This window comes from Vigna unguiculata, chromosome 9 (assembly GCF_004118075.2).
Source record: "Vigna unguiculata cultivar IT97K-499-35 chromosome 9, ASM411807v1, whole genome shotgun sequence".
NCBI classification, from domain to species: domain Eukaryota; kingdom Viridiplantae; phylum Streptophyta; class Magnoliopsida; order Fabales; family Fabaceae; genus Vigna; species Vigna unguiculata.
In genome coordinates, this window is record NC_040287.1 from 23256620 (window position 1) to 23328708 (window position 72089).

General features: G+C 34.4%; 3 protein-coding genes, 1 long non-coding RNA gene and 1 pseudogene across 14 annotated transcripts in view; 2 read left to right on the forward strand and 3 right to left on the reverse strand.

Annotated features, from left to right (window-relative positions):
* LOC114195924 (ADP-ribosylation factor GTPase-activating protein AGD1-like) overlaps nt 1-1885 on the reverse strand; it is a 5923-nt gene extending 4038 nt beyond the window's left edge. Inside the window, 5 exon segments of the mRNA XM_028086372.1 lie at nt 302-364; nt 667-737; nt 993-1093; nt 1493-1569; nt 1841-1885. Coding sequence (XP_027942173.1) covers nt 302-364; nt 667-737; nt 993-1093; nt 1493-1569; nt 1841-1885 — 357 coding nt within the window.
* Nucleotides 1886-11603: 9718 nt separating this feature from the next.
* On the reverse strand, nt 11604-19771 carry LOC114195933 (annotated as a pseudogene).
* A 29786-nt stretch (nt 19772-49557) lies between these two features.
* On the forward strand, nt 49558-54350 carry LOC114162536. 11 transcript variants are annotated; one of them, XR_003599234.1, is made up of 13 exons: nt 49558-49641; nt 49749-50134; nt 50590-50708; nt 50793-50852; nt 51201-51269; nt 51637-51793; nt 52286-52340; nt 52428-52520; nt 52597-52670; nt 52757-52807; nt 53358-53482; nt 53649-53725; nt 53822-54350. It is a non-coding gene; the product is annotated as an uncharacterized LOC114162536 (long non-coding RNA). The 11 variants fall into 11 exon arrangements; XR_003599235.1 differs by having other exon boundaries at nt 51207-51269; XR_003599237.1 differs by lacking the exon at nt 51201-51269 and having other exon boundaries at nt 53822-53848; nt 53987-54350.
* A 3313-nt stretch (nt 54351-57663) lies between these two features.
* LOC114164587 (protein MHF1 homolog) lies at nt 57664-58714 on the forward strand. The gene is made up of 4 exons (XM_028049314.1): nt 57664-57798; nt 57898-57969; nt 58224-58304; nt 58389-58714. Exons 1-4 carry the CDS (start codon nt 57696-57698, stop codon nt 58502-58504), a joined length of 372 nt encoding a protein of 123 aa, XP_027905115.1. The 5' UTR covers nt 57664-57695; the 3' UTR covers nt 58505-58714.
* Nucleotides 58715-62058: 3344 nt separating this feature from the next.
* Nucleotides 62059-62619, reverse strand: LOC114163572. The gene has a single exon (XM_028047877.1). It carries the CDS (start codon nt 62617-62619, stop codon nt 62059-62061), a length of 561 nt encoding a protein of 186 aa, XP_027903678.1.
* Between the last annotated feature and the right edge of the window lie 9470 nt (nt 62620-72089).

Below are 72089 nucleotides of genomic sequence, written 5' to 3' on the forward strand. Positions count from 1 at the left end.
AAGTCATTTGAAGGAAAAAATTGTCTTGTTGAACATAAGAGAATCAATTCTCAGAAGCATTATCCCTTTTGAAGGTTGTCAAATTTTAAAACTGAGTTTCATCATCAGAGGTAGCTTTTAATTCAATGTTTATTGTTTTAAGTCTTTACTTATATATAGTCTTGTAATGAAGTTATTCCATCAGTCACGATTTCATTACTTTCAACTTATTAATTTTGATTAGTGAACCAATAAAATATTAACATTATCCACAGTAATAATTATATTTAAAACATCTCAAAGTTTCTTCTACACTATGTACCTTGACATCTAGGATATCCACGTTTAGCATGTTCAGTAATCGGTCATTTAGCATGTGCTCCGCCTAAGAAGCCACATTAAGTAGAGTCAATTTAGCAATCACAGTTATAACAACTCTTTCTGTACTATAAAATCTTAAGAAAAAGGAAATTTTCAACTATATTATCTAGTCAAATATTCAAATTTAAAAAGATGCATAGATTGAAAATATGAACCAGAAGAAACTAACTCATTAAACACATAATAGAAGCCAAAATTCTATAAATATGAGCGGGAAAACCACAAGTTTCATCACTGGTATGGCCTAAATAAAAGAAAAAAATTGCTGAAAAATAAAGACACTGGCAACAATGCACAAATCATTACCTGTGACCGAAGAACTTCCTTATGTGTACCCATTTCTCTGAATGCAATAGCAAATTTGGTCATAACTGGTCCTGATATGTAATACCAGCACAAATTAGTTTATCAAAATTAATAGTATGAAATAAAATATTTTGTCATTGAATATTCAAAAAAAGCATAATTTAAAGCATATCATGCTCAGAACGGGAGTGTATATACATCCAATAACAATAAATGACTTGTTATTCTCAACCTCTATATATATATATATACATATATATATGTTTACTTAAAAGCTTATTTTATGAAGAAAATGTAATAGGAGGAAAGAGATCAACAAAACTTACCTCCCAAAGTCACAAACAGAGGATCATTATGCCCTCCTCCAAAATTTTCAAGAGCACTTGCAAATGCAATATCTCCATCATATGCATCTCCAAGCCCTTCCCTATTTATCATACATATAAAGTAATTACTTGACACAAAAATTCATATACTTACGAAATACCAATAATTAAACTAATTTATACAAGTGCACAAGGCATATACAAAAGTTTCTGGAGTTATTATATGTATTGAGAACTATTTTTCTGTTTGAGAGTTGAGGTTTGACCAAAATCCTTCCAGATTTAAAGTTCCAACATGCCTTAAAGATGAACAAGTTCAGGTATAAAGGTTTTGGCATTTCTTGTATTTATACTGAAGTATCATCAAGTATGGGCTTTCTTAGGAGAGAAATGAAATGAAGGTCTAATTTTATGTACAAATATCCTACGCTTACTACGTATTCAATTAGAAACACGAAATACACAAAACATTAACAAAAACAATGGCATGGAAAACCCACGTGTACTTTCGAGTTCCTTTGTAGAACTTGAAACATCTCGCGCGTAACGATTCTGCACTCTCTTCCATGCACTGAAGCTGCATATATCCACACCCATTCATGATTACGATTAAGAAACTCATTCATTTCAAGCACATGCACCATCAAACTAACCACAAACATATATATAAAATGAAAAATATATACTGACAACTACAAAATACCATTTTTTATATAAATAGCCACTACCCTTTGCGTAACAGGAACATATCAACATAACACCAACATTGTTCTTTAATACATATATATATTTTTTTCAATAATCTTGTGATAGATATTGTAAGGGTGAAAGAACAAACAGAACATAACCTGTTGCCGGAACATGGGCGAGTCATTGAGTTTTGAGAAATCCATTTCCGGAAAATAATTAATAAGGAATATGGATATTCTTGTCTTCTTTATTTTGTTGTTCTTTTGTCTTGTTATTTTGTTTTCAGGAGAAGTCCTATTGTAATAGTTGGAGAGACGAAAGAAGACAACAAAAGAAGGAACATGTATTGTTTGTTTAGTTTTTGTCAAGATTAATGTTATTTTGAGAGCGCATTTGAAGGTTTGAAGTTGTGGTTAGGGATTTGCACATGTGGCTCCAAATCTCATCTGGCTCTTATGTTTTTGTCTCCATCTAGTCATACATTGTCACACTCACAAACAACTGGTTTCCAACTTTAACCGTCTATATATTTTCCTTCAATATAGGGGCCATTCCACCCTCCTTTTAGTCTTTCCTTTCAGAAAATATCTACAAATTAGGCTAAATAACATTTTGCTACATATACTACATTATTTTTTATCTTTTGTTTCTTTTAGTTCTTTTTAACTGATTTTATCTTTACTAAATTTTAAAACTCAATTCTCCACATTCAAATTTATATGGTTAACAGTGAAGATAATTACTTCTTCCCTTTAAGTAAAAGATAAAAGTATAATTAAACAATTTTTATTATTTTTTACTTTAATAATAAAGATAAATTTCAATACACAAAATGTATTTTTTCTTCTTACTCTTTTGAGATAACATATTCCAATGACTTGGGCTTAAAGTTATTTGCTTATTATACTTTTAGTTAGACGAACCGTAGATTAACCTTATTTAATTTAAAATTGGATTAACCTATATTTAATTTAAAATTGAGTTATATATATGTTTTTTGTTCTTAAATTTTTATATAAAATTGGAATTCATTCTTATTCAAAATTTTGAATCATTTTTATATCTAAATTTTATTAATGAATGGATATAGTCCTCGTGACTAAACATACTTATGTAACAAAAGGTATTGTGTATATGTTATGTATGTCCACATGACTTGTCTAATTCTCCTTCCTTACCACTAGTGCAGCGACACATGGTTTCAATTTTTTTCAACGTTTCTATAACCGAAATATATCCAATATATCCAGGCGAAGTCTATAATTGAGTTATATGCTTTGATAGTTAAGACAATTGAAACCTACATTTAGCCATTATCCAAAAATATTTAGAAACAAGAAATAGGGGAATAAGCATTGGTTTTTTTATAAGCATATTTTTCACTTATGCTTCGGTTTGTGCTATAATTGAAGCCTATTACTGATTTTTTTTATTTTTATTTTTTGCTTTGGTTTCCGTCTACATATAATGAACCTAGAGAGAAACATAACACACCATATATAGCCGGATACAACTAGATACAACAATATAGATAACAATTTTGAACCAAAGTACTTTAAATAATGTACAAAGTATATTTTACACATAATGAATACACATTATTGTATATTTTTACTATATTTGGCACAAGATTGTGTTACATACTCTATTGAATTCTCATGTATTGGAGTAGGATTGTCGAATCTCTGTACAAAAAATAATTTCAATTAGTACATAAAAAAATAAACTTGCAAAGTATTTGAATAATTAAATTATTACTGATTTTCAATCACTTATAATACAAGCACAAATAATGGTTGTTATCCATTACATAGCATACTAACCACACTCATATGAGCTAGTTTGTTTACACTACAGTATATTAATCTAAAGGAAGAAAAAGAATCAAACAGTGATAATTGGGATCAAAATAACAAATATAAATGAACAACCATGGTAGCTTTTTAGTTGCATTAGTTGATTTTTGTAACATCTCGTCCGGATATTATGAAATTAAATAATAAAATAAAGAAATAAATAACAACCTTATTTAATAAAAACATCATTTCCCAAAATCGCAGGAAAATTTAAATCTTTTATTATGTCCAATATTAAACCAAAATCCATAAGTATAAATAAAATTGTAAGTATCCAAAAAAATCCAGAATATTCATAATTACAATTTATTTGAAAGCATAAAAAACTTTATAAAAATTCTGATAAAAATCTCCTCCCAATAATAGCCCACGCTTTGAGCCTATGCCTCACCAGAACCACATGCAATATCATCTGCTCACGTGTACCGATACACGATCATCGCCAAACACAAGCAGATAGGGTGAGCAAATATAATAAACACATATATATCAATCATAGACATATAACACAACACATCAAAAGAAAACTCTTCTTTCATTCCACATGGCCACAACCATGCTTGATATCAATTCGCATCAAAGGAACCTCATTCCTTTCCTTCCACATGGCCACCACCATGTTAGCCGTGTTCTGCATCTTCTAGAGAATACCTCGAGATGTCTTGCTGCCACACCTATCAGCCACAATCGATGGAGCACGTGCGGGAAACCATGTTACGGATTACACACCGTAACGCCAGGTGGAGTTCCCAAATACGAACATAGTCTGTAACGTCTCAGGACTACCAAACTTGTCAGCTAATCACTGAGGAGGGCAATCCATCTGGACCCATCCATACTGGCCGCAACCGCCAACCCGAGCCACAACTCAAGAGTTCCTCGTGTTCATCCGCTATCCTGAGCCACAACTCAAGGGAAGTTATTCTGAGCCACAACCCATAGAATGCCATGTGGTTAACCCTGATGAGTGCGTATTTTTGCCCTTATTTAATTTTTAATTCTGGGTATTTAATTGAATTTGTGTGCTTAAAGATTGATTTAATTGGGATTTCCTATAATTGGGTTTATTGAGCATGGGATACATGTTAAAAATAGCTTTTTAGTTGCATAAATGTTCTTTGGATATTTTGAGGTGTGTTAGTGCAGCTGCTGCAGCTATATTGAGCTCATGGAGGTTTGTGGAAATAAATTGCTTAAAGCTTCATGACACCTTAAAGATAAATCCAAGAATAAGAAATGATCAAAATCACAAAAATTAAAGCCAAACATTGCATGAAGACGGCAACAAACGCTTAAAAAAGTGAAGAAGTTTGGCTAAACCATGAAGAGAAGAGCAAAAAAATTGGACCTTGCGGTTTTCTTTATCTTTATGATAGAAGATAATTTGGAAAAAATATATTTATAGATATTTTATTTGATATTTTTAAATAATTATCTTATTTAATTATATCATAAAATATTAAAAGATAATAACTACAAAATCTTTTTAAATATGACAAGATCTTCTTAAATCCTTTTATATCCACAACAAACAAATATATCTTGAAGTTATTGGATTATTTAGAAGATAATTTGAGGAGATTGCACATGGTTGATTTGGAAAATTAATACAAATGTTAATTGGTGATAATTTATCATATATCTTTAATTAATTAATTAATTTAATTATATTAGATATTGATATTATCAACCAACTATATTTGTCAAATAGTCTATATCTCTCCCAATATTTTTAAAATAACTATAAAGATAAATAATATTTATCTTTATTTTAAAATATATTTGAGAGGTTTTAACAACCGAAAAGCCCAGTCCAAGTCCTATATAAAGAGACCAAGGGAGAAGCAAAAAAGGCAAGCTCCGGACTTCGGAGTTCAGGAACCCTTTAAGGGGGGACTAATTTCGTTTCCTTTCTCTCTCTATTCTTCTTCTATTTTTTATTTTATTTTGTGTTTCATGGAGTGTTAAACTTCTTGGGTTGATTCCATTGTAATTTCATTATGGATTCTGAGGTTAGAATGAAATAATTTCTTTGTTCTTTTTATGATTGTTGAGGTTTTTATTCATCTATGTCTTTTATCTTTGAATCACATAAAAAGTAATGATTTTAAATCTATATGCATGTTGATCATATGAGTCAAGGTTGTTTAAATTTAATTGAGACTTTACTTTGATTTTATTTAGAAACTTTCATGTGATTGAATGAGTTTTTTTCAATAATTGAGACTTTACTTTGATTAAAGGTATTTACTCTAACTAAAATTAATTGAGACTTTACTTTGATTAATTAAGCTTTTTATTTGATGAGGAGATAAAAGAATAGACATGATTAGGCATAGTAAAATTTGATTGAGATTGTACTTTGGTTAAAAGTGAGAACGCCAACAAATTAATTGAGACTTTACATAGATTAATTTGCAAATCTACAACAATAATTAATTGAGCAATAATCTTTAGATAACCGATGATGAATCTATTTTGAAAAAGCAATGGAATCAATCTATTTTCTTTACTATTGTTTTTATCTCTTTTTATCTTTTCTATTTCTTTCTTGTTTATCTTAATCCTCCTATATTTTTATTATTTTATTTGACTAACTCTTTTGTATAGTTTTATAAGAACTAACTTGTTAAAAATTAATTTCGTGTTTGTTGGGAGACGACTTAGGGTTAACTTTACCCTTTCTATTTTGTTGACTACTTTCTTAACAATACTGAAGTTGTTATACATAAGTAATATTAATTTGATCGTGTCAATGACAGCATTATTAAACCCTTATCCCGAGCCACCACTCAAGGGATACGTTCTGAGCCACAACTCAAGGAACACCAGCAAGCCCACCTATGAGATATCCTAGGAGCCTTGTAGACCACGTATCACAATGCCAACACATCCAATCTGACACAGCAGTAATGCTTGCCTTGAACACACAATAGCACTATATGTCGCTTAGGCTAAAAGCCATTGTCCAAACACCCCAAGCCTATCTCGCTTAAGCTAAGCTCACTCGCCTAAGCGAGCAAGTTGCATAGCAGTAGTCCACGAAGTCTCGCTTGAGCGAACTTCTTCACGATTGGGCGAGACCATCCTTCGCTCAGAATTGGGGTGTCTCGCCTAGGCAGCGAGTTTAAACAAAACCCATCAACCATCGAATTCTCGCTTAGGCGAGGGTATCTCGCCTGAGCGAGACGAGCTTTCGCCCAAAAATGAAACTTCACGCTTGAGCGAGATGCTCAATCAAAACCCATATCACTCACGAGTTCTCGCTTAGGCGAGGCACACTCGCCTAAGTGAGATAGCCTGTCGCCCAAGACGAAAACCCTTCGCTCGAGCAAGACGCGCGAGCAGAAACAGACTCAATTCTCTGCTAATCTCGCCTAGGTGAGCCTGACTCACTTGAGAGAGAATTGCAGACTCCCACCCTGTTTATACACGCAAGCACCAGGAAACATGCCCCAAATCACACTCCAGTTCATACCAATCAGTGGAAAATAGTGCAACCAACATATAACCATAATAGATACCCAATATTATCCCTGCAATTTTGAGTTTAAAGCCTAAACAACATATACCCCCAAACCCTTATCATATTCATACAGCGGTACACAGAAATTACTCATACAACATCCCAAAAACAATCAATCAACCTTTAAGTCATATCATATATGCATAGCACGAAATTACATGGCTTATAGGCATACAACACACAATCAGTTCATAAACCAATAGAAATCAAGCGCGGAAGCTCCCCTAACCTGGAATTTCCCTTGCAAAAATTGTAATGCTATAGCTCTTCTTCTTGCCCAACACAAATTCTCTTAGTGCTCCCACAATTAGCCTTAGGTAGTCTCTCAATACTCTCCAATTCTCTCTCCTCTCAAAAGGTACAATATCAAGACTGCAGAAACCCTATTTTCACCTAAACTTGGCCTTTTATAGGTGTCTTAATAGTGGGTTTAAGTGCCAAAACGAAAATAACCTTAATGATGGCTTAATTGCTATTCAAGGGTCATCTTTGGGTGGTTTTTCAGCCCCTATTGGCTGCCCGTGCTAGGTTTTCTTTGCCTTTTCACATTCAAGCCACAACTAATCATTGGCAAAAAGAGAGTCAAAATTGGGTTCACTAAGGTTCAAACCCATACCATGCTTATCATCAAGTCAATGCACAACCACTCAACCAATTTATCTTTCATGATAATTCACATAAGTATAAGGTTACATTACCACTTCCATGCTCATACATATTATTAAAATTAATAATAAAACAAACAACACATAATTGGCATACATAGGACTCAAACCCAAGTCCTCTCACACAATCAAAGTACTCTCAACCACTTGAGTTAGTACTTTTCCACGTCACATCAAACAATATTTAATGTCATAAAGGCTCCCACTACCCGCATTTATTAATGAATTAATTATTTAATTAATTAAATTTCACGGGTCTTACAATTTTCCTAACATGTTGTGTCCAACAAATGCATTATCAAAAAGAGAATTATTTAGGATACACTTATATAAGAAAAAAAGTTTATAAGATTGAGGGTTTTACCAATATAATACTTATTTGAGATTCTTGGGGGAGATTTGTGCAACGAGTAAAACCATACAATCATTATTAAACCTTAAAATGATGGATTATAATTACAATACAACAAACTACACTTACTCATTTATAAATATATTTTCTTCCCTTTTCCCAAACAATTAGTTATGTATGCTTGGATGTCAATCATCTAATTGCCACTATGAATGCGTTGGGGGTCCATGATTCCATACACATCAGTCAACCCCGCATTCTAAGTGACACCAAACATATACCTCAACACAAAACATTTATTTAATATAAGTAGATAAAATAATTAAATATAAATAATGGTTCAGAGACTTACATTATCCATGAATGGTTGTAATATGCAGTTCTTGGTTCTCCACTACAAGTTCTAACTCATCTTTCATGTACAAGTACTATAGGATCTCATTATTTCTCCCAAATACAACAGAATCCTACGAAACCACTGGTGATAGCCTTTTGTTGCGTATGTCAATCAAACAAAAACTAAGTGTTCCCCCCTTTACTATGTAGTATAAGGATAAACTCAAGTCAATCCAAGGATAGGGCCAATGCAATGAGTGGATTGAATGCAAAAGAACATATTTTTGGGGAATTTTTCAAAGCATAATAGATAGACAAAGAAACTGAAATCAAGCAATTGGAATATGATAAACTAATGAACTAACTCATTGAAAATGCATGATAGTTACTCATTCAATTCAAACAAATAGACACAACTCAAGGCTATGAATTAATTGAACAAACTAAGCTAGACTGGTATGATAAAGCGCTAATTAAATACCTACACAAATTATGCTAACCTTAAAACTAAATAATGCAAGGCTAACAAGAAATATGCAATATAACAAATGAAAGTTAAAACAAAAAAACAGCTTAGCTAGTGCTTGAAAATCAATAAAACCATGACCATTAGAAAACCGAAAAGTTAAACAACATTGTTTAAAAAGAAATAACCTACACCAGTTGAAGCTTTTTTTATTGAAAACATGAGATTAACACACCAGAAATCGGAATGGGGGGGTTAAAGAAGTTAAACTCAACAATTTACCAAGCTTAAAGGTGCGAAAGTTAAAGCAACTAAACTAGAGAAAGTTAAAATAGTTGCACACAAATAAGTGGGAAGCAATGAAATAGAGAATCAACTCAATTGGACACATGTAGAGAGAATTATGAGTAAAACAGTTAGCAAAGATCAAAGATGAAAATCCTGCGTTTTTAGGTTGCGTTGAGCCCTACTTTGTGTGCACGGGACGGTAAAATAGCAAATCCTTTTGGTTACGTCGGACACCAATCAAACGATGTTGGTTGGAACCAACATAGAGAACATAATTATAAAGTGCGCCTAGCTCGAATAAAATGACGTTGGGCGGTGTTGCAGCTCCTAAAATTCCTAAAAGTTGATAAACTAATCTAAAGATAAAATATACAAGAAACAAAGATTCTAATTGAATGTAATAAATATGAGAATATAGAAATTGAGTTATCAACCACCAATGACTCTTCAAATATGATGTCAAGAAGTTGGTGTAATGCATCGATAAGATATTCCTCACTAATTTTCTTTGAAAATGGGTTTTGTCTCACTAAGTTGTCAAATAAAGTCATGACATATGATATAATTTATTGTGTGTTATTGCTTTGCTATATGTATGATGTGAATGTAATTACTGTCAAGGAGAAATACTACAGTGACTAGTTGTAGGTTGTATATTAAATGGGGATTCTAAGAATGAGGCTATCATTACTCTATAAATATTGGACTCACATAAAGGAAGATGTTAGGTGATGAGAGTTAACAAAGGATCCTTTGACGTAGCTTATAATGTGGAAAAAGAATTGTTTGATTAGTCACAATAAATTTATCATTTCATCAAAGGAGGAATTAGTTTCCTAGCATGTGTGTCAGTATGTGAGAGAGGTAAAGGTGTCAACATGGGGTCATGCCCAACGAGCTGGCGAGCCACCCTGTCAAGAAAAAGGTAGACCGGTTGAAATTTTAATCAGCCTGTGTCAACCTGCTAGCCCGATTTTATTTTTAATTTAAAAAATAAAATAAAATATAATTGATAGTCAATTGGGCTAATTTGTGTGTGTTGACAGAATTGTGCAGTGTTGAGTTGAGAAAAAATGGTTCTATTATTATTATTATTGTTGTTGTTATTATTATTGTTATTATTATTATTATTATTATTATTATTATATATACATGTTTCTTTAAATGATTAATATGATGTAATTGTTAAGTATAGATGTTACACTAGTTAATTTTTATTTGTATTTTAATCTTCCTCTCGTCTCAATTGAATTTTTAGATAAAATATTAAACGACACCATATTGATACACAATTTTCTATAAAAATCACTATTCTTACAAGGACAATATATATCCTGCGAAGTCTCCTAGGTGATCTTCTCAGGCTCCAAAGTCTTCACTTCAAAGGTATCTCGTCCTCAGCTCTTGAGCGCAGGATGATGGGGTGCCTGCAAAAGACACTTTGATGCTAAAGTCAGTTCAAGATGCTTGGATCAATTGTTAGAAGAAATAACATAAGCATATACTTCGTAAAATGTGTCTTTTATAGTAGGGTTTATGGGCCTTACCTGGTTGGGCTTGGATTTGGTAATCTTAATTACCTACTAATCTTGTTTGTGTAATCCGAGGTTATGTTCCTTTAACGTGATTAGATTGACTTGGTTATTTAGCCAATTTGAGTACATGTCGTCTTATTGGACCGACATGTACCTGGCTAGACCGTGTACCTGGAGGATCTCTCTAGATAGATAAGATGGGCAGATGAGCTTAGTGGCAATCCCTAAGTTCCTTGTGTCCTAGGAGGAGAGGACGAGTAGTCCCTTGTGCAAGTTGAGGTCAACTAGTCCTTTGTCTGGAATGAGGACTAGCAGTCTCTTACCTTTCTTGAGGGTTCCTTCTGAGGACTGTTTACCTTAAGGGACGAGGACAGATAGTACATCATTTCCCAATCTTGATGTGCTTGCACTTTAAAGACTGTCAAGCGACCATACAATTTCTCAGATGCTGGCTCTTAGGGGGCTCTTAGGGAACGAGGACGAGTACTCTGTCAACCTCTAATCTTGATGTATTTGCACATTAAAGATTGCTAAGCAGCTTATAGGTTCTCGGATGTTGGTTTTGTGGTTTGTGCTTTTTTGCAAAGAGAATTTACATGTCCTTAGTCGTATGCCCTATAGTCGTATGGCCCTATAGGTATAATCACTAAAATGTTTGTTTATTATTTTTAACAATTTATTAAATTAGAACACAACGTTCATGAGAACACATTTTTTAATATTTTATTAACTTATGTATTATTTTCATGCGTATTAGTAATGTTGTTTCACACTTACACGAAAATTTGGGTGTTACTATAGTGGAAATATAAGTAAAACGTGACATGAAATTGATTTGCCTAAATTAATTATAAATATATGAAAAGAAAAAAGTATTATAAAAAAATAGGTTAGATGTGAAAGGAAAAGGATAGGAGCAAATCCACTATTGGCAATGAGCATGCGTCCATACACCTTTAGCGAAACAAACGGTAAACATATTTCTTATTTTCTGGCTTACATGATGTTTAGAAACATCTAAAATCTGATACAATTTCTTACTTAGTTATTCTTCAGTAATTGTACTGGTGGACTCTTAAGGCCTAAAACTGATAAGAAAAGTCCGAATTTCCATGGGAGCAAGTTCTACAATTTGATTTTCTGGATTTACTGGTCCTCCCCTCCAAACCTTAGATTCTCCAGGTGACCCTTTTACTTGCCAAACCAATCTCTTCCTCTCCATTTCTGCTCTTTCTTGATTAGCTGATAAGCTCACTTCAGTTATTTTCCTTATCTGAAACACAAAGAAATTGTGGCACATGAACCACCTTAGACGATCACATGCTAAAAACAACTACCCATCAAAAGAATATTTAGTTGTCATCTTTCCCTACCTGTTTGGGGAAAAACACCTTCTTCAGTTCTACAATTGCCTTAACGGAAAGATACTTGTCCTCCTCAATCTTGCATATGACAGAGTAAGAATTCAGTGTGTTGAAAAACATAAGAGAAATAGATTCATCTCAGATGTAATATGATATAAGTGTGCCAAGTAGACAGAAGCTGAAGAGAATATACCTCGTATAAGTGTGCCAACCGAAGGAGAACTTTTCCATCACCCACATCCTGCAGAGTTCCAGAAGATGGCTTAGCATTAGAAGTGAACAAAAAAAAAAAAGAAACAAACCTTTTTTGAACAAATATTTGATGAAATGAAAGACATGCACCTGGAGGGTTATTATTGCAACGTTATCCGGTAAGTTGTACGAAGAATCTATGCCCGAGAAGGTTGTGACATGAGATTCTCCCCGGTGAGCGTCACTCTAGAAAATATGTGAAAAAATGAAGGAGATATTCATGAGTAGGGAGTTACAAGTTCAGCTGACAAAATTATCAAACACTTTCTGACAACCATTTTTTGATCACCTCTGTGAAGGCTAAAAGTAAGGGTGAGTATATCTCCTGACCAAATGATCGACGCCATCTAGCACCCTCTCCTACAGGATCAATTCTGAAATAGTATTTCCCTAGCACCTGCAAAATTTATTGTATGTGATGAATGAGCCACAGGGTAAAACCAACTTATATATGATTAACTTACACTTAACCCTGTGCATGTATTATGGATGCAAACTGTTTCATTCAGTGCCTCTGCAACTCCTCTGGAATCATCCTGAAGTAACCTCCTATACAAAGGGGAGAAAATGGGAATGGTGGAGTTTGATTGGTAGAGAATATGGAATGAAACATAGGAGGTTTGAGATTAAACAAACATCACAAACCTATGAACCATTAGTTCCAGTTGTCCATCCATGATGCTGGAGCCCCCCACTGCTCTATCTACCAAAATAGAAAACTCTTTTCTTTTATCTTTCAGGTAAATCCCAAGGTTGATCTGAAACATGAAACTAGATTCCATTAATCAACAACTTCATAGATTGTGTCTTCATGATGTGTATAATAAATGTAGCATCTTCTAACACACATGGTTCAACAGAACATACTGGGTAATAATTTCCAGCAACAGGTTGATTCACTTCCAAGTGCCAATCTTTTCTGTAGTCTCGAACCTGTAATGTAAGTCATTATAAATTTGTAACAATTTATTAGGGCTTTGATATGGAAAACCATTGCTACAACTAAAAAACGTTCAATCTGTTTGACTTACACGTTCAATGAAATCACGTCCATTGGAATCAGTATAGAAGGTTTTGTTGCTTGCCAAATTTGTTTTAATCTCGGTTGCTATTTCCTTGCCAACTCCATCATCAATGGGTATAGGTCCAACCTGATGTAAAAATAGCTTTGTTATGATTAATGGCTCCAAGAGAATAAGGTTTTGGAAACCCTACTCAAGAAATTTGGAGGCAAAAAAAATTACTTACAATAAACTCAACCTCAGCATGTTCTTTGCCCTTGTACAGTCTAGTGGTCTGTTCAATTAAGCCATGGTCAAATATTGAACTCTATGAATCTTTATGATTACACTATTTTAATAACTTGAATGTGTTAAAAATCATGTTAGTGTCATTTTTCTTACCACCATTGATGTTTGAAAGAAGCAAGATAGTGGTAAACTCTAATTTTTCTTTCTAAAAAAGAGATTGAAAACTCAACCTTTTATGTTCTTGTGATTCCTTTACGTTTGCCAATGATACATACGATAAATGGTTGATGTGTGGATAACTTATCCCACATGCTCCTTATTTCCTTTTACACTTAATTTTCTCACTTTACAAACTTTTCACCTTTTGTTCCATTTCTAGACAATCATCTTATTTTTCATGTACTATCACATACTAATAATAGAATTAAATGGTAAATGATTTGAAGTAATTTTAAATTAATTAGATTTACCTCCTTATATATTTTATTAAGTTACTTTGTCTGATTAAATAAATAAACTTAAATTTAAGATTGAAATCAATTAATCAAATATAAATTTTATAAACTCAAAAAATTAGCTTTATATATATAAAGAGACAAAGTGTGCCACTTTAAAGTGCTTTTAACAAAGGTTATAAAAGTTGTTTTTTAAAGAGACTACTCTGCCAATAAATTGACAATGGTGGTGATTGGATTTAACGTGTTTATAATTTTGTATATAATTTTTTTAATAAACTATTGATACAAAAGTATGACTTACTTTTATAATGACTAATTTCTATTCAGAATATATATATATATATATATATATATATATATATATATATATATATATATATATAAACTTAACATTTTAATGGTCAAAATATGTAACACTTAATTGAAACCGATAAAAGTATTTTTTTTTAAATTATTTGCCTAATTATAAAAGTATAATAGTCTAAAATTTTTAATTTTATTCATCTAAAATTCAGAACTCTACACATGAGTACATATTCTGTTTGCAGATTAACATATGGGATTAAAATAATTATTAAATACTATATATATATATATATATATATATATATATATATATATATATTTTGATAAAATTAAGAAAATTTATTAAAAATAAATAAATAAATTATGGATAAAAGTCACATTTTAAATAAAGAAAAAAAGTAAGATATACCTAAACTACTCGATCACTGCACTGATCTAGACCACACATTGATATTTAAAAGAATCAAAAAAGTTGTGAAGCATGATCCTTTCTTTGTTAAAGAAAAAGAATGCGTCACTTACTTCTGATGTCATTGCCCAAGGACATATATGAGAAAAGTTGGTGACATCTGACTCTGCTTATTTTATGTCTTTTTCTTTCTTTCTTTCTTTTATATACATCATATATGTCAAAAAAATAATGTCATATGGTACCTGGTAAATCCATGAATGAATCTGCTGATGCACTTCATGCACAATTGGTCCCCGAAAAACTAAGAGAGGAGACTGAAAGTTTTCAAATGAAAACCAACTAAGTAAGTTCTTGCAATTACCACTAAACGTCGCTAATTGATTGTAAATTTTTAAGTAGATAACTTCACCTTCTTCCTCTTGGAATTGATGGGAGATGGTGAACCATCAGGTCTAAAAATATATGCTCCAGATGCCTTTCAACAATTCACAACAATTAAATCAATTGCTTGGCATAACTAATCATAATCAATTCAAATCTGTGTACGGAAAAAATGTTATCACCTGAGGAACAGTTTCACTTTCATCAACTCCTTTGCCGGCGTAAAATTTATATGTCTGCTCTAGGGATTCTTCCACCTTTTTCATTGTGAACAGAAATTTAGAATGCATGTCGTGTAAACGTTATACAATACACAACCTTAGTGATGTGACATCCAAATCACAAACCTTGCTTCTGCTGTTGATATATTCAGTAAGTTTCCCTTTCTTCTCAGAATAGGTTAATTTCAAGTTTTCTGGACCCACCGTAATTACATCACTTCCATTCTTTGACTTGTGAGATGCATGTCTATCTGAAATAGTAGCTGCGATGCAATTGCAAATTTTCTGCTTCAGGAAAGAATAAAGTCTCCCACAGAATTTATAGTTTGCTCTTGTATTTGCAATAATGATAGCACAATTTTCAGGAGGGGAATAAAGAATTCAAGACTAACCTTCATTTTTGGCATAGGATACATAGTAAGTGCTAAAACCAAGTGGGGGAACAGTTGCTGGAAAAGCAAGCCAGTATTTGGGTTTCACAGTTGGAGACACTCCCAAGTATGCCACAATGTGATAGTTTCTTAAACCAAGAAAAAAATCAGGTATTGGCACCAACTGGGATTGGACTTTTTTCCCGCTGGAATCCCGAACACCAACGTTTTCATTGACAACCTAAGACAGATTTGATAGGCAAATAATGTGAAACATGATTTTTCCTATGTTCAAAACATTTCTTCATTCGTGTGGATAAGCAAGGTATATAATAACGCTAGACAAGAAAAAATGTATTACAAATTACAACGCTTCAACTAGAAGGCATCAATTGGCACATAGACAAATGCTTATGCATGGAGCAGATAGGCTCATAGATAGTAAACTCACGGGAATCCTTATGATATCTTCTCTTTTCCATCCCAGAGGATTGTAAATAACAACCTCCTACATGAAGCAATGTATTAGAAAAGTCGTAATTGATAAAATTCTGTGTTCTAATAAGCAACAGATTAGATGTCATCAGTCCAAACCAGGTTTTTCCCATTGGAGAAGTCGATTTCTGATGAAGGACAGTAACTTATGTTCAGAAGTGGACACTGTAATAACAAGACAGAAGAGACAACTCAGCCTCATTATCAAGTATTCGAAACTTTGCTTCTTGAAAATTAAAACATGTTAATATTTTTTCAGCTGTTTCAAACATAACACAACTTTTCGCTCCAACTACAGCCTTTGTGATGGTTATGAATTGTAAACTTCTGACTTAGTAGTTTCTCGTTGTGCACAAAGAAATGAACATCAAGAAGAAAGATTATCCATGTGCCTTAAGATTGTGAAGACTAGTAATCAACATCTCACAGTTGTTGAACAAAGAACATCACTACTTGCCTGTTGAAATTTAGTCTCTGGGTTCTTACATCCCGTTTTGGTTGCTCCCTCTGTCAAACAAGCAAGTGATTCTGCCACAACTTTCTCAGCCTGAACAAAACATTGAAAAGAAAAATCATTTTGAGATTGTAAATAATAAAGTTCTAAGAGAACAGATATAGACAATTTTATCACCTCTGTATAACCTATTGAAAGCCGTTTAGCATAATCATTAGCAACATGCTGCTTTTCTGTGCCAGATACTGCATCATGATGCTGAGCAATAGCCAAAGCTTCAGCCAATGAATCAGTGTTTGGACCTAAGGCACTCTTCCCTTTGAAATACTCCAACTGCCTTGCTGCCTGTTTCAAGATTTAATACCAATCAAGAAGAGGCCAATTTAGAATTTTGATAACTTTTCAAAATATGCCGGTTGAATTATAATGCTCCTGATCACACCACTTTCAGAAAAAAAAAAAAAAAAAGCATTTAATCAAATACTTGATTGCTTCAATTGACAATAATGAGAAGCCTTACCAAGTAGTATCCACTTATCAGTCTGACATAACCTTTGAGAGCAGGCCTGCTTGTAAAATACCCCGTCCAATATGCGTTCACACGATCTGCGTACCTAATAAATTGATGATCCAGAAATGAAATAACAAGTTAGAAGAACGAAGAGGAACCCTAATACGCAATTGCAGGAATAAGTTACAATTGCAGCTTCTTCCTGAACATCATTGAGAACTCACGGAAAGTAGTCATCAGTCTTGATTGGCCATGCCTCATTTGTAGCATGTTTGGCATCAGTGTATATGGATGGGGTTGAGTATAAGGCATGCACCCGACCATCCTAAACAAGCATGAGTCAGTTCTCCCATTAGTATGTCAAACCACTAAGCTTAGTTTCATTTAAATTCATGAGCAGATGGAAAACTAGGCAGCCTAATGAATCATATAAAGACAATAATCAAGTAAACATAAAAGAAAATTGTCGATTAACAAAGGAGTTGAAGATAAGTAACTTGATTAACGTAGTGAATAAACTTATCCAATTGCCGAAACCAGCTCTGCGCATATTGGTACTTGAAATCTGTCCCCATTGTCCACATTATATGATTTGTGCGCGTAATATTGGCCTGAAACAGGACATTATAAGCAATGTTCACTCAAATCACTTTTAAGTGCAACTGACAAACTTCTAATCATTTTCCATTTGGAGAATCTATATTTTCATTTCTCAGAATTTCGGACACTTAAATCGTGTACGGTAAACATTTTAAAAGCAAATTGCAGAGAGAAGAACCAGTCATCCGTTCTTAAGATACATTTCATACCTGTGACATTGCTGCTGCAACAAACTCGTTTACTCTTTCTGGGACATTGTAGTCGAATAAATTGACATCATCCTTCAAGGGAAAAAGAAGTTTACTTAGCACACTTCCAGAAACAGAAAAAAGAAATGGCCCTACAGAAGTATTTGACTTTGATTTTCACCTGAACAATGGGAGAATCGTCATTTACTTCGTAGTAGAAATTACTGGGAGGTTCATAATTCTCAGGGAACGCACCAGAAAATATCTGTATCCCATGAACAATTTTAAGGATCCGTTAGTAAAAGCCTACTTGGGGAGAATGTAGTGAATCCAACAGAAGAAAAAATATGGTTTTGTTGTTATTGCCCTATGCAAAATCATATAAGTTATAAACATAAACCGGTTTGGGTTACTCACCTGTGATGATGAACCAAAGCTCTTAGAGCCCCGCCACACAACTTCAGAGTTTTTTCATCTTTTCTCTTTGCTCTGTCTTGATAGTCAATCCGTGCAAAGAATAGGGAGTCAAACCAACCTATGCCAACAAGAGTTATGCTTACAGCTTAAGAAACAACTAGCAATGTACAGAAAAAAAAAATGTGTTTGTAAAAATACTTCGATCTCATTTTCCCAGCAAAATTAATGTTACCTCTGCCCCAACAAGTAGGCCTGAACAGCAGAATGGTCCAAATGGATCAATCTGCCACCCTATTCTCGGAGTCACTCCAAATTCTTCTTTGAGAAATTGATGTCCAAGAGTTGGTCTGATCAATCATGTCAATGTAATGAGTAGCAGCCTCATCATGCATACAATAACCTCCATTTCTGCAACCCATAACCTTAGCACTTAACGTAATGCCATCGAAATTAATACATAAAGCCGAAGAACATTCATCATGATCAATTTCATTGACTCCAATAATAAAAAAAAAAGAAAAAGGTGCTTCATTCAGTTATTAGTGGGCGTGAAGGTGATAAGTAGACTGCTTGTGAATCTTCAAATCCACACTTTCTACAAACTAAGATAGAAGATAGTGAATACAGACTCCAATTGACCAGATTTGACCAGCCCCTTGACTATGTTCCGAATATCATCATTGTTTCTCTCCACCATCGCTGAAAAAATGCCTGCAATACAACACGAGCAGAGAACAACGACTTATAAAGGACTAACTCAAATACAAAACACCACTTATCTTCACTCAATGTGAGATATTCTAACACTTACCTGTTCACATAAATGAACTTGCGATTCTTGTCAGCCAACAATGCGGGTACCAGGGAATCGAGCACGTTCTGAACGCATGCTCCCTGCCCCCAAAAGTGAAAACAAACCACACATGAAACATGAATGTAACTGAGAGACAGCATGTATGTGTGGGGTGAGATCGAGAATGACCTGAATTGAGTTGTTGGAACCAACATAATACTGGTCTATGGTCTTCAACCAGCCAACATCGTCGTGAGTGTGAGGGACCAAGTGAACGTTGATCTTGCCAGGGTCAATGGTTGTCGTTGTGTTATACCTTATATTACTTAGATTCTGAGGAAATGGCAGATCCAACAATAGTATAACCCATAACACACACAATCCAGTACTGTTCTCCATGGACTAAATCAGAACACTCTTAATGAACTGATGTAAGTCTAAGGAATGTTGTTTATTTATAATAATGGCGATGAGATCTCCGCAATCTTTGTCGCTGTTATTTCGTTTGTTCTGATCCCACTGATTCCTATAGATGGACGTTAGATAACTAAAGTACGAAGAAGTCACTGTCAGTTTAGGATTTCGAAGCTAAAAAGACTATTGATAAGGTTGGTGATCCCCGCTGTCCCTGAATGTGAGCAAGTTATTCCACTCCTCGGTACTCTCTGATTTAGCATGTGGCTTCTTACAAATATATCATCACTACCCATTAATAACAATTAATAACGAGATTCTTACTGTAATTAATTTTAGTTAAATATGTTTCAAGCTAAATTCATATAATGTTCCCAACTTTAACATGTTTGGTAAAATATTTTATCAGTTCAAACATTATCCTAAAATAATTTTTTACACATAAAAGAATTAAAAAAAATGTATCTATTTAATATTAAAGTTTGGAACATATATAAATTTTAATTTTTCAAATATGAAAGCATAAAAAAAATATTTAACTGACAATTTTTATTACATACAACCTTTTTATATTTTGGATTTATGGAATTGATCTCTTAGCTATCAATTTAGAGAAATAAAATTGATTTATAGATTTATAAAAAATAGAAAACAATTATAGATTCAAGTATCTTTCTAATTAAAAACTAACGACTAACGTTTGTTATAAAAAAGAAAAAATATGTTTACTTTTATTTTTAATATTTTATGCTGCTATCAACTATGTTGGTAGTTTCCATTATGTAATACGCTACGTACTTATAAAGATTAAAATGCTTTTAATCATATAATTATTCTATCATCTACACCTTTTACATTTAAAACAATGTATCAATTTTTCAATACGAAATTTCGTTCTTATTAAATTATGATAATTTATTATGTGAAAATAGATAATGACATAATATTTATCTAAAAATAATTAGATAACTCCTCAACTAAAAAATAATCTCTTAATTTTCACTTTTGTCTAAACCGTTTTTTATACTATATAAAATTATGTTATTTTAATAGAAATGTGACGCACATTCACATGCATGGAATGCCTATTTCTCCAAGTAATTAATAATGAGACTGTATTTTGTAACTATTCTCTATTATACACCAATATTTTTACTGCTTTTGGTATTTTTATTATATGATTATGACTGTCCTTTTTACAACATTGTTACAATTTTAATACATTTTCTTAACATTTTAACTAACTTTTAGTTTCTTTACTCATAAAAAGAATAAAACATAAAGATGCACATTTTTTAGCTAATTTTAACCATGTGTCGGTTTGTTTATTAATTTTTTCTTTCCAATGCATTTTTTTTTTCAATCTTCCCTCTTAGGTAGCTAGATAGAAATGGTACCGAGTCCGGTCAAATAAAGATAATGTCTATCCGCAATCTTATATGCAACCGGACTCGTTTATCCGTTGGATATCCGCATACAGAAAATTTGCGATTTTTTACCCTTGAATATTTAAAAATATATATTTTATAAACTTGTAAATAAAATCTAAATTAAATTACTAAAATATATAAAAGATAATATACATTAAATTAAAAAAATTAATTTAACCTCATAAAATAAAAATTAAATTTTAATTTTAAGTTTTTGTGGGTAACTGATACCCACCGGTAGAAATAGTATGGTACTCACACCCGATCTGTTTATAGATGGGTATTAAAATATTCACTATCCGTGAACATGAATATTTTTGGTATCCTTACATCTGGTGTAGAGATGGCAAATAAACTCGTTCCCGTGGGTATTGTCCGAACCCGTCCCCGTTTTGACGGGGAATCCCCGCATTGACTGGGTATGGGTGTGGGTATGGGGAATCCCCGATTTTTTCAATTGGGTATGGGTATGGGGATGGGGATGAATATATACCCGCCATAATACCCGTCCCCGCCATATCTCCATCCTCATTTAAATCATTAAAATATTCATAATTAATTAAGTAACCCTATATATATATATATATATATATATATATATATTCTTTCTATTTTTTATTTCTTCTAAATATTTGGTTTGTCATGAAACTCATTCGCATCTCCAATATATTTTTATCTTATCATAACTTTTATGTAATTATGTTAAATGATGTATGTCAATTAAAAAAAATTTATGTCTAAGATTTGAATATTTCTATTATTTTTTAATATTTTTATTTATTCTATATTTTTCTTTCACATGAGAATATTTAATACTCTTAATTTAAGTGTTTAATAGCATAAACATTTCATTTACTAGGTAATATAAAAAAAATCTTTACTTATTATTATTAATTTTTGTTTCATTTGAAGAACTATTTTATTTCGCTAAACAATTTTTGTTATTTCTCAATCGTTGATATTTGAAAAGTTTTCTTAGATCTCTAAGATATTTTCGTCTTATCATACCCTTAATTATACATTTATTTTTCTTTGTGCAATTCCTTCCAATAGTCTTCAAATTGTTTATAAGACACACATTTGTTAATTTTTTAATATTTTTATTTTTGTTTATTTTCATCATGTAGAATACTATTTCGATAAATTTTATCTAATTATTTTTTATTTTCTAACTCATTACAATCATACTTTAATTTTTTCACTATAATTGTATAAATAATTTTTATTTACTACAATATAAAAATTTAATGTAATTGCCATGAATATTTTTTTACCACCATCCAACATATATTGTGGTCCAACAGATACAAGATCTATGTTAAAATTTTATTATTATGTTTATTATTTGTTCTTTGCGTCATTTTGATCAAGTGATGTATTATAACTTTTATTAGTGTATAAAAATAGATACTAATAGTATTCTAAATTTATCATTTAATTCTCATAAAACTTTTAAAAATTAAAATTAAATGTGGAATGTGTACAGTACAACAGTATGATTAATGACCGAAATTAAATTTTACCACTGGCTTGTAGTAACTGAAAGAACCGGTAATGTCTTTTTGTTTTTGGTTAAAGGTTCTAACTAATGTTGACACATGAATTTTAATATTTTTTGCTAATTAAGTTTTAATATTGATCGTGATTAGTTTTGTTTTACCAAAAACAAAATTATGATATTTTCATACCTTCTATCTTAAATATAACTTGTTGACAACTTATTATAATAATTTAATAACATAAATATTTTAATGAACAAACAACTTTAAACATCATATTAGTATATTATTATAATAAAGTTATCAAAAAATAGTGAGATCAAATGTGTTAAAATATCATTTTTTTTATAAATGATATAATCGATCAAATAAATAAGAGTCGATAGTTTTATTACAAAAAATAAAATATAATACTATGAATATGTATTGATTTTCAATTAATGTAAGAGATACATTAGAAGTACGTTACAAAGTCACACCAAAACAAATACGCCGTGAACATATAACGTGAAATTGTTTCAATTAATATCTTCGTCCCCCAGTGTAATCTTTTCATATTCAATATTTTTGACAAATTATAACACAACACAGGAAGATTTAATGTTTCTTGTCATTTTTTTTCTTTTTCAAATGTTTTAATTGATTAAGGATTTAATAGTATATTTTCTTTTCAAATTTGAAGATTTTAATATTATATCCTGATTTTCAATAAAATATTATACATTAATTTATAAATTACGGTTCCGGTACACCCAATAAGTCTCACATTGCTTAAGAGTCTTAACGCACTTTAAAAGTCTCACATTGCTTAAGAGTCTTAACGCACTTTAAATATTCCTACCTCCCTTCACCCTCTGAGACCTTTTTTAAGGACAAAAACCGTGACGGAGCTTCGTACTGCTCCAAAGTGGACAATACCTACCTCAGGAACACAGTATCTTTTTAGTTCCACGAAAAATCCACTTTTCTTTTCAACCCCATTTTGAAAGAACTAAAGAAAGAAACAATTTGAATTTTTCACTTTTTTCCAGTTCCTACCAATGGCTGTCGGGATCGGAACATTTACTATTTTTAAAATACTTCCTAATAAATATTAAAGAAATTCAAAGTGATTTAATCAGAGTTACAAAGTAATGTTATTAAATTAGTAATTTAAAAGTAAACTTCTCTTGTATAGTACTTCTTTGAAAAAAATTACTTATAGCTAGATATGGCAAATAAATATGTCCCGTGAGTACTGTCTGAATTCGTCCTCGTTTTGAGAAGGAATCCCCGCATTGACTTGGCATAGGTATGGGAAATTCCTGACTTTTTCAATTGGTCAATTAGGTATGAGGATGTACATATCCCCGCCATAATACTCGTCCCCACCATATCTCTGGCTCCATTTAAATTAATTAAATATTCACAATTAACTAAGTAACCCTATATATATATATATATATATATATATATATATATATATATATTTTCTATTTTTTATTTCTTCTAATTATTTTGTTTGACATGAAATTCATTTGCATCTCCAATATATTTTTCATCTTATCATAACCTTTATGTAATTATGTTAAATGATGTATGGCAATTAAAAAAATTGTATGTTTCACATTTGAATATTTCTATTATTTTTATATTTTTATTTATTATATATTTTTCTTTCACATGAGAATGTTTAATACTCTCAATTTAAGTGTTTAATAGCATAAACCTTTCATTTACTAGGTAATACAAAAAAATATTATTTACTTACTGATATCGCTGTCGTTAGGCGATCAAATTACCACTACTTTAGCAACTTCATTATTGTCAGTTAGTAGTGAACAAAATAGTTAGGGTTAAGATAACCCTGAGTCGTCTCACAACGAATACGGAATTGATCTCAAATATTTGATTCTCAAAAATGCAATTTAAAACTAGCAACTATAAAAATAGGGAGGTTTTGATATGCAAAGAAAATGACACGGAAGATTGTAAATACAGTAATAGTAAATAGGTCAATTCCACTGCTTTTTCTAAATAAGATTCTTCATTGGTTATCTAGAGATTATTGTTAAATTAATTATTGTTGTTGATTTACAAATAAATCAATGTAAAGACTCAATTCATTTGTTGGCATCCTCACTTTTAATCAAAGTACAGTCTCAATTAAAAGTGAGAATTGTTAGATTGTCCATAGTAAATTCAATCAAAGTACAGTCTCAATTAATTTTACTATGCCTAATCATGTCTATTCCTTTGTTTCTTTACCAAATAGAAAACTTAATTAATCAAAGTAAAGTCTTGACTAATTTTAGTTAAAGTAATTACCTCTAATCAAATTAAAGTCTCAATTATTGGCAAAAACTTATTTAATCAAATGAAAGTTCCTAAACAAAATCAAAGTAAAGTCTCAATTTTATTTAAAAACCTCTTAATTCATATGATTAGCATGCATGTAGATTTAAGATCATTATTTTCTATTCAATTAAGAAGCAAAGGACATAGATAAACAAAAACCACAACAATAATCAAAATAACAAAACATATAAATTCATCTAACCTCAGAATCCATTTAAGAAATTACAGTGGAATCAACCCTTAAAGCTTAGTCCTCCATGGCTTTGATGGAATACATGATGATATGAAAGAAAGAAAATAAAAGAAGAGAATGAGAGATGTGGTGGAGACGGTATCTGCCAAAACCAGAGAGTTCTAAGTGTCTAAGCTGTAAGTTGTAAAATGTAAGTCCTTCTGCTCCCTTAAGTCTCTTTATATAGGCTTCTACTGGACTTTGGGCTTTATCTATCAGTTGCTAAAATCTTTTATTTTTATTTAATTAATTAGCAACTTAATTTCTGTCCAATTTCCAATTCTGCCCCTCTCATTTAACCATATTTGCAGTTTTGACCAGAGTTGACTGCTGACTTTGACCAGTTGACCAGAGTTGACCAGTTGACCAGTTTGACTGTCCTATCAGATGCTGACACGTGGCGCAGAGTGCACTTTCTCTCTCCAGACTAGGGTTTGCTGCGTTTAGGGTTTCATGGAGGCTTGTGGATGACGGCGCGGCTGCTCCTCCTTCTCCGACGACGAAGGCGTTGTGGTGGAGGTTTGTGGACGCTGCTGGTGCGCGTGGACGGTGTTCGCTGCTGGTGCAAAAATGGTGGCTGCCATGGTTCGTTCTCGTTCATGGTGGCGTGGACGGCGCTGCAATGCGTGAAGGAAGAAGATGCACGGTGGTCGTGAATCTGAAGGTGGCTTCGAGGCTGGTGCAGTGGTGACGGAACTGCGGCGAGAAGCGCGCGATCTGTGGTGGTGTTGCGGTGCTTCTGCAGGAGATGGTGGAAGTTTCCTCTGCTGCTGTTGCGCGAGAAGATGGTGTTGCAGAATCGTGGTGGTCGGATTTTGACGTGAAATGGAGGTGCGGAGAAGACGGAGGCGCGGTGGTGGTTCGTGTGCGCTGCGAAAATGGTGCAGATTCCGGCGAAGAGTGCGGCAGGGAGGTAGTTGCGCCGTGGTGTGCAGGTTGGATGCGCGTTACAGCAGATTGGTGGTGCAGTGGTGGCCGGCGAGGTGAGGAGGTGCGGCGGCGGCTGCCATGGTGGTGGAAGGAGAGAAGAAAATTAGGGTTAGGGTTTTGGGAGATGAAGATGATGACGTGGCAGCCGTCCATTAGACAGCTTGTTAGTGCAAGGATTGTTGCCACGTGGCTTGCTTTGGTTGGCTAATTTTAAGAGGTAGGGATTGCCACATGGCATAATCTGGTTGAGTGGAGTTTAAGTGGTAGGAGGGGTGCAACTTAGTGAAAACTGGGGGTGCAGAACAGGTTTTTGTGGTCCACTTGAGGGAGGAGTGTGCAAATAAATTTTGGGGGTGCATTTAGCTCCTGATTTATTCTTTTTCCAGAATTTCTTGATTTTGGACTTATTTTGTAACTTTGAATATTTCAAAATCGCACTATTAATTGACCAAAAATAAATTCCAGTTGCATTAACAAACTTTAGAATATCCAATAATATTTTATGCAACTAAAATCAATTTTTACGCCACTTTTACCAAACTTACTCAATAAATCCAATAATCACAAATCCTAATTAAATCAATCTTTAAGCACAGAAAATTCAATTAAATCCCCAAATTTAAATATTAAATGAGGGCAAAAATTTGAACTCATCACACACCCACACTTATCCTTTTGCACTCCTGGGCAAAATTGAAGAATTTCAAAACTTTATTCTGAGGTCTTTTATTCCATATTTTCAGTGGATTAAAGAAATGAATACAAATGGAAACAGATCAATCTTCTAGAAATCATGTTGTCATGCACAAACAAATGGATAATATTCTGTTTTTCACACATGAGTTAATCTTTTGAGTTTACAAGATAATCAAATATGAAAGAGAAACACTCAAGTCAAATGTATATTTTCTCACCAAGATTCGCTCAAGTGTTTTGGCTTGTGTTTTCACTCAAAATACCCATGCAAGTAAATACTCTCAATGCTTAGGACTCTAATATTCACAACTTTCAGAAAACATGCATTCAAAAATCATGAGGACTTTTCACAGGTTATAATGAGGCCAAGGCAAAGGTAGGAAAAAAACTTTAGGATTTGTGTGTTTTTGAAATAGTAGGGAAGAAAGAGTTATGGAGCATAGTTTCAAAAACAATCCTTTTTTTCTTTGTTTTTTTTTTTCAGACAACAATCATTTTCATTTCAACACTCTGTCATCAACTATTATTTTCCTTTTGCCATTTTTACAACTTTGTGGGGGAAATACTCACCCCCACACTTTATTCCTCAACCAATCTCAACATAATCCACTAGCTCCTTCTTTCTCCCTAAGGTAAGGAAAAACATGGTCTTTTTCTTTTTAAGGTTTAGTAATATGCTCAAAACAAGAAAAAGAGGTTTAAGCTCAAGGGGCTACCAATGGATCAATGTTATGGTTAGCTTATTTGGCCAAGTAGCTAAAACAAGAAATGCCTCAGTCATATCAAATCATGCATGTTCACCTAAGATGCAAAACAACAGAATCAAGCTAAACATTTGAGTATCAACAAGACATAAGCAAATCACACAAGAAAAATAGGAATGACACACAGTAGTTCATCCTTACAATAAAGCTCAAAACTCACAAGGTCAAAAACTCTTTCACAAAAGATTTATTCCAGAAACTCTCAAATCAACTCAATTAGTAAATCACAGAAACAATCCATTCATAGCACATGACTCTTATTTTTCCAGAATTATGATCGTTCCAATTAGTGAATCAAATCCAAAAATCCAATGTCAACATGTTTTATTGAAAGCAAAAACCTTTTTTTTTTTTATAAAAACAAACAGAAAACAAAATTAGAAAAGAAAAAACAAAACAAATAGAAAACAAAAACAGAAAAAAGGGGAAAATCTCCCCACACCCCCATACTTTATCCATGCATTGTCCTCAATGTATTCAATATGTATAAAATGCAAAGAAAAAGTATGAAGTGTACTTACCTCCTCAAGGTGGAAGGTATGAGGGAGAAGTCAAGTTCATCCCATCCATCGTCTTATTCAGCATATCTTGATTTTCATTGAATATCCGAAGACGATGCCCATTAACTTTAAAAGTTCTTGCTGAAGATTCTTCCTTGATCTCCACTGCTCCATAAGGGAAGACTTCTGTAACAATGTATGGTCCTTCCCAAGTAGAACGCAACTTACCACTCATGTGACCAAGCTTGGATTTGTATAGTAACACCTTCTGGCCTACCTTGAAATCCTTTCTAGCCACAAGCTTTTGGTCATGGAACTTCTTGGTTTTCTCTTTGTAGAACTTTGAATTTTCATAGGCTGCAAGCCTAATCTCCTCTAGTTCTTGCAACTGAAGTTTTCGCTCATTTCCTGCTTCTTCCAAATCCAAGTTGCATGCTTTCACGGCCCAATAGGCCCGATGTTCAATCTCCACAGGTAGATGACAAGCCTTTCCAAAAACCACCCTGAAAGGTGACATACCTATAGGTGTTTTGTAGGCTGTCCTGTGTGCCCAAAGTGCTTCATCCAATCTTGTGGCCCAATCCTTTCGACTAGGCTTCACTACTTTCTCTAGTATCTTTTTAATCTCTCTGTTAGAGATCTCTGCTTGCCCATTGGTTTGGGGGTGATATGGTGTAGCAATGCGATGTGTCACCCCATACTTCTTCAACATGTTCTCAAGTAGCCTATTACAGAAATGAGTCCCCTGGTCACTGATGATGGCTCGTGGTATCCCAAATCTGCAGAAAATGTTAGACCTGACAAAACTCATAACAACTCGAGAATCATTAGTCCTTGTAGCTATGGCTTCCACCCATTTGGAGACATAGTCTACAGCAAGCAAAATATAAGAAAACCCAAAAGAAGGAGGAAAAGGACCCATAAAATCAATACCCCAAATATCAAATACCTCACAATATAGCATGGGTTGTTGAGGCATTTCATCCCTTCTTGTAATGGATCTGGCTGCCCTTTGGCACTGCTCACAATTTTCATATACCCTCTGTGCATCTTTAAAAATGGTAGGCCAATATAATCCACAATCCAACACCTTCCTACCTGTTCTTTGTGTGCCATAATGTCCACCAAAAGGAGACGAATGGCAGAACTCAAGCACATGAGGTATCTCGATATCTGGAACACACCTCCTTATGACTTGGTCACTACCAATGCGCCATAAGATTGGATCTTCCCAGATATAGTACTTTGCCTCACTTTTTAGCTTGATTCTTTCATATTTGGAGAAGGAAGGAGGAATAGCAGAAACAACCAAATAATTAACAATGTCAGCAAACCAAGGTTCAGGAAACATACCTTTCATAGCAGTCAATGCTAGGAGGACTTCATCAGGAAAGTCATCCTTAATAGGAATGTTATCTTCTCCATTTTCAATCCTGCTAAGATGATCGGCTACTAAGTTATGTGCTCCACTTTTGTCTAGAATCTCAATGTCAAACTCTTGGAGCAGTAGCATCCATCTGATCAACCTTGGTTTTGAATCTGCTTTCTTCAGAAGGAATTTTAATGCTGCATGATCAGTATAAACAATTACCTTGGAACCAAGTATATACGGTCTGAATTTGTCCAAGGCAAACACAACAGCCAATAATTCCTTCTCAGTCGTGGTGTAGTTAGCCTGCGCTGTGTCCAATGTTCTGGAAGCATAATATATCACATGTGATAGCTTCCCATCTTTTTGTGCAAGCACCGCTCCTACTGCAAAGTTTGATGCATCACACATCAACTCGAACGGTAATGTCCAGTCAGGTGGCTGGATGATAGGAGTGGTGGTAAGCACCTTTTTCAATGTATCAAACGCATCTTTGCACCTCTCTCCAAAGTCAAATACTATATCCTTTTGCAACAAATTGGAGAGAGGGTTGGCTATCTTGCTGAAGTCCTTGATAAATCTCCTGTAAAATCCTGCATGTCCAAGAAAAGATCGAACCTCTTTCACAGAAGAGGGGTAAGGCAATTGTGAAATAATATCAACTTTAGCAGGATCTACAGATATACCATTCTTGGAAACAACGTGACCTAAAACTATACCTTGTTCCACCATAAAATGACATTTTTCAAAATTTAGAACAAGGTTAGTTTCTTCACATCTCTCCAAGACTCTAGCAAGATTAGACAAGCAGTGATCAAAAGATGAACCATATACACTAAAATCATCCATAAAAACCTCAATACAATGCTCCAACAAATCTGTAAAAATACTCATCATACATCGTTGAAATGTTCCAGGAGCATTGCAAAGGCCAAATGGCATTTTCCTATAAGCATATGTACCGAATGGACAAGTAAAAGTAGTTTTACGTTGATCCTCTGGCGCAATACAAATCTGAAAATACCCAGAGAATCCATCAAGAAAACAATAATGAAACTTACCTGCCAATCGATCTAACATCTGGTCCATGAATGGTAAAGGAAAGTGGTCCTTCCTGGTGGCCTGGTTTAGTCTTCTATAATCAATACAAACCCTCCAGCTATTCTGAATACGAGTAGGAATCAACTCGTTCTTCTCATTCTTGACCACGGTGATCCCAGATTTCTTGGGGACCACATGTACAGGACTCACCCAAGTGCTGTCAGAAATGGGATATATAATACCTGCTTGTAGTAACTTGGTGACTTCCTTCTTCACAACCTCCATCAGTTGAGGATTCAGTCTCCTCTGAGGTTGCCTCACTGGCTTAGCATCCTCCTCCAAGAGTATTCTGTGCATGCAGAAAGAAGGACTAATACCAGGAATATCTGCCAAAGTCCAACCTATTGCTCGCTTGTGATCTTTGATAACCTGCAATAGCTTTTGTTCCTGCTTCTCAGTAAGCAAGGCAGATATAATAACAGGGAGTTTCCCATCCCTCTCAAGATAAACATATTTCAAATGAGATGGTAAAGGTTTCAACTCCAAAGTGGGTGGCTGTTCCACAGATGGCAACATTTTATTGCCTAAGGTAATTTCAACCACCTCAGCATCACACTTGGACGCCACAGAGGTATCAAATAGTGACACCGCATCCTCAACATCACCTGTTTTACAATTTTCTCTTTCGTCTAAAATTGAGCCCGAAACATTCGAAAAAGAAAAATCCAAAGAAGAAGAAAAACCAGATAAAACGTCCAAAAGTCCAAAAGCATAATTGTTCACTACATTACTCAATAAATCAATACAAAACAAAGAATGGTCTTCAATTGGGTGCTTCATGGCTTCTAGCACGTTGAACTGCACCTTCTCATCTCCTATCTCCATAGTCAAGGATCCTGCATGCACGTCTATCTTGGTACGTGCTGTCATCATGAATGGTCTTCCCAAGATGATTGTGGTTGAACTCATTCCTTCATCATCCTTCATATCCAAGATGTAGAAATCTGCAGGAAAAATTAACTTGTCCACACGGACAAGAACATCTTCTAGCACACCTGCAGGGTTAACTGTGCTACGGTTGGCCAACTGAATGACCACACCAGTAAACTTAAGAGGTCCAAGATGAAGTGAAGTAAAAACAGATAAAGGCATTACATTAATGGAAGCTCCTAAATCTAACATAGCATTGTCAAACTTAGTACTTCCTATAATGCAGGGAACAGAAAACATACCTGGATCCATACACTTTTGCGTCATTCTGACTGCAGGCTTCTTAATTAAGCTAGAGACATTTCTTCCCATGTTCACTACCTCTTTGTCCATAATACGCCTTTTATGTGTACATAATTCTTTGAGAAACTTGGCGTATTTAGGAATTTGTCTTACAGCATCCAACAAAGGGATGTTTATCTCCACTTTCTTGAAAGTATTCAGGATTTCTTTGTCTAACTCCTCCATCTTTTTAGTTTTTGGTTTCAAACGGTTTGGATAGGGAGGAGGAGGAGAATAAGGAGAAGAATTTTCAGAGGAAGTATTAGGGGATACCAACCTGGAGTTATCACTGGGTGCAGGTATTTCAGATGTTGCTTGTGTTGCTTCATCTGATCTTCCTCTTTCATCATTAGGTACAACTTCATTGTCCTTATCTTCATCTTTTTGGGCATCCCCAAGGCCTTGTATTTGCTTACCCGATCTTAAAGTAATAGCACTTACATTTCGCGGGTTGATTACAGTTTGTGCAGGCAAATTGCTTGAGCCTTGTTGAGACTTCATCTGATTTAACTCATTTGCCATTTGTCCAATCTGGTTCTGCAAGTTTTGATTGGTTGCTTCCATCGTCTGTTTCAACTCATTGATTTGTCCCTTCATCATGTCAGCCATCATTTTCATCATTGCCTCCATGTTTGAATCACCAGAGGTTGCCGCTGGTTGTGGTTGTTGCCTCTGTTGAGGTGGAACATAGACTTGTTGGTGTTGAGGCTGTTGATTTCCCCATTTCTGGCTGGGATATTCCTTCCAATCTGGGTTGTACTTGTTGGAGGACAAATCATGGTTGTATTGCTGCCGAGGTGGTCTATTATTGCCATAGATGTTTGCAGCATATGCCTGAGGTTGTTCATTGTCTAACGTCCCTGTCTCTTTTAACATAGAACAAGCCTCTGTAGGATGATTAGTATAAGCACAAATTCCACATAAAGTAGAAGGGATAGGCTTTTTCTATAAGTCTGTCAAGGTCCTTACCATGGCTGCTAAGTCATCCAACTTTCCTTCTAATTTCTTGTGATCTGCAACATATGAAGCTTCTACTCCATGGGTTCCCTTCAATAGAGTTATAGAATTACTCCTTGTGGAAAATTGTTGATGGTTCGACGCCATAGTTTCAATCAATTGTCTTGCATTTGTTGGCGTTTTGTCCACCAATGACCCTCCACTTGCAGCATCTATCATTTGTCTATCCATGATACTCAATCCCTCATAAAAGTATTGAATGAGGAGATGCTCGTTTATTTGGTGATGAGGACAGGAAGCACACAACTTCTTGAATCTTTCCCAATACTCGTGAAGACTTTCTCTTTCTTGTTGCCTTATCCCATAAATATCTTTGCGAATAGCAGCAACTCTAGATGCTGGAAAAAACTTTTCCAGAAATAATCTTTTCAGAGTCTCCCAAGTATTGATGGATCCTGGCGGAAGGCAGTATAACCAATTCTTAGCGGCATCTTGCAATGAGAATGGAAAAGCCTTAAGCTTGATATGTTCCTTTGTCACTGTTGTAGGTCTCATGGATGAACAAACAACACGAAATTCCTTCAAATGATGGTACGGGTCTTCTCCTGCTAATCCATGGAATTTGGGTAAAAGATGGATTAACCCAGACTTAAGCTCACATTCTCCATCTGGATATTGGATGCACATGTTTTGTGTAATTGCTGCATCCAGTGAAGCCAACTCTCTTATTGTTCTTTCTTCCATTCTATCTTCTTGAATTTCTGGTTCAGGTGATGGATCAGAAGATATGTTAATCACCGGAGGTGATTCTAGTGGTACACTTTCAGTGGTAGGTTCAGATGATGATGGTGCTCCTTCAGTAGAACACCTGAGATCAAGTCTCCTACGTGATTTACGCAAGTTCCTTTCAAGTTCTGAATCAAGTTGATAAAATTGACCCGGATTGGCCCGAGTCATGCACTATGCAGTCCACCTGAAAGTGTTTCCCTGTGTGTTGTTTTTTTTTCTCTTCCTATTCTTGTTTTGGAGAAAGATTTCAAGAAAGAAATGAGTTAAGATGTCGTTGGGTCTACTCCCAGGAAAGAGAGGTGCGTCACAGTGGACAACTTAAATACCAAGTCTTTCCTAGACAGAGTTTTCCAAACTAGTCTCAAAAATTTCTTAAAAGAAATTCTTAATCAAAACAAAAATAGAACTTTGCTTGGAATATATTAACAGAAAACTAGATACTACAAAATAACAAACTATATCAAACGTATATGCGTAAAATAAATAAAAATAATAATAAAATAAATAAAATAAAATAAAATAAAATAAATAAATAAAAACAGAATCAAAATAAAAGAAATACTAACCGTATTCCCTGGCAACGGCGCCAAATTTGATATCGCTGTCGTTAGGCGATCAAATTACCACTACTTTAGCAACTTCATTATTGCCAGTTAGTAGTGAACAAAATAGTTAGGGTTAAGATAACCCTGAGTCGTCTCACAACGAATACGGAATTGATCTCAAATATTTGATTCTCAAAAATGCAATTTAAAACTAGCAACTATAAGAATAGGGAGGTTTTGATATGCAAAGAAAATGACACAGAAGATTGTAAACACAGTAATAGTAAATAGGTCAATTCCACTGCTTTTTCTAAATAAGATTCTTCATTGGTTATCTAGAGATTATTGTTAAATTAATTATTGTTGTTGATTTACAAATAAATCAATGTAAAGACTCAATTCATTTGCTGGCATCCTCACTTTTAATCAAAGTACAGTCTCAATTAAAAGTGAGAATTGTTAGATTGTCCATAGTAAATTCAATCAAAGTACAGTCTCAATTAATTTTACTATGCCTAATCATGTCTATTCCTTTGTTTCTTTACCAAATAGAAAACTTAATTAATCAAAGTAAAGTCTTGACTAATTTTAGTTAAAGTAATTACCTCTAATCAAATTAAAGTCTCAATTATTGGCAAAAACTTATTTAATCAAATGAAAGTTCCTAAACAAAATCAAAGTAAAGTCTCAATTTTATTTAAAAACCTCTTAATTCATATGATTAGCATGCATGTAGATTTAAGATCATTATTTTCTATTCAATTAAGAAGCAAAGGACATAGATAAACAAAAACCACAACAATAATCAAAATAACAAAACATATAAATTCATCTAACCTCAGAATCCATTTAAGAAATTACAGTGGAATCAACCCTTAAAGCTTAGCCCTCCATGGCTTTGATGGAATACATGATGATATGAAGGAAAGAAAATAAAAGAAGAGAATGAGAGATGTGGTGGAGACGGTATCTGCCAAAACCAGAGAGTTCTAAGTGTCTAAGCTGTAAGTTGTAAAATGTAAGTCCTTCTGCTCCCTTAAGTCTCTTTATATAGGCTTCCACTGGACTTTGGGCTTTATCTTTCAGTTGCTAAAATCTTTTATTTTTATTTAATTAATTAGCAACTTAATTTCTGTCCAATTTCCAATTCTGCCCCTCTCATTTAACCATATTTGCAGTTTTGACCAGAGTTGACTGCTGACTTTGACCAGTTGACCAGAGTTGACCAGTTGACCAGTTTGACTGTCCTATCAGATGCTGACACGTGGCGCAGAGTGCACTTTCTCTCTCCAGACTAGGTTTGTTGCGTTTAGGGTTTCATGGAGGCTTGTGGATGACGGCGCGGCTGCTCCTCCTTCTCCGGCGACGAAGGCGTTGTGGTGGAGGTTTGTGGACGCTGCTGGTGCGCGTGGACAGTGTTCGCTGCTGGTGCGAAAATGGTGGCTGCCATGGTTCGTTCTCGTTCATGGTGGCGTGGACGGCGCTACAATGCGTGAAGGAAGAAGATGCACGGTGGTCGTGAATCTGAAGGTGGCTTCGAGGCTGGTGCAGTGGTGACGGAACTGCGGCGAGAAGCGCGCGATCTGTGGTGGTGTTGCGGTGCTTCTGCAGGAGATGGTGGAAGTTTCCTCTGTTGCTGTTGCGCGGTTGTGCGAGAAGACGGAGGCGCGGTGGTGGTTCGTGTGCGCTGCGAAAATGGTGCAGATTCCGGCGAAGAGTGCGGCAGGGAGGTAGTTGCGCCGTGGTGTGCAGGTTGGATGCGCGTTACAGCAGATTGGTGGTGCAGTGGTGGCCGGCGAGGTGAGGAGGTGCGGCGGCGGCTGCCATGGTGGTGGAAGGAGAGAAGAAAATTAGGGTTAGGGTTTTGGGAGATGAAGATGATGACGTGGCAGCCTTCCATTGGACAGCTTGTTAGTGCAAGGATTGTTGCCACGTGGCTTGCTTTGGTTGGCTAATTTTAAGAGGTGGGGATTGCCACATGGCATAATCTGGTTGAGTGGAGTTTAAGTGGTAGGAGGGGTGCAACTTAGTGAAAACTGGGGGTGCAGAACAGGTTTTTGTGGTCCACTTGAGGGAGGAGTGTGCAAATAAATTTTGGGGGTGCATTTAGCTCCTGATTTATTCTTTTTCCAGAATTTCTTGATTTTGGACTTATTTTGTAACTTTGAATATTTCAAAATCGCACTATTAATTGACCAAAAATAAATTCCAGCTGCATTAACAAACGTTAGAATATCCAATAATATTTTATGCAACTAAAATCAATTTTTACGCCACTTTTACCAAACTTACTCAATAAATCCAATAATCACAAATCCTAATTAAATCAATCTTTAAGCACAGAAAATTCAATTAAATCCCCAAATTTAAATATTAAATGAGGGCAAAAATTTGAACTCAGCACTTACTATTATTCATTTTTTGTTTCACTTGAAGAACTCTTTTGTTTCGTTAAAACAATTTTCGTTATTTCTCAATCATTGAGTATATATGTTAATATTTGAAAAGTTTGCTTAGATCTCTAAAGTATTTTTCATCTTATCATACCCTTAATTATACATTTATTTTTCTTTTGTGTGATTTCTTTCACTAGTCTCTCAAATTGTTTCCAAGACATGCATTTGTTAATTTTTTAATATTTTTATTTGTTGTTTATTTTCATCATGTAGAATACTATTTCAATATATTTTATCTAATTATTTTTTATTTTCTAACTTATTATCAATCATATTGTAATTTTTTCACTATAATTGTATAAATAACTTTTATTTTCTACAATATAAAAATTGAATGTAATTGTCATGAATATTTTTTTTATCACCATCCAACATATATTGGAGTTCAAAAGATACAAGATCTATGTCAAAAAATTTATTAGTATGTTTATTATTTATTCTTTGCCATTTTGATCAAGTGATGTATTATAAGTTCTATTAGTTTATAAAAAAGATATTCATTAGAATTTAAAAAATTGAAGTACACAAATATTTAAAATATATTTTAATTTGAATATTTGTTTTCCTTTTATATTTTCTTTAAAATTATTTTTTAATTTTATCATCTAGGTTTAATTAATGTTTGCAAATTTAATAAATGTTTTTATTCTCATCAAATATTATTTGGTATTCTAATCTAAAATGTAAACAATTATAACTTATTCAAAAGTATTTGATATCGAAGAAACAATTCTCCTCCTAATATTGAATATTTGATAATATTTGAATATTGAATATTTGATAATATTATGGGAAAAAAGTTTGATACCTGTTAGATTTGGGTATGAGAATAGGGATGAATTTTTTCTACGGGGATGGGTACAGGATAACCAAACTCGTCCCCGCCCCGTTGTCATCCATACTTGTAAGAACCAAAAAATGCTTAAGTATAAAAGTAGACAATTGTAAGAGAAATTTGATTATTTTATTATTAGAAGCTTGATTTATAAAATTTATTATCTCTCCAAAAATATTTTTCTTCTTATTCTTTGTGTTTTTCTAAAATTCTCACCACTTTGTCCTTCCATTTGAAGATTGTAGTGCATCAAGGAGTCCTAGTGTAGAGGACAATAAACCTATCTGATCAAAATACGAATTACAGTAAGTTTGTATTCTGTCTTTTCTTAAGTTGGTTTTGTAAGATGATTGCATGTCTTGAGGCTTCTTCTCTAGTAGTCCTCAATGCCATAACAAAATTGAATGTCTCCTTAGTGAGATAGGGTGAAATTGATGATGAAGTTAGTGGTGGTGCCTTTTGAGATGATCTCCTGGGACACCGTGAAGTTCCTTCATCAGGTATTGGAGGGTTAGGTGTAACCTTTGGTTGTTGCCCTTCTCTCGGAAGTAGTGTGTCTTGATGAAGGTCTTGGTGATGTCAGCTTGTAGATGAGGCAACATGATGGTGTTAAAGTCAATCCCCCATGCTCTACACAAAGTAGTCAGTAGGGCAGGAAACCCCAAACTGCCCCTTATTTTGGAGGCTATGTTGGCAATCTTCAGAGATATGTAAGCACCAATGTCTATCTCTATTTGTTCATATCGTACTTTTCTTCAGCATCTGTAGAAGCAAATTGATGTTGATCAAATGTGACAATGTAGTTTGGCAATGCATCTTTTAGTGTTTGAGAGGAAGAACCTTCAATAGTTCTCTTCTTCCTTGTAAGTCCATATGCATTGTGTGGAGGGGCCATCTTTCTACAAAAAAAGAAAGATGAAGACGACTGATGAATAGTGCCTCGCTAGAGGGTTGCAAGCGAAAAGGCAACAACTATATTGTTGCAGCGAAGAGGACTCGCGAGAGAAAGAACAAGAAGGCTCAAAATATAGTCAGAAAACTTTGTGGCATCCATTGTGCAAGTGAAATTGATCTTTTAAAACCATTTATGAGCACTCGCTAGGCAAATGGACACGACTCGCTGGGCGAATGAACTCTAATCTCTTAAAATTTGAATTGATTTCTGACACTTGTCACTTGTTGGACAAATTGTCATGGTTCACTAGGCGAGCTGCCTCGAATCTTTCAATTTTTGAAAAATATCTCTACCATGTCACCTTCGTTAGGTGAGCTCACGTTGTTCGTCGGGCAAGTTTTTCAAATTCTCTCACCCAAGTGTTGTTGATTTCCTACCCTAGATGAGTGTTGTCATGCTCGTTTGGGCAAGTTGATTCGTTGCACAAGAAAAATAATAGAGGCCAAGTTCTCGTTGGACAAGCTAATTTGCCTAGCGAGTAGAATTTTCGAGAGCAAGTGGTCGCTGGGTGACTTGAGTCGTTGGGCAAGTGAAAAACAGAGACTAAGTGGTTATTGGGCGACTATACTCACCTAGTGAGTGATGTTGCTGCTTTTGTTTTTCAAAAACAAAATTTAAATTCTAGGTTGCCTCCTAGTAAGCACTAGTTTAACATCTGATAGCTTGACCCTTGCTAATCACGATTAATGATCAGTTCTTATGGTGTGATTCTTCTCTTCACACCTGTATGGTTTCAACCTTTTATTGACCCCTAATTTTGTGGTTCCAGAATATGGCTTTTCAATCTCTATTTTCCCATTAGCTTTGATCTCTTTGATAATCCATAGACTTGGCTACTTTTTCTTCATTTTTGTAGAAAAAAATTTCCACTTAAACTTCCTCAACATAATAGGTTGGTCGGGTCTAAGTTCATTCTCTTCCAAAGTGTGGTGGTTCACTGGAAATTTTTCTTCTTATTCAGAGGAAGATCCTTTTTTTCCTGTTCTGGAGTAAAACAATTGGAACAATTTCTCAACAACCTGGAAACTTGTCCTGGCTTACTTATCACAAATAAAATTTCTTTAACAGTGCTATTATCCTTTGATTCTGGATTGTGTATTACTTTGGATATATTGAAGTTTACCTCCTTTTATTGATCTCTGATTTTAAGCTTTCCGCCATCAACATCTATGATAACTTTGGCGGTTTTCATGAATAGTCATCCAAGGATGAAAGGAACCTCAATATCTTCCTCCATATCAAGTATTACGAAATCCACTGGAAAAGTGATCTTGTCCACCTACACAAGTACGTTCTCAACAACTCCATATGGGCATTTGATAAATCGATCTACTAGTTGTAAAGTCATCCTTGTTCGTTTGACTTTAATGCCTTTAATTCTCTTTAGCATAGATAAGGGCATCAAATTGATGCTATCTCCCAAGTCAATCAACGCTTTCCCAATACCAATTTTGCAAGGAATAGTAAAGCCACTAGGATATTTGAATTTTGGAGGGAGCATCTTTTGAATGATCGCACTACAGTTTTCTTAGACCTCAATGGTGTCTTCCTCTATGTACTTTCTTTTCTTTGTCAACAAATCTTTTAAGAATGTAGCATACACATGCATTTGTTATAATGCTTCAGAGAAAGGAATTTTCATTTCAAATTGTTTGAAAATCTCCATGAATCGAGCAAACTACTTTTCCTTATCTTTCTTAGATGGTACTAGAGGATATGGAAGAATTTTCTCCACATTTTCTTTTTTTTTCTCTGGATTTTCTCATCTTTTTTTTATTTTCTATTTTTTTTTTGTTTCCATCCTCATTTTCTCCATTCTCCTTCTCTTCCTCTCTCTTTTTCTCTCTTTCTTCATACTCCTTCCTATTCTGCGTTTTGATAGCATTGCAATGCTCTCTTGGGTTTACTTCAGTATTGGTTGTGCAATTCTTCTCAAATTTCTCCTCCTCCTTCTTTGCCAATTCTCCTAATTAGGTTTCCAAGTTATGAATAGAGGCTTTTGTGCTCTTGTGAGTTGAAATAGACACTTGCATAAATTGTTGAAGTGTCTCTTCCAATTTTGTTTGCCTCTCGTGCAAGAAGGGTTGTTGTTGTTGTTGCCTATTGGATGGTTCAGCTTGTCCCATGATTGGATGAGACTTCCATCCTTGATTGAAATTCCTATAGTTGCCTTGGCGACCCTGATTTCTTATATTATTGAATTCCTCTTGTGGCTGACTCTACATGGCTCATTACTCATTAGCATGATTTCCTCTGCACAATACACAACATTACACTTGTTGTTGGTGTTGCACTTGGGATGCATTATGGATCTCTTGTGGCAATGATGACAACTTCTTCATGAGTGCCTCCATTTGTTGTGTCAATAGCTTATTTGGGAGCTAACAATGCATCATGAGTTTGAAGTTCTAGCACTCCCTTTTGTTGTAGTTGAGTTCGCTAATTCTACACTTCGTAATCGTTTGATGCCATGTTTTCTATGAATTCTTTGGCTTCAGTAGGTGTCTTGGATTTGATCATACCTTCAGTTAAGGCATCCAACGTCAACTTAGTTTATGCTCTAAGTCCCCTCAGAAAGATGTTGATTTGGGTAGGATCATCAAATCCATGCATTGGCGTCTTCCTTAGCAATCCTTTGAATCGATCCCAAGATTGGCTCAATGATTCTTCATAGTCTTGTTGGAATGATGAAATCTCCTTTCCCTCATTAACCTTAAACTATTAATAAAAACATCATTATAACATTTATATAAAAATTAAATTTGGTCTCAATTTTGAGAAGGATAAAATTGCTTATTTTTTTAAAGAAATAAGACTAAATTGAACAAAAATAATGAGTATAGGGACCAAATTGAATATAAAAACATTGACTCTCATGTGACTTGTTGCTGGCAACGACGGAACTATGTGGTGACAAGGGGGAGCCACGACTCCCCCAATTTTTTTTGGAATTTTTTTATATATATTTATATATTTTTTAAAATTATATTTATATATTATTTATATTAAGTTTATATTATGAAAATTAATAATAAAAGATAAAATAAAAAAAATTTAATGGAGACATTGATTTATAAAAGAGATTAGGGTTTTTTTTCTAGCTATAAGATCTTTCCACCATGTAAATTATCATGAAAGTGTGTGAAGAGAAATAAATACAAAGAGATAGATTAGGAAATAGAGGTTGAGAAACATATAGATTGAGATTGAAGTATACATTCTTGCATGATCTCTCACATATCAAGGTTAGTATCTTATTATGATTTATGTATGTTAGATTTATGATTCTCTTTAGGATATTTCTCCCAAATTAATATTAACCTTAATTATGATTTTGGAGATTCTTTTATGAAATTGGTATGAACCCTAATTATAATTTTCCCCAAATTATTCTAACTCTTAATTATGAAATCTAGGGATTTTGTGTTTTTCGCTGCCTGTGGTAATTTTTTTTAAAGTTTTGAATTTATATAGGGTTGCTTATTTAATTAAAGTGGTATGAGTTTTGTTATGTTTTGCATTGTGATAATTGTGATTTGTGAATATAAATTTTATTTTTTCTAAATAGACGAGAGGTGATAAATTTATATTAGAAAGATTATGATAAAAAGTAAAAAAAAAATGATTCCTTTCTTTTAAAGAGGAAGATTTGTGATAAAGATGAAAAAAATGCATTTACTTTAACTAAACTTAGAAATTTCACGAGAACCAAGAATTCAAGACAATCAAAAACAAATATCTAAAGTTCTTAGAATTACATATAATATAATGAATTTAAAAATTCATTAGAATGCGATTTGAGAAAAACGACTTCAAATTTGACAATACCACCAAATTAAACTGATGAGGTACGAAGGGCTTATCTAAAATGGTATTCATAGTTTGGTATCATGATATAATAACATGATATAATAGCGAATGATCGTACTAATGTTTTGAATTCTACTATTATGTATGCTTGTTTTAAACGAGGAAATAAAGATAAAAGATGAAAAACTTTTTTTCTAACTAACAAAAATTATATATAACAAATCTAATTTGGCACCCCTATATTTTTTGTCCAAGTTCTGCCACTGGTTGCTGGGTTGACACGTGAACATTTCTTCAAAAATTAACAAAAAAAATAAAAAATAAATTTAAATTTAAAAACTTAAAAAGAAAATTAGAAAACCAACAAAATAACGAAGTGACACGTGGTCGTCAATGTTCATTATTGTTAATTATTTAAATAATATTAACAAAAAAAGACCAAATTGAATAAATTGAAAAAATTTGGAACGTGGTTGGAATGAAAATATTATTACTGAATTGACACAACTAAAAAATAGGTATTAGATGTGTATTTTAACCAATATTTTATCATAAATTCATTTCAAAAAATTAAATTGATGAAGAATTTAAATATATTAATTCGTATAGAAATTAGCAACAAACGATGATTGACAAAAGTGATTAAAATAATGTAACTCCAAGCGATGGACCAAAGTATGATATTTTGAAAATAAAACATAAATTATAACTATTATATCAAAAAGCATAATATTGAAAAATAAATTAAATTGTATTTTTAAAAAATTAATTTAAAAATTTAAAAATAAAACTTCATATTTCAGGTACTAAACCAAAATCAACTAATTGATTAGCACTGTACACTTTATTTTATAAGTTCTTTAATTTAATTAACATGAAAATAAGTCACAAAATCTAATTTTCTTTTAAGACAAGTCTGGACTTATTTTCTAAAACTGACAGTTGAGTCTAATATATCTATTTGACATATAAAAAAAAATGGTCTGTCTATGAAAACCATTTAAGGAGTTTATGTTGTATAAAAACATTTTAAATAGCTCAACAAATCCACCTTTGTCTTAAAAGACTAATTTTTAAATAGACTAGCAATTTTCGAAATATAATAGTATAAAATTATACTATATTATTTTGTCTTAAATAAGTTAACTTCTTAAGTCCAAAGATATTTTTGAAATAACCTTAATTTTACTCCAATATATGAAAAGCTTTAAAAAAATCTTATTTAAATAACAATGAGTTCATATAGTACCGGTTCTTCTTCACCTCAAAAATAAGGTTAAATCATTCCATTGGTCCCATTGAGACCATATTGAAACAAAATAACAAATACAAGGACTAAATTGAAAATTTTCACATTCAATAGTGACACTAGAACTGTCAAACGAGTAATCCGGCCCGACCCGGCTCGACTCACCACGGGTTAATGATTTAGTGAGCCAATCCAATCCGGCTCACTTTTTAGCGAGCTAAAAAAATCCAAACCCGGCCTGGCCCACCACGGGTTGGCGGGTTAAACGGGTTGGCTCACGGGTTCACTTAACTAAAAAAAATATTTTTTTTAATTTTTTTTCAGTCAAAACTAAATTGTAATTCTAATTAAAATATAAATAAAATTTAATATAATCAAAATACAAACCAAAATAAAAAAAATACAAATTATTTATGTGTTGGATAAAAAAACCTAACATGACCCAAATGTAAAGCCCAACTTAATAAAAAATAAATAAAAACACTTGTGTGACCCTTTTATCTACGAGTTGGTGAGCCAACCCGGCTCACCACAGGTTCAACCAGGATGAGCCAAATTCTAAATGAGCCGGATCAAAAATCAACCCGTATTGAAATTTATAAAAATATTTCAATCCAACCCAACCCGAACCCGTGGTGAGTCGGGTTGGCTCGCGAATTCCAACCCATTTTGACAACTCTAAGTGACACATGACATTGTCATTACCACATCACACTACCTCTATCACGTGACATACCGTTAGCTTGACATGTCATAATTATTATTTTAATATATATATATATATATATATATATATATATATAATTAAAAAATAAAAACATGTGCTGACACGTGACACATAATTAACTTTGTTAGTGTACTACTAACGAAAATTGGAATGAATCTTTCAAAATAAGGACCTAATCGAGACAAAAAAGAAGAAGGAGACTTACTTGATATTTTCCAACGAAAATGGACACCAATCGAATTATTTAAACTAAAAATAAAGAAATTAGCTTATTTAAGATTTATACTGAAACTTGATTTTTTTAGTCTTTTCTTTATTTTAAAATGAAAAACTAACTTTGTAAGTTTTTCATAGAAATACAGTTGGTCTACTTTAACAATTCCCCCTAGCCTAACAAATGAACTTCGTATGATGAAGTAAGGTTAAAATACTTCTTTGGTCCTTGTTTTTATACAAAAATTTCAAATATGTCTTCAGATTGTTTAGTCTCTTTGGTCTATATTTTTTAAAATGTGCAACAATTAAGTTCTTTCCCTTAGTATGATACTAACAACTTTAAGTATGTGTCACATGTGAGCTTTTTTTTTTAATTTTTAATTTTAATTTTTTTAAAATATTATTTTTGTCACATGTCACATCAGTATTATGCCACGTGTCAAGTCAATTTGGTGACGAATGTCAAGTCATTTTCTGAATCTCAATTTGGTCACCACATTTGTTATTTTGATTCCATTTTGGTCCAATTGTTTTTTTCAATTTCATTCCCTCCAAATTGAAACTAAATTTAACTTTTATATAAATTTATAATGATATCTTTATTAAAATTGATATTTTTATTAAATATTTTAACAATATTAAGTTTATTTAAATTTATATTTACATTAAAGTTTATTTATATTTTTTAAAAATTTCAAATATATTTATTTTAACTAAATTGTTTTCAAATTTTACATTTGAATTTATAAAATTATTATTTTTAAACCAACTCTAATATTTGAAATATAAATTTATCAATCTATATATTTACAATTTTAAAATAAAATTTAAATAAAGTTTAATGTAAAATCTAAATTTAAATAAACTTAATATTGTTCAAAATATGTAATAGAAATATCACTTTTAATAAAAATATCATCATAATATAAAAGTTAAATTTGGTCTCATTTAAAGGGGATAAAATTGTGAAATTTTAGAAAAAATTAGGACCGAAATCAAATCAAAATAACAAATACAAGAACCAAATTGAGATTTAGACAATGACTTGACATGTGTCACCATACTAACTTGACATGTGGCACAATACTAATGTAACACGTGACACATGACAATTTAAAAAATAAATCAAAAATAAATAAATTAAAAAAACGACAAGGTGACACGTGACACATACTTAACGGTAATACCATACTAACGAAAATGACCTAATTGCTATACCTTTTAAAAAATATGGACCTAATTTAAACTAATAAAAATTTATGGGACCTATTTGAGATTTTGCCACCAAAACGAGGACCAAGGGATTATTTTAACCATAAAGTAATAAATATAAAACATATACATACATCATAACTTTTAGATTTAAAGTTTTAATTTCATGATAAATTTTGGAATTTTTAATTAAATCTTTATTAAACTTTTATGGTTTAGTGAGTAGTAGAAAAAAAATCAATATCCACAATTTAATTTGTTTGTTAACTGAGTTGAGCGATTATTATCTTGTCTGGTTACTTTATTTTCAAATAAAATCATATTAGACATCACTATGAATTTTGACATTTCAACTATATTGACATCTCAAAATCCGTAAAAAAATTCAATGTTATTCTCTAATTTTATAATATTATAATCATTACTTATATCACAATTTTCATATAATTTTATAAAATTATAAAAATATTAAATTACAAAGTTATGAAATTACAAAATCAAAAAATTATAAAATATTATGTAGTGACAACTAAACAAGGTAGATATGATAATAGTTACTTCACCTTTCTATCATCCAATTAACAAAAAATAAAAATAAAATAAACAACAACAAAAATATCAAAAACTCAATAAAAAAGTATTATTCTTTTAGTACTCAATATATCATAAAAACTTAATAAGATCAATTCACTTAAAAATATCCAAAATTTCATATACTCAAAATTTAATTAAGCCTTATTTTTATGAGTGATATGTAAAAATATTTACATTCATCTTTATATAAATTTATAATTTTAATCCATACAAATTTAAGTCAATGCCTAAATATTTTATACTCCTAAAAAGAACAAAGAAGGAAAATATCTTCAAACATGTACACTTATCTTGGTAATACTTAAATTTATAATTTTAATCCATACAAATTTAAGTAAATGTCTAAATATATTATACTCAAAAAAAGAACAAAGAAGGAAAATATCTTCAAACATGTGCACTTATCTTGGTAAGACTATATGTCAAATACAAACAATTATTGTAACTTTATAATATAAGCTATTCTTATCAGAATTTGTTGAAGAGTTTTCGAGGTGGAGTCAAAGCTCTCAAGATAACCAGTTGTTGTTGTTTAGTAGTCTAGATTGAGCTCTTAGATCGGTCAGAGGAAAGATCTACATGTAAATGACTATCTAATGCTTAAGTTAGTGAGAGAGTATGGATTAATGAATGAGTGAAAAGTGTATATTGGGTATTGAGTGAGTGCATACCACATGGTATATATAGGAGTATTAGATCCAAAGATATCGTTTATGAATATCAACAAATAAAGATAATGTCATGTGTATAATATCTTGGAGAAATCTTCATAAACCTCAAGGTTTATTTTTGGAGAAGTTGGTTAATCCATATAGGTTGATTTTGGACTCCATAGATATACAATAGACCCTGAAATTTGAGCGGATAAATGTACAAAAAAATATTAATATAAATAAATAAATAATAATATCTCAATAATATTACAAAAATATATAATTTATTTCATAATTCAATTAAACACCTAGTAGATAACAAAAAAATCATTCAAAATTTAAATAATCACCTATATCCTCAGAACCTAAAAGACCCTCAATCTATCTAGAATCTCACTCGGCGGTTCTCTCTCTTGCCTGGCACCACATGTTTGCTTTTCTCGACTTTTACCATGAGCTTTTGCTTTATTCCTTTTCCTATAAATATCTTTGTACCCCTTTGTTCTATTATGAAATTGAAGAAGAAGTCTATTTCAGTTCTTCATATACTTTATCCTAAACACTCTTTCATGTTTTCTTACTTCATGCAATTCATTCTTTCTCGCATATCACTATCTCTGTTCCACCATCTAACGCTCATGATGATGATGAATGGGATTTAAGATGGTATCAAAGCTCTTCAATAGAAGAGCTCTATTGAGGTTTTAATTTGATTCTTGATCTTTTCCTTTTCTTGTTCTCTAGTTCTTTAATATCTTCTTTTGTTTTTCAAACATGGCCAAAGAAGAAGAAGTTGCAACGCTAACCAGTGAGAATTATCTTTACCTTCTTCCTAGGGAGAGCCCAGCCATGGCGTTAGTTTCTCCTGTCCTTGACTTTACAAATTAGCACTCTTGGAGCAAATCAGTGCTCACTGCATTGAGTACAAAGAACAAGTCACAGTTTGTTTATGGTTCTGCCAAGAAACCCGAGAAGAATAGCTCTTTGTACAATGCATGGCAACGCTGCAATTTGAAACTAAAGTTAAGGTTATTCGAAGTGATAATGGTGTTGAATTAAACATGTCTAGCTTCTTTTATTCTAAGGGCATTACACATGAAACGACTTGTGTTGAAACACCTGAACAGAACAAAATTGCCGAAAGGAAGCATCAATATCTGTTAAACATCACCAAGTCTTTGCTTTTTCAAACTAAATTATCAAACCAATTTTGGTCTTAAGCTTTATTACATGCAGCTTTTTTGATAAACCATATTTCCACACCTCTTCTCAAGAATTCTACTCCTTATGGGAAATTATATAATAAAATATATGACCTTAGGTCCATCAAGGTTTTTGGTTATCTGTGTTTTGCTTAAACCTTATATGCTAAGAGAACAAAATTTGATCCTCGTGCTCGTGTTGTTATATTTCTTAGTTTTAACCACACCACGAGAAAAGGTATGTTATTTTTTATTTAAAAACGCATGAGGTGAGAATTTCTCGTAATGTTACTTTTCATGAAGATGTTTTTCCTAGCTGCCATAATTTGAACGATAATGTTGTTGAACAAATATGTCTACCTATTCATCACAGTCATCAACATGACTTAAACTATGACTTGTGAAAATTCTCTCACACATGATGACAATTCCAATAGTGTTATTGATAGTTCATGCAATAATGATACACAAGATCATAATATCAACACTGATAATATAACACAAGATCAGAATGTCAATGCTGATAATGTAAGAAAATCCTTGAGGGTCACCAAGTTGCCTTCATATCTTCAGGATTACTATGTGAATAACACTGATGTTCATAAGAAAACTAAGTATCCTATACAATCTTGTCTTTTATACCTCGTTTGTCTCATTCTTTTCAGGGTATTATCATGAATATCGATAATAATATGGAACCAAAAAGCTATAATGAAGCTGTCAAATATCCCGCTTGGCAAAAAGCAATGGATACAAAACTCACAACCTTGGAACATAACAAAACATGGACACTTACAAATCTCCCACCAAACTGCAACACCGTGGGTTGTAAATAGGTTTACAAAGTTAAATATAAAGTAGATGGAACCATTGAGCGACACAAAGTGCCTAGTCGCAAAAGGCTTCACACAACTTGAAGGCATGGATTTCCATGACACATAGGCTATAATGGATAAACTTTCTACCATACGTCTTATCATTGCCATTGCAGCCTCAAAAGGTTGGAAACTCACACAATTAGATGTGAACAATGCATTCCTTCACGGGGATTTGGAGGAAATTATCTACATGGAAGCACTTCCGGGACTATCCACTCCAAAAGGACATGTTTGTCTTCTGCAAATCATTATATGGTCTTCGATAGACCAGCAGACAATGCTATGCCAAATTATCCACATTCCTTTTAGAACGTGATTTTTCTCAAACCCTTGTTGACCATTCTCTCTTTATAAAACTTGTATATGGTTATATTACTATTTTGCTCGTCTGTGTGGATGATATCATCCTTACTAGTAATGACCAAAATTCTATAGATAATATCACTTCATAATTGGATGCATGTTTTAAAATCAAAAACTTAGGCCCTCTTATGTATTTTCTTGGATTTGAAATTGCCAGAAGAAAACAATGTATAAATTTATCCTAAAAAAAAATATACTCTTGATTTGTTAAAAGATACTGGCATGATGAATTGTTCCTCTATCAGTACAAAAAATTACTTTTTAGTAGAGGTTATTTTGAGGAGGTTGTATAAATCTCTACAAATTAAAATGATTTAGGATGATTTTGAAAATGGTCTAAAATGAAAATAATGACGGGAGTTTTAATTATTTTTTAAAGAGGTTAATAACCTCCACAATTAAAATACATTTTTCAACTTTTCGTATTTTCTTCCCTCTCATTTTTTCTTGGTCCTTCTTCGTTACCTCTTCGTTTTTCCTTGTATGTTATTCCTTCTTACCATTTTTTTTTCAATTTCTTATGGAGTTTCGTTTGTGGTGAGTTCTCTCGCGCCTGTTCTTCATCTCTCTAGCTCCTTATAGGATATTCTCTCACATTTGTTTTCTTTTTGAATCGGATGACTTTCTATGATGATTGGGTGTAGCTCGCAAAACCACCGCGTGTTGCTCACTGGCGATTGGAGAAGACGAAGTAGGTACGATCCATTTTTATTCTAGGTTTTCGAATGGAATGTGATAGCGGGTTTTCGAATGGTTTTCAATTCTAGGTTTTCGCTTTTACAGTTTTCTTGGTTATGAATTTACTTCGTATTCTGAGTGTTATCTAACGGTAAAAAATCACTGGTTATGAGGGGCACGTATTGGTACTAAGGGTCGAGGCGGTTGGAGAGGATTTTGATGCGACCAGTGATGTCGAGGTAGCTGTATTGTGATGGGAGGGGTTCCGACAGAAGGCATAAGGGTTGGTAGACTTGCTGCTGCGGCAGAGGCGACGAGTGATGCTTCTTGAAGGAAGAAGGGTTGCTTAATTGTTAGTTTTTTTGAACTTTTTTTCTGTTCTTTGGTTGTCAGCTCTTGTATATGGTTTTTCTAATGGATTGAGAAATCATTTGTGAAATGATTATTGTTTTCTCGAACATATTAATGGTTTGAGTAATCGATAATCCTACGAGAATAATGAAAGTCAAATTTTAATTTCTATGGGGCATTCCTAGGGTTTGCTTGATCCTTATTTGATTGTATTAGATAATTTTAAGCCCAAGAGTAACTCTGTAAATATTAGATAATTGGCAAAATTTAGAATGTTGCACACTTGCACTCTTTATTCATTATAAAGGGCTCACTCTTACTGATCAAAAGCATAAATGTTTCTATTCTGATTCTCCATAATTAGGATGCATTCTACATTACTATTATATTGTGAATTGTATATTTTTCAACTCTATAATCAGCAACTTTCTTAGTTTTCCATTTTTAATTATCCAGGAAAAAGTAAGAAGGGTGAACTTAGTATTTTTCCAAAGACTTTTGTGGTGCTGTCTCATTGTTTGCATATGATGCCCAGGTAAAAGTCTGCTGCTGCTGCTGATAATGCAAATTTGAAGGTCAGGAACCTTTCTTTTATATTATTTTTAATGTCGTTTGATGACCATATGCAATGACATTGTTACATCTTTAATGATCTACAGAGAAATCCATGGGTACCAGGAAGTACCAGGAATCTTGAGATATATATTTTGAAGGATCAGGTATCATTGGCATGAAATGTTTACTTTTATAAATATTTTCAATGTTTTAGTCTCTTAAAACATTTGTAGCGTCTACTCTCATGTTGGAACCAATTTGTGACAACAGTAAGAGCGTGGATGCACTTGTCAAAGTGAAAAAAATATTGAAACATGATTTACCTTACCCTTTGGTGATTAGGGTTAAGCTTAGGAATAGAAATGAGTTAGAGGATTGTCATTATTATTCAGTGTGTTTTTATCTTTTCATTTTGAAATGTATAGTTTTTGTTAAGTACATTCTATGTATGTCTTTATCTATTTATTTATTCCATTTCTCATTTTTATGATCCTCCTTATGAACTAACGTAGTTGCAGCTTAAAGGCCCTTGGTCACAAATGGATTGATTTTCTTGATTTTTGTGGGAAATTGATTTGCAGGTAGTTTCTAACTATATTTGCAAAGATGAAAATAATTTTTTACCAAAGAGGATCCTTGTCTATGACGAGACTCCTTTTACATACTTGAGGGAGAGCAATTGTTCCTCCTTCATTCTTGAACTTTGAATAAAAAATAACAATAATGTGTATTAATCTAAACAATTAATCTATTCAATAATTAAAATTGCTTCTCAAGTTAGAAGAGCCTCGTCCATGATTGTACAATTTACTCAGTAAATTGCAATTAAAATTGGATTTGATGCTTAATCCAGAGGTCCAAGAAATCTTTAAGACCAAATCTAAAATCATTTCTTACATTAGGACCAGATCTACTTTTGGATGATAGGTTTTGTTTTTAATTGTACAGAAGAATTGAAATGATTGAAGAATTAGAGAAGATGGCAAGCCTCAGTATTCCCAAAGACTTGTCGAGTGAGGAAGCTAATCAATATTTGAAGGATGCATGCGTGAAGTATGAGATCAAATGTCCACCTCCTGAGACAACTGCACGTTTGTTGGATAAAGTAATCTCTTTTTTCTGTCTTTTTAATTATCTACTTGTTTTTAAATTATTCTTTTATTTGAAAGATGATCCTTGTCATAATGGATCAAATTTTAAAGGGGCCCGTTTTCCTGTTATATTTTGTCATACTTATTGTGTTGCTGAATTTCTGATTTAAAACCAGGACAAGAGTTCATATGTAGTATGCAAAATATAAAAGCACTAGTTTTGTGTTATGATTGGGATACTGAAGTATTTATGAATGGTAGGATGGGGGATAGAACTTTAGTCCAAACTTTCTAGTCTTTCTCAAATAACAACTATCCATTCCAGTAATATAACTGTAATTTTCAGTACAACAGCAACTATGAATAATGTAGTCGGCACACAGTCAATAAACATTATAGTCTTTGTTCAACAGATAGTCATTCTAGTAATATAGTTTCCACTACAGAGCTCCAATGTTTCTATATTGTGAATTGTAACATTAATTTCTATAATAATGTTGGCGCAGGTTTAGTGATTGACACATTAGGCCAGAGAACTTCTTAGTATAGAGGTGTCACAAGGTTGGTTTACTTCTATTTTTTTAATGTTCTTGTTTTTTTTTCTAAATGCTAATTTGATGAGTGGTGAATTTTCTTTGTGAACTGAAGGTGGTTATGATATAGAAGAGAAAGCTGCAAGAGCATATGATCTTGTAGCTCTTAAGTATTTATTGGGGACCTTCAACACACACAAACTTCCCAGTATGTTACAAAAGATGGCATTTCTGGCTCATAATCTTGTACTCCTAGGAGTCTCATTTTCTTTTATATTTGGCAGCTAGAAAATTACCAAACTAAACTTGAGGAAATGAAGAATATGAGCAGGCATGAGTATGTGGCCCACTTGAGAAGGTGAACACATTAGTATCAATATTATTATGATAAAAGTTATCAATAATTTTTATTGTTTAATGATGATGTTGGTGATTGCTTTGCAGAAAGAGTACTGGGTTTTCAAGGGGTGCATCAATGTACAGAGGAGTGACAAGGTGCAATGTTGTTTCTCTACCACTTTTTTTTTATGCATTACAAAGATTAAACATGGTGGTTAAGTAGGCTAAATAGGTTAAATCCACTTTTCATTATTGCACAAGCACCACCAACATGATGGACTTAGAGGGGTGATGCATTGTAGCTTTTGAGATATTAGCCATCATGGGATCACTAATACATTTATCAGTAGCTTCTTCTCTGCACTTTAAAACATGTAAAGTTATCGTTTCTTATGTTGCCATTGTAATAAGTGAGCAATGACTTTTGAATTAGATTTTTGTTCTTTTGATATTTTAGTATCACACCTAATAACATGACTACCACTTCTCTCTGTTATCACCATTTTTTCCAAACTATTTGAACAACACACTAAAAACCATCATTTGGAAAAGAAACTTATGAGTAAAATGCATGTTTCATTATTAATTGCTTCATATTAGCTCCCAAAAGCATTTTGAACTTTTCATCCTTAAGTTAACGTGATTTTAATTATGGATTCAATAACATTTAAGGGAAATTTGTAATTTTCATTGTTTTTTATTTTAGGAATTTCCTTCCAATGCATGTCCTAGGTATGCAAAAGACTTTTAAGTAAGGAGCTTGCTAAGAGGATGACATTGTAACTGCATATGACAATGCATATTTGACAGTCCATGAACCGAAACTAAAAGGTTTGTTTATGTCGAATTGAAACACTAGTTATTATTTTACCATTTATTATTATATCAGTTCAAAGGTCAAATTATTTATTACTAATTATTAACTTTACTTTAGTTTGCTATTCTTGTTCTTACTAACTGTTTAAAGATCTAATTGTTTGTTCTTGTCATGTAAAAGGTGGATTTGACAGCTTATGTGGAGAAGCATAAGTTCTGTTTTGATGTTGTTTTGACGAGAATGTTACCAATGACGAAGTAAGGCAGCTCCTTAACAAATATTAAATCTTTTTGCAGTTTCTTATTTTAATGATCATTTCTTATTTAATCTTTATGCATGTCTTATTTTTGCAGTTATGAAGAGTACATAATGATAAAGAGGTTAGAGATCTTGCAACTTATGCATATCTTTATGTGAAAATCTGAAGAAGATTTATCTTTTAATTTTCTCTATTAAATCATTGGAGTACTATGGGCGTGAACCGATTTAACTGAGATGGAACTACAACTTTGGAGCAGCAGAGGAAAGCATTAGTTTTGATATGAAAGGGCAAGTTGAATGTGATGGAGGAAACCCTGATATTGTTCAAGCTCGTGTTGATTACTACACACAATACTGTTCAAAGCTTGGTGTTGCTCCTGGTGATAACCTCACTTGCTAAGCCATCTTAGTTACTCAATGCATCAAGGATATTTTACTGGGAAGGGTTGCTCATAAAGTTGGGGTTGCATGTTGAAAAAAATCCCTTTTGTCTGCAAGAAGATTCAAGAGTCCAGCTAGGGAATTCATTTTTCAACATTATATATATTTTTTATATTTATATTGTAATTGACAATGAATAAACTTTATCTTAAATCATCAATAAAATTAATTTTGGTTAAATTTTTGTGTATTTTATAAATTTATATATTTTATTTATTTCTTATTAGAAAAACAGATTCCATTAAATTAAGAAATTATAAATGCAGTGGGTGATTAAATAAAGGAGGTTTCAAACCTCCACAAAATAATATCACTAATAGAAGAGGTTAAAACCCCCTATTAAAAAACTTCCGCAGTATAACTATGATACCAGGGGTTAACAAAAACCTCTATAAATAAGTTGTGGCAATTCTAACTGTGGAGGTTTAGAAAACCCCCGCAAATTAATTTGTAGAGGGTAAAAACCTCCGCAAATTGAAAAAAAAAAACCTCCATTAATCATCCATTTTTTTGTAGTGTATTGGTACACCTATTAACTTTTCTATCAAGATGCAGGCAGAATGGGATCTCCTTGATGATCCAACATCCTATTGAAGACTAATAGGGAAGCTTGTGTATTTAACCAATACAACACCTAATATCACATATGTTGTTAGTCATCTTGGTCAGTACGTTGCAGCTCCCACTAAAGACCACCTTCAAGCAACTTTTCGTGTGTTGAGGTATTTAAAACAAACCATTAGTGATGTGAATCACGATTCATATCAATTGGGCAATGGATTTTTCTTTCTGCTGATAGCGACATTCAACTACGTGGATACAACGACTCGGTTTGGGCAAGCTGTGTGGATTCACGGAGATCTGTTACATGGTACATCATATATCTTAGAGAATCTCCTATAAGATGGAAGTCTAAAAAGCAAGCCACCATTTCAAGAAGCTCCTTAGAGGCAGAATATAAGGTCCTTGCTCATAATGTCTATGAAATTCAATGGTTAAGTCACCTCTTACAAGCCATTCAAATCAAAAGCAATTCACCCGCTGTCATCTATTGTGATAATGCGTCTGCCATCAAAATTGCTACAAATCCCGTTTTCCATGAATGAACAAAGCATGTGGATATAGATTGTCACACTGTACGTGAGAATATATAGCAAGGATTAGTTAAATTACATCATGTCCCTACGAATCACAAACTTGCGGACATTTGACGAACGCTCTACCACCGGGCCTTTTCTCTAAACTTAATGCCAAGCTCGACAGCCATACATCTATATTCGGCTTGAGGGGGGTCTCAGAACCTAAAAGACCCTCAATCTATCTAGAATCTCATCCACTGGTTCTTTCTCTTGCCTAGCACCACGTGTTTGTTTTTCTCTACTTTTACCATTCGCTTTTGTTTTATTCCTTTTCCTATAAATATCTTTGTACCCTTTTATTCTATTATGAAATTAAATAAAAAGTCTATTTCAGTTCTTAATATTCCTTTATCCTAAACACTTTTTCATGTTTTCTTACTTCTCGCAATTCATTCTTTCTCGCATATCACTATCTTCGTTCCACCATCCCACGCTCACGATGATGATGAATGAGATTTAAGATCTATCATATATATTTCTAAAATTTGTTATCTTAAGGTAATTCAATTACCTTAACCTTGTGTTTGGATGGAGCATTTCAACAATGCTTAGAAATTGAAATGCTTTGTATTTGAATTGCTTGTAATTAAATTTCATTCATTTTTAAATAACTTGTTTGGATAAGGAAATTAAAATACCTTACATTTCAATTTCTTGTTTGAAAAAAATTAATTTATTGTGAGGTAAAATTTAATTTTAACGATATTTATTTTAGGTTTAATTATGTTTTGGATTCATGATAAATTTGGAAACATGCTCGACAATCCAGATGGGTCGGACTAACCCAACTACCAACCAGATTGGTTAGACCTGACGACCCACCCGAGCTGCACCGACTGGGAAACCCAGACAGGCTGGGTCGAATACCCGGACAGGGCCGAATACTTGAACGGGTCTAAATACTCGGACGGGTCCGATGACCCAGACGGGCCGACGACCCGGACGGGTCCGACGACTCGGATGGGCCCGATGACCAGACGAGCCAGAGGACCTAGAAGCCCCGAGGACCCGGACATGCCTCACAACTTGGACACGTTGGATGACCCGGACAAGCCCAACGACCTAGACGAGCTGGACGACAAGGACAGGCCCGACAACCCGGACGGGCCCTTTGAAACTGTCGGGTCCATCTGTGTCATCGGGCCCGTTCGTGTCGTTGGGTCTGTTCGGGTCGTCAACCCGTCTGGTTCATCGGGCTAGTTCGGATCGTCGGGGTCGTCTAGGTCATCGGGCCCGTCCGCGTTGTCTTGCACGTTCGGGTCATCAGACCTGTCCGAGTCGTCGAGATCGTCCAAGTCATCATGATCGTCGGGGACGTCTGGATCGTCGGGTCCGACGGTTTGGAAGGGCCCGTCCGGGTCGTCGGGCTCGTCCGGGTCGTCGGGCTCGTCCGGGTCATCGGGCCCGTCTAGATCGTCGGGATCGTTTGGGTCGTCGGACATGTCTAGATCGTCGGGCCCGTCCGGATCATTGGGCTCGTCCGAATAGTCTTCCTCGTTCGAGTCGTTAGGCCTATCCAGGTCTTCGGGCTTGTTCGGGTCTTCAAGCTTGTCCAGGTTGTCAGACCTATTGGTCGTCGGACCCATTGGGATTGTTGGGCTTGTCCCATAGATAATAATATATTTTGCATGTTGAAGATGAAAACCCATGGATTTACCCTAACCCACAGGGCTTTGCATGTTATTGTAATATATATATATATATATATATATATATATATATATATATATAATTTATTTATTTATTTATAGTCATACAATATTTTATTTATCAACATACTCAGGATAATATTACTTCTTTAATTACCATCTCATATCATCATGTCATTGATTTTATCTCATCCAATAACATTTATTCAAACATAATCATACTTCATGAAGTACAACATTTGAAATATAAAGTGCAACCTTATGTTATGATTAAATAATGTTTAAAGCATGAATCAATTTAAAAAAATTAAAACGTATATAAAGATAAGAGTATATAACTTGAGTGACGTCTACTTGTTTAAGTGATATTTTCCAATAAAACTTCATTTTCTCTTGGTCATGAGTTCACTCAAATGAAAAATATTCACTTAGCGAAGAACTTGTTACTTGAATTGAACAAAGTACATGCTACTAAATTATTATATTTAAACCAAAGCCTATCAAAACTTAGAAAGAGATCAACTTGTTCAATGTGAAGTTGGAACCGATAATTGATCTTCACGTTAGTGTCACTCAAGCTTCAACTCAACGCTCAAGAAAAAATTAAAAGCTTAGTTGGATCGGGTCACTTTGGTAAGGCCCAACTCGTTTGGAGTGAGGCCCATGTCTCAGAGGAGCCCATTAATATTAACATATTCCCTCCATTCGGTTTCCCTCCATCGAAAACAAAATCGACGATGGAGAACGCGGACACGAACAGCGAAGGGGAAAATGACGCAGAAATGAAGCTCTTGAGAGACAAATTCAGGCTCTCTGCAATTGCCATCACTGAATCTCAAGGTTCAATGCTTCTTCTTCTTCTTCTACTTTGTATTTCAACTTTTTATTCGTTTGAGATTCGAGTTCCTAATTATCGTGCACGACAATTCAATTATGCAGCAAAACAAAACGGCATGACAGTTTCAAAAGTCGTAGTCACTTGCATCGCGGACTTAGCCTTCAAGTATACAGGTAACAAATATCATTGTCGTTTCATTGCACATTCCCTTTCTGCCGGCACCTTGTTAGAGTGAACTTAAATGGCATCGTATATTATAATGGTGTGATTGCAACGTGTATGACATAATGTCCCTTACGAGTGTATCAATATAGCAGTGCACATATCTTTTGTTTATATTTATCGGTCGCCACAGATTATTTTAGGTTTTATTATGTGCGAGTGTTGAGTTTAAATAATGAAATTGAAGAAACTGTTATGTGAACAGAGCGTGTGGCTAAGGATCTTCATCTGTTTGCCCAGCATGCGAATCGTAAATCTGTAAATATGGAAGACGTGATACTCTGTGGTTAGTTTCATAAGCTTTGAATGTTTTTCAAGAGAACGAAAATGAGTTTTGTTTATGTGTTTTATTTTGTGTATTTTGGTTAAGCACATAGGAATGAACATCTATCTGGCTTGTTGAGGACGTTCTCCAATGATTTAAAAGCCAAAGATCCTCAATCTGAAAGGAAGCGAAAGAAAGAGATAAAAAAGAACGACAAATGAACCGCTTAGCGCTAATGCCTGATGCACATATATGGTCCGTCCTGTAAACATAACTTGGTACGGTTGGAAAAATTTATGCATGTTTTCTTTCCTATCTATGTTTCTGGACTTAGTTAACTAGAGCTGGAAACTGTTGGTCCACCTTTACCATTTATGCGTGCCCTGAAACTTAATACCAGACACTATGAAGTGTATAATTGAATTAATTAATTTTAGGGCAAATTTTATATACAGTTTCTCCTATAATATTATTTTACGAAATATGCAAAAGAATTTGTTGAGAGATTTCCGTTTACTGCAGCAGATTTCGCCTGATTAGTGATGATACTATCTAATGGTTCGGCATAATGATGATACTATCTAATGGTTGGTTATTTTGTAAAAGTGGTATTTACTGAAGGTACATGCAAACATGTGGCCAGAGAATTTAGAACTGATTTTTAATAATAAGGGTAACTAGGGGTAGTTCCGGGTAAACAGGGTGTCATGGCTGAAACTTAAAAAGCTAGGGCACCGTGTAAATATCTCATCTTAGAGGAGTGGTTGTTCATAATAAATTCTACACTTTTAAGTAGGCAATATGTCAAGAACAAACCATTGAAAAACTGAATATTCTTTCTTAGGTTTTTGAAAATCATTTTATAGACTTTAGTTAGAATAGAACCAAATCACAATAAATTCAATATGAATCTTTATTTTAATTTATGTCAATTTTCAACCTCTCAAATCCAAATTCTCAACTTCTCATTTTCTACATCCCAAAAGTTTATCCAAATATGAGCAATTTTAAATTTCATATGTTTTCGTATAGATTTTCCATTATCCAATCATTACTATTTAATAGCACCATATGGCACTTTAAATTGATATTAATTGGAGACAATTTAGTGAAAATGATCAATGAGCAAAACATGAGTTTTTATGAATCTCAAATTCCACTATTTTACCCTCAAATTAGGTTGCATAATTTTATCCTAGAAAAAAGAGTTAAATAAAAAATTAATAAATGGTTGTTTCAAACTAGAGTCAATTATCATATTCTACATATGCTTTAGAGTTTGATGACTTTTTAGGTTAAAAGAGGAGTGCATTTGATAAATTATGCTTCGTTTGGAATCTTTACTAATGTGAAATTTTTGAACATGTTAAAACAAGGAAGCTTCTTTTTCCACCTCCACAAACTCTCCCTGCACTCCCATATAAAAAAAATGTCCACTATTATCTTTTTAGATTATGTAATTCGGAAGTTAATAAATGAGATTGTATAATCTTTGACTTAATATAATTTAATATAATTTGAAAGTGTATCGTCCCATTTAATAAAGAAACTTATTTAAATGAAACATCACACAAACTAATGAAAAAGGCATTATCATGGAATAGAAATATCACTTCCTACAATTGTCCATAATACTTAGAAGAAAACTAAGGCGTGCCACGATGCCATTAACAAAAAGAGATAAAAGTTTAACAGTATTCAAAATACATGCTCAAGGAGCAAGATGGTACATAGGCCACAGTGCGTTAAAAGAAAACTTGGAGCAAGGGGATCCAAGATAAGCTACCCAACGAAGTTTCCATCACCCTGAGGACTACAAGGAGTTCTCACATCTGCTCACATCAATAAATTGATGATCATCGCAAAATGGGAAAACCACACACAAGACACGCAAACAAACAAAATGGGTAAGCTAGAGTGAAAAAAGTTTTATCATACAATTGCATACAATTTAAAGACAAAGATACATAAATCAAACAAACATGTGATAACAGACGATGCAATACTCTAAGACTCAATTATCCGGATACATATAATCAATCAGATTCATTGGATGCTTGCACTTGTGGTAGCCTCTACTACTCTGTAGAGCCATTGCCAATGGGTTTCACCCTACCACGCACAAGGTTAGCCTTCAAACATCTAAGGCCATTATCCTGCCAAAGACTAAGGCCTCCTACTACTCTCACCACTTGAGTCAGTACGTTCTACGTGAGACTAACTAACTCTTTAGAGCTTCAGGATGCAATCCTTACTTGAATCCTTACTTAATGATATACTGAGGCACCATCATGAAACCTTACTAAGAGGTTCGTGGAATTACTTATATTACATGAGGCATCACCATGAGTGCTCACTAAGAAGGTCATGGAATTACGTCCTTACATGAGGTACCACCATGAACTCTCACCAAGAGGTTCATGGAATTACGTCCATTAGATTAGGCACCACCATGAACTCTCACCACAAGGTTCATGGAATTACGTCCATTAGATTAGGCACCACCATGAACTCTCACCACGAGGTTCATGAAATTACGTCCATTAGATAATGCACCACCATGAACTTTCACCACGAGGTTCATGGAATTACATCCATTAGATGAGACACCATCATGAGCTCCCACCAAGAGGGTAATGAAATTACGTCCTACCCATACCTTATCCATGTTTCACCAACCAACCATAGAGTTCTCATGCATACCACTCTCATGCCAATATATATATATAATTGACCATTCAATCATATTTCATACCAAACTCATTAATTCTAGCCCATAAACCATTTAACACATTCATATTCACCCAATTCGTGTTTTAACAGAGTATCTCAAACAACATGTGACCCTCAACCAAAAACATAGGAGAAACCAGTACCTAAACACGTCTCTGCCCAGTTCTCGCTCAGGCTATAAGCCTCGCTCAAGTGAGAGAGGTCCTCTCACTCAGGCGAGCTGCCTTCGCCTAGGCGAGAACTCGAGCAGTGGAACAATGAGGTTTTCGCGTGTTCTCGCTTAGTCGAGACCTCATCGCCTGAGCGAGATGGCTTCTCGCTCAAAACGTGAACTCTTCGCCTGAGCGACAACGTGAACCAAAACCAACGAAGGTTCTTGGTACTCTCGCTTAGGCAAGACTTGCTCGCTTGGGCGAGAATCTCAGGTTCCTCCACTGTTCGCATATACCAGCCAAGAAATACCAAGAAAACAACACTAGGCCACAACCAGTTCAATCTCATGCAAGCATAAACATCAATCAAGCTTTTTAAATCAATAAACAGCAGCTAAACATTAGTAAATTACAAAATGTGAAAATCCCTACCTTCCCTTACCTGGAAAAGTTAGCAAAAGACTCAGACACCCAAACAGTTGAGCACAGTAGCTCTAGGAGCAGATTCGTGAGTTGGAAAATACTAGCACAGATAGGAAACGAGGTTACCAAGATGAACCTCCGTCAAAATCACAAAAATAAGACTAAAGAGGAGAGGATATGGGTTGAAGACCAACTTACGTGGAGTAGAAATGGGGTTGAGCTAGCTTGAAAAGGGTCAGAGCCAAACCCTAACAGAGCTCTGTTGGAGGAGAAATGAGAGAATGAGTGAACTGTTTTTGGGTTAGGATGTAGAATGGAAACTGAAAGGGCAGTTAGGGTCTTGAAGACACCAAGTGGGCTGGCCTTAGGCCTACTAAAAGACCAAGCCCTAAACTTATAAGGCAGAAAGAAAAAGGGGCCTTACAATCTCCTCAACAACAAAAATTTTTGTTCTTGAAAATTAAGACTTACCAAGAAAATAGATGTGGATGTGACTCTCGCATATCCTCCTCTAGCTCCCAAGTAGAGTCACATGTCCTTCGGTCCCAAATGACTTTGAAAAGACTGACTGGTTTTTCTCGACGTTCCTCAACTCGATTATCCTCCAAAGCAACGAATGGTACTTCCACCGTAAGATCCTCTCTGATCTGTACGTCCTCGGCTTCTAACACATGAGAAGGGTCAAACACATACTTCCTCAATTGTGACACATGGAATACTGGATAAAGATTGGCTAACTGAGGAGGTAGAGCAATCTCATTAGCCACATGCCCAATCCTCCTCGAGATTTGGTACGGACCAAGAAACTTAGGAGAAAGCTTCCTTGAGCGAAGAGACCTTCCCACACCCGTGGTTCGGGTCACCCTCAAGAACACGTGATCTTCAGCCGTGAATTCCAAAAGTCTCCTCCTTCGGTCTGCATAGGCCTTCTGCCTACTTTGAGAGGCCTGCATCCTATCTCTCACCATTTTCACCTTCTTTGTAGTTTGTTCCAATAACTCTGGTCCAACTAGCACTACTTCCCCCATCTTTTAACTTTTTAAATCCAAATGTGTTTTTTAAGGACAAAAATATAATATGAAAACTATTTTTGACTTTTGTTAAAAGTTCGAGGTGAGTTGGAAGTCTCACCTTAGATAGACATGAGTAAAATGATTAAGATATAAGTAAAAATACTTATAAACTCATTTTTTAAGATTTTGTATTGAAAGAAGTGTTCCTCATAAAAAACCATCACACCTTCCTACATAATTCAAAATTATTTTAGGCCTTAAAGAGATTATTAATGTCTCTTATTGGATGAATCGAGAAAATTATTATTTATAGTATTAAATTACTCAGTTAAAAAAGTTTAATTTGTAAATATATAAATTATAATCAGATTATTGTATCTTTAAATTAATATAATTTTAGTCTTAAATTTTAGTCTCTTTTACTTTTATTTTAATAAATCAATTTTAATATTTTACACATTTAATATATTTTGACAAGTTGATTACATTACCCTTTTATTAGAGATGTCAATTTGTCTTTAAGTCTGTGGTTGAAAAAGTCAAAGTACCAAAACTCCCCTTAAAGTGGATTATGATTAGGGTTAGAATGGATTTGATCCTACTATAGAATTTAATTAAATTTTAAATATTTTCATAATAGTATGAATCTTTAAAATATTTTAAATTACACATTGATTTCTAATGTTTTACATAGATTCCCAACCTAACATGTCAGATTAGGCTAAACGAAACCAAATTAAGTTCAGCCAAACCTAACATTGTCTTAACTTGATTCGATCCTAGGTGAGGATGATTCTACTTGACCAAAACTGGATCTGATCTATCTTGGCTATAATTGGGTTCAGTTCAACTTGACCATAGTTGGACTTATTGTCAAGGTCAAAGAATTTGAAATGACTCGACTCGGTCCGAGGTGGACTTGACTTGACTTAGCATGAGTTGGGCCTTGCTTGACTTGGCAAAGCCTAACCCGAGTTGGGATGCCTAGTTAAACTCAACCGTAGTTGTGTCGGTCCTTCTCGACTAGAGTTAGGTTCACCTAACTCAATCAAAGGTTTAGGACTTGAATCGACTTAGCATTGTCAACACCCAATTTCGTCCGGATTGTATTTTCTTTTATTCATTTATTTATTATTATTATTATCTTATTTTACTTTGACTTTATTATGTGCTTTTATCTTATTTTATTTTTATTTATTTCTTTATTTTATCTTTTCTTTTCTTTTCTTCTTCTTCTTTTTCTTTTCTTTGTTTTCAATTTTCTTCATATTTATATTTTATTTTATTTTATTACCTTTTTTTTAAAAAAAAAAGAAAGAAAAAAAAGAAAAAAATGGATTAAAAAAAATGAAAAGAAAAACATATTTGACAAAAAAAAGGAAAGAAAAAAAAAGAGTAGAATAGATATAAAAAAAGTAAAGAGAAAAAAAGAAAGATGCAGAGCAATTAATTTTCTGTTGCCTGAGTTGCATGTTGCGTGCTGCCCTAAGTTGCCTAACACTTTCCTTAATTGATACCCTGGAACGTGTACCGGCTGTGATGCTGCTAGTTACCATACAAAAAAGGAAATTGCATCAGTGAATAAAGGATGTTATGGTGACTGATCGGGAGGGATGATTGAAGTGGCTCTACAGATTGGGCAAGGGGGAAGCAATCGCCACTTCCCACCCTTTTACCTCTCTGCGTGAACAAAAAGGAAGAAAAGGAGGCGGAAGCCAAAGGGCAGGAGAACAGAATTTAAAAAATACAGTACATGTAGAGAAACAGCTCCCAGCACCTGAGACCAACGGATAGGGAGAACTTCCTAGCACAAGGGGGAAGCGAGCCAAGGGAAGAAAGAGTTGTTAACAAGGAGGACTGCAAGAGGTAAGCCCTGCATATGAATACTTGAATGTTTGGTGTGAACCTGTTGCAGTTGCATTGTGTGCATTGTGGTTGAGAATGAACATAATGTAGTCATATATATTGAGTGTTGCTTGTCATTTATTTGGCTCATTGAATATGCATTTGCTTGAATCCCCATTATCTCCTCTATTGAATCGTCACGCCACTCTATCCTCCCCGTCTATACACACATAACACAACCAGCTATACCTTCTAAGCCACCACACTCTCATTCCCAACCGAGTCTTCATTACCTCTACCTTTCTCCCGCTGAATCTAAACCACTCTCATTCCCAACCGATTCTTCACTACCTCCACTTTTCTCCCGTTAGCAAAGATCCACAAGCTCGCAAGAGCACCCAATCTCCTCTGCTGTTTTAAATCACACAATCATCATCAACCTCATGCCAACCTTCGTTCAAGGCTCACCTTTTCCAGCAATCTATTATCCGCTCATCCCCTCCGCCAAACACGATCCGCATATACACACCAACCGTTACACCTTCATTCGACTTAATTCATTTCCCTAAACTCCAGCACCTTCATTGCACACCAAAACCTTTGCATTCCCCTGAATAACCACCAAAACAGAGACCCAAGGAAACACCCACATTCATGTCTTCATTTCAACCTCAAACCCATTCACAAACCAGATTTCGTTAACACTTTCCAACACCCTCATCACTGTCACATAATTCTCATCCTACCATGAACCAACCACTCTCACACGGTCACCAACAAGTATCACCTTCAATCCACCCTTCTACCTACACCATCCTCCATTGTTAGCCACTGCTCCACCGTTTTCATAGCACACCAAACACTCGCACCTTTCACGCGGGAGGAAGAGAAGGTATCACCGGCGGCAAGGCCGCCGATGGGTCAGAGCTGGAGCAGAGAAGCATCTTGGCCACGGGTTCCCATGGTTTTCGTGCAATAGTGACAAGAGAGAAGGTTTCGCTCACTAGAGAAGAAGTGAAATCACAAGCCCCACTCATTTCGCGTCAACGGCGCTGACGATAGCGCCGACGACGGTCTCGATCACGAGCGTCGCATTTGAGTGGTGGCGAGCTCTAGAGGTGCGGCTAGGTGGAGGGTCGACGAAAGCGGTGGCTACTCGAGAGAAGATGTGTCGCTGCCGGCGTAAGCTCGATCATGACCACCGTAGCGGCGACGGCTTCGAATGGGTCAGATGTGATGGCGGTGACGTTGGTCGGCTGGCGCAATGCGTCTGTGGCTGCTCGAGTTCGGAAGAGGCAGAGAGAAAGGATATGTTGTTTGAATGAGAGGTTTAGTTAACTAGGATTAGAGAAAAATTAGGTCTTTGTGGTTTTTCTCGCGTACACCAACATTAATTTTCTACACACCCACGAGTTTCTTTGGGCTGGCCAACCTTTCTACTCCAGGCACCCCCACTTTCAATCTTTGCACCCCTCTCAGTTTGTGTTTTGGATCTATTTGGGTTTATACAATGCACCTCTATGTTTACTGACCCCACCCCTTTGCATGTTCTATTGTATTTTGGGCATGTTTTATATTTCACTTGTCGCACTCCCATTTTTACTGTACATACCTGATTAACTTCATGCACCTCCCATGTTATTCATGCACCATCATATTTTTGTTTTCCACCTTTATCCTTCTTAAATAATTTTATCTTTTTACAAATTTATTTTTTTATTTATTCTAAAAATATATATATTTGAAAATCATAAAAATTAAAATATAGAAAAAAAATAAAAAAAAGTTCTCTTTCTTTTTTATCGTGTCTGTCCGGTCGCTCGCACCGCGTGACACTTTCTCCCAAATAATTCAAAAAATGATTTCTTTCCCTTTTAGTGTCTGTCCGACCGCTCGCGTCGTGTGACACATATTTTCAAGTAACTTAAAAATACTAAAAAAATATAAAATTTCAAAATATAAAAACATCAACATTTTCAAACAAACAAGCTTTTTAAGAACTACGTTATCCTGATTCTCCACCGTGAGATATGTAGGAGCAAGGCCAGTCCTTGTCAGGTTCACCTCCAAAAAAATCAAATCATTTTCTCAAATATCTTTCAAAGAACTACGTAACCCTGATTTCTCATTTTGAATGAGAATACGTAGGACCAAGGTCAATCCTTATCGGGCCTAAAAAATTAAAAAAATATCTTTGTTTCTTTTTAGCATTTTTGTCTTATTATTTTTGGGGAAATTAATATTTTGAAAATCACATCAACTTTGCATTTTAATTAAAGGTACCGCCCTCGGGCGGGCGTGGTAGGGTGCTAACACCTTCCCTACGCGTAATCGACTCCCGAATCCAAAATCTGGTTTTTCGCAGACTTGTCTTATCTTTATGGTTTTCCATAGTTTTCTAGAATAACTATGGTGGCGACTCCAAATCTCTTTTTAAAACCCGTTTTCTTTTTCGGTTCGTCGTTCCTTCGCGACAAGCATGAATTGGATCTAACTCAACTTAGTATGAATTAGACTTAATTCAACTTAGTTCGAGTTGGGCTTGACTCGACTCGGCCAGAGTTATAATCCGACCTGTCTTAGTTATGGTTCCTTCGTTTGCGCGGATTTATTGCGCAAACAAATTTAGGTGTGCGAATTTACGAGGTTCATAGCTATTCACTTCGAATGATTTGTGAGCGAGTAAGTAAAAAATTTGGGGATGAACATCTCATCAAAATGAAGAGATTTACATGACTAAGTTGATTTTTTACCATAATATTTCTAATTTTAGATTCACATACCATAACATCTTGACTTATATTTGTTTCTAAACAATTTATTGGTTAAATGATCTGATTCCGTAGTCGATTCTTATTGTATCAATCAATTATCTAATCGATTATAGGGAATATATATATATATATATATATTCCCTATAATCGATTAGATAATTGATTGATACACTTAGGGATGTTAACGAGGCGGGTAGGGTACGGGTAGTAGTACCCCCGTACCCATACCCATATCCGTCGGGTATCCGTTATGCGGGTACCCGTCTATTTTTTCATATCCACGGGTACCCGCGGATATTTACAAAATTATTTAAAAAATAAGTATTTAATCATAAATTCAAATAAAATAAAATAAAATACATCACTTTCATAAATTTTAAATAAAGTTCAAACAAACTCAAGTCCATATAAGTCCAAATAATCATAAAAATAAATATAAAATGACATTCAACACAACTAAAATTCTTTAATTAGTGCTTTGATCAATAAATCCACTTTCTCCGATTGATTACTAAGCAAAAATTAGGCCAGAATGCTTTTTACTAATATATATATATATATATATATATATATATATATATATATATATATATATATATATAAAGTTTAGCGGGTACGGGTATTCACGGGTACGGATACTATGATACCCGTACCCGCCCCGTTAACATGCGGGTATCAAAAATACCCATACCCGCGGGTAGCGAGTATCTATTTTTAATATTTATTTCCTATCCATTGCGGATTTATCTGCGAATATCCACGGGTACGAATATTTTTGACATCCCTAGATACACTCCTCCTGAATACATATAAATATGTAAATATATGTTTCCCACCCTATAACCGATTAACTAATCGATTTCTCCCTGTCATATATATATATATATATATATATATATATATATATATATATATATATATATATATATAATTTTAATATAGGTTTGGGTAAATTAAGTAATAGAAGTAGTAATAATAATAGGATTAAGTAATTAGTGTTTAAATATTATATTAACACAATTCATTTATCGTGCATAATATATTCTTTTATGATATATTTTTAGTTATTTTTTGTATTTAAATGAAAAATTAATTTTAAATTTTATTATTGGTTTAGTTATGTAGAGTTATAACTATATTATTTAGATATAGATTTAGATTAATTAACAATAATCAGTTTATATCGGAAAAATATATTTTATATAATTAACAACAAATGATATATTTTCGTTTCGTTAGTTATTTTGTATTGTATAGTTTAGTGATTAACTTTTAATTTTGACGGTACTTAAGTAATAATTTTGCATATGCACATGTTATCGTTATATATATATATATATATATATATATATATATATATATATATATATATATATATATATATATATATATATATATATATATATATATATTCTTACAGAGAACAAACAAGATAAGTTAGGCACAAACGTCACCTTACCCACGTAGTCCGTTATCTCCTCAGTTGCCTTCTTCTTGGTTGATACATGTCGGCTTGGACCCAGAGGGGTTACTTGCAGAAGGGACTCCGAAGCTCAAGTGAGTCAAAGCTCTCAAAATGACAAATCAGGTGATTAATGGAGTAATGAATGCGTACATTTAATTACTGGGGTCCACGTGTATTTATAGAGTATTAATTATTTCTGGTTATGCCATGGGTCGGGCCCTAGCTTGGGCTGTAAGTGGGCCTTGGCTCTAACCCAGGCCCTTAGGTGGACCTATTGAATACTAAGGGGGTTTTGTTTCTGCTAAGTATATCACAGTTGCCGGCCTAAGTCGACTACTTTCCTTGGCGGTTCGTGTTGTTCATATGCTGTTTTAGGTAGGTTGCTCCTCTAGATGTTTGGGTTACTTGGCAACCTAGGCTGATTACTTCAATGCTTTGGTATATAGGTATCGTTTTATTACTATTTTGTTGAGTTGGTTTGGTGTGGTACACTAGTCCCCCAGCCTTGGCTGATATAGGTATCGGTCAAGGGTGATATGAGTTGATATGTTAGCGGGGCCAGCTAGGTGTGGTACACCAATCCTCCAGCCTTTAAGTGTGATGAACATTGTTAAGGCTAAAGGCGAGAAAGGGTTGATGGCAGGTGAAGGGATGTCAGGGGTCAAATCAAGGGGTTTTGCGTCGTCGTTTTTAAGACTCATGTCTTTTGGAATGATTGTGTCGATTGGTATGGGTTGTTATTTTGGCGGGAAGGGGTTTTGCCGTTTGGGATTCTGGCCTATAAATGTGGATTTTAAAACGAGTGAGGGTTTATTGGTTCATTTGCGAGAATTTCTAGTCAGAGATCTTGTGTGCATTTTCTTTGTTCGACTAGTTCCCAATTCCAGCCGACATCTTTCCAGAAAAAAGAGAAAAGGTATGTCCAGTAGTGATAGCGTGTCATTGTCTACATCTAGTAGTGAGAGTATAGAGTCTAGGAGGAGTAGAGGTAGAGATGTTGAAGAGGAGAGCACCAGTTCTGGGGGTAGGGTAGGCGGAATCCCTATGGAAACGGTGAGGGACGTCCGAGAATATCCTCCAGAGGAGTTGGCGGAGAGTAACTGGCTAGCCAAGGGCGGTTACGGGTGGGTGGCTGCCGACGTTTGTAATCAATCATCCTTATTTCGGTGTCTCGCTTGTTGAACTCTTGGCTGAATTGTACACCTGTTATCGCAAAAGGTGTAAGCGGGGGTATTGTTTCCCTGGAGACGGTGAGCGCCATCGACCGTGTGTGTCACAGGCAAGAAGGGGCAACCGAGAAGTTCTTCTATATGTACATGTGCCACTTTTCTCAGCTACATGTGCGGTTGCCGCTGGACGATTTCACCATGGGTGTGTTGCGCGCGCTGAACATTGCACCTACGTAGCTGCACCCAAACAGTTGGGCTTACATGCAAGCCTTCCGCGTTTCGTGCCAATCCCTATATCTGCAGCCTTCTCCTTACGCATTTCTGTACTTCTATGATACCAGGCGCCGCCAACCGACTACTTGGCTGTCTCTGATAAGTCGTCCAGCATCAGCAGATTGGACGCATTTCCTAGTCCTTCAAGCATTTTAAGAATGGGTACTTCAAAGTTGTGGTGAAGGAAGAGGGCAAGCCCTATTTCTTGAACGCAGATGGGAGCACGAAGTTCCCGTTTAGCTGGACGGGGACCCCCTCTCAGTATAAGGATATGGGCACCGACGAGTTGTCGGCAAGGGATAAGGAGGTGGTGGAGACCTTGATGAAGTTTGTTGATAAGTTGCCTACTAAGGGCCTAGTTAGAGTTTATAATTCTGTGCACCCGATTATTGATATTGAAGGTATATGTTTGTTACTTAAACTGTGTTAATGATTTTAAGTTGTTTTAATCAGGGTTTAATATGTTATTGTAGGGGGCACATGGCGCAATCGGGGAAGAATAATTTAGCGCTCTTCCAGTCGTTAAGGAAAGAAATGGCTGCTAAAGCCAAGGCAGCTGGGAAGACTGATGTTCCCAACTTGCAGGAATCGGTGGTCTAGGTGCACGTCCACGACGGGACGAAAAGGAAGGCCGAGTTGCCGCCTCGAGCCGACAAGGGAAGGATGTGAAGAAGGTGAGGGCGGCATTACTCGGAGCGGGGCCGGTTAGTGGGGCAGGATCGGTCAGCGAGGTGAAGGGACCTGAATTCGGCTTGATTGAGTTGCCAGAGATATCTGTCAGAAAAGATATTTTGATCAACCTCCCAGATACCATCATCAACTCCATCGACGGTATAGAGGCGGATCATATTGTGAGGACAATGGTCGAGTTTGGAAGCAAAGCGTTGATATTGAGCCGTCGTGTTGGGTCTTTGTATCGACATGAAGTAAAGGAGGAAGGTAGGGAAAAAGTAGAGGAGTTACAGGGAAAGGTCGACAAGTTCGAGGAGGAGAGAGCTGCGTGGAAGAAGGAAAGGGAGGGTTGGGAAGAGGAAAGAAAAAGGCTGGCAACATGGAAGATTCGCTGTTGGACTCAGAGGGAAAATTGAACAAGAAAATAGAAGAGTTGGAGGAAGACTATGATGAGTTAAAAGACAAGTATGATGGTGTTGTAGGTGAGCTTGATGACTTGAAGAATTGCATCATACAAGAGCATATTAACAGCTTTGAGAAGGGATTGCGTCAAGCAGCCTTTTTTCACCAAGATGTTGACGCCGCAACTCAAAATTTGATGTGAACAAGGATGTTGTTGATGGGAAGCTTGTCAAAGAGGATGAGAGTAGTCCGGACGATGAGGCGGAGAAGGAGGCGGCTGAAGAGGAGAAGGAGGCGGGTGATGCTGAGGAGGTGGCCCCTGATGCAACTGAATAGGACTTTGATTTTAAAGATTTGAAAATATTATTGAGCCTATGTCTGTAATAACTGGTACATTATGTTACGTTGGTACATTTCTTTGCGTTTATGCTTAATGCGATTATTGTTTTGTATGTTTTTGTGTATGTCAGGTTTTGATGATTTGTGGTGTATGTCATGTATGGCACAATCGATTGTATGTTAAGGGTGTTCAACCACGAGTTAACCACGAGTTAAGGGTGTTCGACCCAGGCCGCTTACTTGTGGTAAGGGTGGGGAACTTAAACAAATTAACCACAAGTTTAGGGTGTTCAACCCAGGCCGCTTACTTGTGGTAAGGGTGGGGAACTTAAATGAATTAACCACAAGTTCAGGGTGTTCGACCCAGGCCGCTTACTTGTGGTAAGGGTGTGGAACTTAGACGAATTAACCACAAGTTCAGGGTGTTCGACCTAGGCCGCTTACTTGTGGTAAGGATGGGGAACTTAAACGAATTAACCACAAGTTCAGGGTGTTCGACCCAGGCCGCTTACTTGTAGTAAGGTGAGGAACTTAAATGAATTAACC

Coding starts and splice junctions, on each gene's coding strand:
- LOC114163572 (XM_028047877.1), bottom strand. CDS start 62,619: ATGGGGGAAGTAGTGCTAGTTGGACCAGAGTTATTGGAACAAACTACA.
- LOC114164587 (XM_028049314.1), top strand. CDS start 57,696: ATGGAGAACGCGGACACGAACAGCGAAGGGGAAAATGACGCAGAAATG. Junction 57,799..57,897: donor TGCCATCACTGAATCTCAAG/GTTCAATGCTTC, acceptor TCAATTATGCAG/CAAAACAAAACGGCATGACA. Junction 57,970..58,223: donor CTTAGCCTTCAAGTATACAG/GTAACAAATATC, acceptor TTATGTGAACAG/AGCGTGTGGCTAAGGATCTT.